Raw genomic sequence first — 72089 nt, 5'->3', positions numbered from 1 at the left:
ATGAGACAGTACAAACCCTCCCTCTCAGGGTTGCTCTGAGGGCTATGGGAGGTAATGCGAGGGCAAATGTCCAACATGGTGTCTGGAAAATGTTTGTGGAATTTAAAATCATGAAAAATCTATACTACATGCCACCCCCTAACTCTCCACAGTTACGTATAGTTAGATACATATTCAGGGAAAGTTCAAAGGGAGATTAAAGCTATTTTAAAAATAGCCCCCCTGAACTCACCCACTCATCTACCCACCAAATAAATTAGTTTACCCAGCTAGGCAATCCCACAGCATCCCTATATATCCCCTATCATGACACTAATCAGACTTTCTTGTAATTGCTAGCTAATTCTCGCGCTTCCCTAACGGACCATAAGCTCTGAGAGGGCAGGGACCCTATTCATCTCATTCCCCACTGTATTCCCAGAGGCTAGTAAAAGCCTGGCACATGGTAGGTGCTCGGTATTTGTCAAATGAATAAAAGAATGTGGGAGTGGGCAGCCTCAGGTGATTTGTCTTGGTCTTCTGGACCCCTGGCCTGGCTACTAGCATAATCAGATTTGAGAAGGGCATCCAAAGGAGCCAGAATCAAGTAATGGAAGACCCAGACCCAGCTTGGCCTCCAATTCACCTAGAAGACCTAGCCGATCTCCTGACAAGGAGAGGGTAAGAAAGGGATCACTGGATAAGAGCTTCCCATAAGCAGGTTACAAGTGTGCTGGGATATTGATCCCCTAAGCCCATCAGGCAGGGCCTTGGATAGCTAGAGCTCACAGGTTTTTCACTTTCAACCAGAACAGCCTCAAGCATTTATCCCAGGGTCCCAGGTAAATATTTTCATGCATGACATAAAATGGAGAAAAAGAAGCTGGGAAGCACTGTGCTGATTGAATAAGGATATGGTCCCTGGCCTAGGGCACGACGAGGTCTTACTTGGGCATTTGAAGGCCTACAAGGACACTTCAAGGGCAGGGATAACGAGAGAAGATTGAACTGCCCAGGAAAAACCATTGGGAGGAGGATAGCACCCATGGGATCTATCTGTGGTGCTGAATCAGCTCCTAAGCAGGTTGAGCTTGTCCCTTCTTTTACTTGGCCCTGATCTGTGCTACTTTGATCTTTTCCTTTCTTATAGCACTTGGAATCATGATCTTTATCTTATCTCATTAGGCCATTGCAACCAATCATGAGAAATTCATATGTGATCCAGCCCAGAACATTTGCTACGCCTGAGGGTGTCTCTGCCCTCAGCCATGCAGGACTGTCCCTCCTCAACTCTCCTCCTCTGGACTATATCTCCTGCTGTATCCATGGTTTAAAATGCGGTAACTAAAGACTCATGGGACAAAAAGCCAATGGGATTGCTGAATTGGGGGAGGGAAGTACAGTTGGCTATGGCTACACGGGCCTCTCTGAGCACTAGTCTGAGCTCTAAGAGAGAGAGAAGCCCAGTCTTGTATGGAGTCTGCCACTATTAGTCGGGATGGGCTAGGTTATACTGTGGTAACAAACAATCCCAAAATCTTCTTGTCTGACCAGTAAAAGTAAAAGTTAAGTTCTTGCTCTAGCAGTCTGCTGCAGGACTAGGTGGCTCACCAGAGCAAGTGGTCCTCTGTGTGTTGGCTCATCATTCCAGGCTTCTTGATCTTATGGCACCTCCATATCAAACTTGCTTCCATGTGTTGGAAGTTTTAACAAGGAAAGAGGGAGAGCTAGTGAGTTGACCACCAAAATTTAAATCCTTGGGTCCAAAAGAGACACAAATCCCTGTTGTTCTCATTTTATTGGCTATATCTGGCCAATATGGACAACCATGCCCAGCTTCAAGGGGGCAGGGAAGCACAATCCTCTGTTTACCTGGAAGTAGAGGAGAACCAGATGTTGGTGATCACTTGTGTCGTCTACCACACTGCCTGGCATAGGGCCTCGGTGTAATGAACTTCAAATCAGACACACCTTGTTTGAGTCCCAGCTCTGCCACTCACAAGGACTCCATCTCCCTGAGTCTTATTTCTTCTCTTTGTGTAAAATGGAGATGACACTGTTCTTCCTGTTGAGACTCAAATGAACTAACGTAATTGCAAGTGTTTTGAGAACTGTAAGCATTAGCTAGTAATTGTTAAAATTAGTAGAAGCCCTTACAAATTTAATAGAAGAAGGAGCTGAGGTTTCTAAATAGAGAAACGACGAAGTACAAAAATACCCTTAGGGGAACTATTTCCAGCAGCTATGATTGGAGAAAGGATTAATTTTTCATTGGGTCCTTAGTTCTTACTTCCTTGTATAGTTTTTTTTATACTTCTTTTATTCATTAATTGTTGATTGACTCTTCAGGAACATGTTTAAGGTTTATGGGACGATAAATAACATCCCTCTTCTCTACTTGAGTTTGGGAATCAACTGAAAAATAGAAAGGAGTCAGGCTCAGGGAGAATAAAATATTGGTTTTGTTAGTAATAAAGCTGACATTAGAAAACGTGACAGTATGTGCACCAGTGGATTTCTTAATACTGAATCCTAGAATTAGACAGACATACCTCCTAAAATCATTTCAATATAATCTAAGTGTAATGAAAGGAATGTATGCAGGGAGCTATGGAAAAAGGGAAAGGGCAAATCACCTCTCAGCGCTTTGGTGTCAACTGTAAAATGAGTATAGAATAGAATGCTGGCCCACCATCTGTGGGTGTGTGGTTGTGCACTGCACAACTCCAGCGGGTGTTATAGTCTATGTGAATCCCTCCCAACCCAACCCAGAGTTTTGCAAGCCACAGCCTGAATGGCGGCACACAGTCACCCTTGTAGAAAGAATAGATAACCTTTTGGGGGTTTTCACTGCTTTGAGGCTCTGATGAAAGACAGGGATATCACTATTTCTAGAAAGATGTACATACTTATGGTAGAATTCTGCAAATAATTTCAGGGGTGACCCAAATTGCCTGAAGCCCATCTCTGAAGAGCTAGTTAAAAAGTCCTTGAGAAGATGATCTCCAAAGTCCTACATAGCTCTGATATTCTATAATTCTAGGACAACCTTCTGGTTAGATGGCAGGGTTTTCCTGGCAACGACCTGGGGGCAATGCGTGAATGATAAGCTTAAGAGCAAATACAAGATATGCAGTAGCCCAGAGCCCAAATGGCCGAGACTGAAAAGCTCCTGCAAAAATCTACAGTAGCCATTAGGTAGGCTTTGGAAACGATGGACTGTTTCTGTCTCTTTTGACATTTAGGAATTGTGGTTATTTTTATGTTTAAAGGGAGAAAAAGAGAGAGATAAACAACTCCTGTGGTTTTGGGGCCGTTGGCATTTATTTGGTAACAGGCTTTGTTGCTGCAGGGTAAGTGCAATCTGCGTCACCTCCTGGCTTGCCATTCTGTTGACCCTCCAGTGGTCACTGTCCCTCCGACTCACCTTGGAGCCCTGCACCTGACCCGGTTTTGCTGCTGAAATCATGTGGAGGAGAACATTAGACAAGCAGGGCTATGTGAGGGCTGACCTTGACCGAGCTTTAAGATCTCCTCCCAGGATGTGGCGGACCCCCGAGAAGACCCAGGTGGGTATACATTAATCTTTCAGCCGCTTCATGTCTCTGAACAAAAGTGCTTCATTCCTTCCCCCCACCCCCCGGTTAATTTATCATGAAATGATAATGCAGTATCTCGAAGCAGCTTTATTAAGGCTTCACTGTTAACATGAAGTGCATCCTCATCTTTTTTTGGGAAGCTTTTCATTTCCCCACAGATGTAGGAACACCGAGAGGGCAGACACAGAGAGTCACAATCATTAATGTCCCCAAGGACACTGGAAAATGGGAGGGGTGAGAATGCGGATGGCAGGATATTTTCTCCTCTGAAGGACTTCCCTCTTCTTGGAGGCCTTGAAAAGCAAGAAGGCAGGACAAAGGCAGCAGTAACCCTCTGAGAGAACGCTCAAGGAAATTAAGATCCTCCATCCTCTCAGTTTAGATTGGGCTAAACAGACATTTTAATTAGGTGTTTAATTTACCAAAGTTGGTGCCTTCCGTCGTGTGCAATGGTTTGAATCAGTTGTTCTCAAGCTTCAGAATCACCCAGATAGTTGTTAAAATAGTTGGTTAAGATAGTTGGCCCCACCCCCAGAGTTTCTGACTCAGTTGGTCTGGGTTGGGGACCAAGGATTTGCATTTCTAACAAGCTCTCAGGCGAGGCTGCTGCTACCGGTCTGGGGATTACACTTTGAGAAGCACTGGTTCAACTTTTCACATATTTCCATTATCTATATTCACTCCAGGGTGACAAAGGCTTGAGGAGGATATACAGAGAATCATGAAAGCTGATGCCCATTGGGCAGTGGAGGAGAAAGTCTGGGGTAGGGGAAGTGGTAATGAGGATCCAACCTCTGGGCTCCGGGCACAGGCTATTGATTGTATTCAGCATGCAGCATCACCAAACCTTCAAACTCAGATCTCTAGTTTTTCTCTACATAATACTCATTTATCACATCACATAAAAACAAATAAAGATGTAAACAAAAACATGTAGCCCACCACACAGATCATGGCTATTGTATAAATTCCGCCACAATGCTTGCCGTAAGGAAATTTCCTAGGCAGAAAAGAAGGAGTTATAAGGAGAATGGAAGAAGACAACGTCACAATATGGGGGTGGGAGACAGGGTTGTGACATTTCAAGAGGGAAGGCATTTAGTAGTAATACATATTTGTTGATGAGTGAATAGATGCATAGATGTGTAATTTAAGAGACTCAAATTCAAAACTGTTGAAAGGATTTAGAATGTTATAAACTGAGTGCCTTTAAAGGCTACGAGCTCATTGGTTTTCAGATCATGAGGATTAATAACCCTACTAGACCTCTACTCTTTCATACTACAAGTGAGAGACTGTGCTCAGCTCATAGCAGAACATTTTGAGAAGGCTGTCGTGTGTTTCTGTGAACTGTGCAGAAGATGACGGCTTAAGAAAACTTCATAAGTGGGAAGTTGTCTGTGTCATCGTGTTTTGGATGATTGCTTCTGACCACCATTGGAGAACTTGGGTCCACCTGAGTATCTTCCTCATACTTCGTCCTGATCCTCAACTTTCCCTCGACCTTCAGATTATGAGCACACCTGGATCCAGGCTGGCCCAAGGTACACATGGAGTTCCCCCTCAACCCTCAGTCTCTACCTGCCCTTCTCCTGACATGATGGAGACTGGGACCTGGCCTGGGGAAACACAGTGATTCTGAGAACCAAAGAGATTTAAAATGTCTTTGCTTGTCAAACAACTTCTGATTCTTTTTCCTGCAGATAATTCCTGACTTCTGGCAAGATTGTTTCTGGATATGTTCATTTTACGGCTGCATATGTTTTAAAAGCTGAGAGATGGCTTATGGCACCCTATCTCCCCTGGCTGTGGTTCAGAACTGCCTGAATTTTATCTTCATCACATCCTTTTGATGGGTCACATTGGGGTCACAAACAGTGATATCTATGGGAAGTTTGCTTCAGAGCCCTATAAAACTCCGAGTGAAGGATAGCAAAGCCTTTGCATTAAATTTGAGTATTTCACTGTTTTAATAGGCTCAGTTAACTGTGCACATGGGGTGCCTGGCTGCAATCCATGTCTTTTTCTGAAGCCAAGCAGTTCATCCAAATGAAATCAGCTGGGATCTACAATGAGCTTTGAGGCAAACACTATTTCCTTAGTGAAAAAACCTATCCGCAGAAAAGCATAATAATTCTGTTTTTGGGTATTGAGTTGGGCACACTCAAATCCAAAGTTGGTTTCTTAAGAATGTCATGCTCTGTATATAATATTGGTAATGAAAATAATGGTTAATTTATATCGAGTATCCTCTGGCCTAAGCACTTTGTGTATGTTATCTGATTTAAGCACGACACTGGGGGCAATAACATTTGCCAAATGGTGTGGATTTCCATGGACCTCTATGCTTTATGCAGATTGTTCAATGGATCTTGTCAATAACTCTGTATCATTACCCCTATTTTATAGATGAGGAAACTGAGGGTCTAAGAGGTTAGGATACCAGCACAATAGCACACACTTATTAAGCGGCTGAACCAGAATTTGAACCCAAATCTGTCCAGGCCAAAGCCCATATTCTATCCACTAGGCTACCCTAGCTTCAGCAGAAGGAAGAAGGTCATGCCGTGAGCAGCTTAACCAAGCCCTAACCCTCTCCCCGACCCTAGCACACTTAGGCACAGTTGGCTCAGCCACTTGCATTCTGGCCTGAGGATAGTCAGGGCTCCCATTAGCTGGTGCACACACAGGGAAAACAACGTCTGACCCCAGCGTTTCATTAGAGGTGCCATGTGGTCTGTTAACAGATATGGCTCTAGGCTTACTTACTTTGGCCCTTGCTTTTTAATTTCCACAAAAAACACTCTGTGCTGTATTAGGCAAGGGGAGCTGCAGAGCCTGACTGACAAACTCGTGTCCTTCTGGGGTCAAGTCAGCCTCTCATGTTTCTCAAGCATTCTGGGCCCCCCAGCAGGGTGCCAGGCAAGGGGCTGTTTCCCTGGCCCAGCAAGTCCTCAGTTTCTTTGTCTGAAAAACAAAGGGATTAGACTAGGGCAGTATTTTTCATACTGGAAGGTTTCTTTCATAAGAAAAAAATTTAAAGACCCTCAGTGTTGACAGAAATATTTTTTGTTATATGATGCATTTTTCACATCTGTTTGCTTGTCTGTTTTTCCCCCTTAGACTGAGATCTACATTTTATAGATTTCTGTGTTCTCGACCTATAGCACGGTGCCTGGCCCATAGGAGACACTCAGGCAATATCTGAAGAATGAAGGAATATATGTATTAATGAGTGAAGGGGTAAATGGATGAATGGATGTATGAACAATCAGGAGAGTTGCTGAAGATGTGGGAATAATCCAAGATGTGGTGGTAGCTGATCTCTTGTGCCAAAGGACCATGAGAAGAGAGAAAGAAATGGAATATAAAGACTTTATTCCAAAAAAGGCAAAAAGATGTGCCAATGTCATGAAGCCATCAATGAAGGCAGCAGTCTCAAACAGACCACACGTAAGGTTTATTCATTCAATCAACACTTATTAATAGGGACCCATTTTACATATATGAGTACATGCTAGCACTGTGCTGGGAGCTCTAGAATCCGAAGTGAGTAGGACATAGTGTTTTCCCTTAAAAAGTTCACGTTTAGGAAGACAGATGAACATATAAACAGAATTATTACAATATAATGAATCTAAAATAGAATGTATCAATCAGTACTGGCCAGTTAATGCTGCAGTAACAAACACTCCCCAACTTTCGGTGTCTTTAATCAACAGAGCTCATGCTGTATGTCCACGACCTCCACTCGTGTTGTTCTAAATCCAGGGCCCAGGCTGACACAGCAGCCATTGTCCAGAACATTGCTGGTTGCTGTGGCAGAGGGAAAGGGAACCTGGAGCATTACTCATTAGCACATCACTTTCACTTAATTTAATTCATCAAAGTCACATGGCCATATTTAATTCCAAGGGGGCAGGGAGGCATTTAACTCCAAGAGGGCAGAGGGAGAACTGGAAACATCTGGTGAACAGTATTAACGGTTATTGCTCAGAGGTATGAACAAATTGCACTGGGAACATGAACAAGGGCATTGCCAACTCTGAGTCAGTGCTGGGGGCCTGTTCAAAGAGGAGCTTGAACTTGAGCTGAGTCATGAAGGGTAAACGCTCATCACACTGATGCACGGGATCTAGGAGGCCAAGACTTAGGCTTTGGTCTGCAGGTAGGTCGATCACCTTTGTGCTTTGGGGAACCGGTTGTCCCCACCAGTGTGCAGCATGCAGTGCATAACTCCATCTGCAGTAAGTGTAGTGGTTTCAGCTTCATTGGAGACATGATGATGACGCTTAAAATCACAAGTGTTTATTGAAGCGCTTACTCTGCACCCGGGGAGGTTTACCAGGGGCAGAAAGATCACCTGGGTAGCCCATTCACAAAGGATCACAAGTTTAGACTCTTGATGTTATGTTCAAAAGGGTTATAAATACAATCACAGAGATTCCCTGAGAAGAAAGAGTCATCATACACACTTGTGTCTAATTTCTGGACACAGGCTCATTGAATTAATATTTTCTAGAATTCCTGTAATTATCTTACATTGTATTTTTTATACTAAATTGATGTCATTAAATGTATATATTTAAGCTCTTCCCCAATTTATCTAATATTGTTTTGCTATTCATTTTATATCCAAGATCCTTAAAAAATGAAATGGCCTGAGCCCCTCGACCTGGGCGAGGCCCTTGTAGGTACTAGATACTGCCTTCCACCTCATTCGCATCATTTCATTCATGTCTCAAAGCAACCTAAAGGCACAGGTATTATTATCCTCATTTTACAAATGAAGAAAGGGAGGCAGAGAGTCTTAACTAAACTTAAGCCTGATAGGTGGATGAACTGCGATGTGAACCCAATTCTAGCTTGAACCTAAAGCCCCAACACCCATAATCACTGTGCAGGCTGCTTTACACAGAATTTTCTACATCTCAGGGCCACTGATCCCTCCCCTGCTTTTTTTTTTTTTTTACCACCACCCCCACCTTTCTCTTGGAGCTTCTGCTTTCGGTTTCTGCTCATTCTGGAGCTTCTGCTCCTCCTGACCCAGATGGAGTGGCACATGGAGGAGAAGCAAGCCCAGAGAATCAGCATTTTGTCTAGCATAAAGTCAAGAAGGAGTCACACAGTTGCACTAGAATCTGGTGGTTCCCATAGCAACAGAATTAACCAATCAGTTAATCGACGAGAAGTTGTTCAGTGTCACCTGTGAACTCAGCCCAGTCTTGCAACTGAGCCAACTAAGGAGGAGTAGGGAAGAGGGAAGTGGGCTGGGAGCAGGAACACGAAGACAAGGAGACACAGGCCAGCTGTGGTGTGGGCGTGGTTAGCTCCAGCGACCAGGCTCCAGGGGCTGGAAGTTGGCTGTGACTCAGACATCATTCTGAGCTACCTCGCACTACTCTGGACCCCACACAACTGCTGGCTGGTCCATTGTGTTTGGGTATTTCAACAGGAACCCAGGCAGCTCCTGAATGTCTGTGGAAGAGGTAATGGGGCAGCCATGTAGTTGGTGTGGGCATGGGCTAAAGGTTTTGCTGTGAAACTGCATTTATATAGGAAGCATATGACTTTGACTTAAATTACGTGTAATGTGGGGCGGTTGGGAGGTGGGCCTGATGAAGATTCTGGGGATTAAGCCACCCCCCGAGTCCCACCGACAAGTATTTCCTAAAGATCTTTCAGGCTCAAATCACCGCGCCTTTCACTGGGGATTTTATAGGCAGAACAAAGATTGAGGAGAATGGAGCACAATCTACGGAATGGTCAATTTAATACTTTTATAACTTAAATATAAATTTAAAAAATTGAAATATACCAAGATAACTGCAGCACAGCTCTGATGTCATCTCCTCTTCTTTCTCACCAGGCATCGGGTAAAACTCTCATCAGGAAAGGCTGGGCCCTGGTCTTCCGTTGCACCCACTGACCCACAGCAATTCTTGGTGGCTCGGTCACTTCCTTCGGTCACAGATGTCACACCAGCCATGGAGGCAACTTTCTCTCTGTGACTTGTAAGGGACGGAGCCTTTGCCAACCATATTCTCAGAGTGCCAGCTACTTCTGCCTGTTTAAAACTAGAACTGAGGAGGCAGGAGAACTAGTTCTCATCACACAGAGGAATCACCTGCAGAGCTTGGGAAAATGCAGTTTCCAAGGCCGCCGAGATTCCGTCAGTGGGCCAGAGGAGAACCAGGAATCTGCACTCTCCAAACACCCAGAAGATCCTGACACCTACGGGACCACCGCTGGGAAACACTAGTGTGCATGGTGGTTGAGAGCATGAATTCTAGTCAAGCAAGTCTGTGCTCACCCCTTTCAAGTCTCATCCACTCGATTTTCAGCAGAGAAAAGAACACCCTCTCTTGGGAGGTCCAGTGGCCACTCGAAGCCCTGCAGCTAGACAATGGCAGGGTGGGACTGGTGCTCAGGTTTGCTGACCCTAACTCTGCACTTCACCTTGGTGGCAGAGCAGCTCTAGAGGCTGTGGTATGACCCCTCCCCAGGTCTGCAGCCACCACAGGCCAAGTGGGGGTGCTGTGGCTGTGAGGAGTAGAAACAACATATGGGTGTGCTTGTCACAGAAGAGGCACTCAGAAAACATCCAACGAGTGGATGATCAGACAGTAATTATAGTGGTATTATTTTTGGGGTCCTTATCTGGGCTTGGGCCCTCTGCTAGTGCTTCTGAGTCCTGCCCTGCAGGAGCTGGGCCTGCTGTTTATCCATACAGTGACCACTAGTGTGACAGCCTCCATCTCTCCTCATCCCTATCTCAGGACAAATCAGTGCATACGACTCCCTTCATCCAGCCTCTCTCATCCTCCACTCTACCTCCCTATTCCCTGTCTCAGCCCTCATCTTCCTCATCTGTAAAATGATCATAACCAACCCTCTCTCACTTGCTATTGGAAGACAAAATGAGATGACACCAGTCCTATAACCGCCTATAAAGGACGTTTCTGACCTCCTTGGTCTCCTGTCTGCTAAGAATGGCCTGTCACATTAGTAGCAATTAGCCCCAAGGTCAGAATGGGCTCTGCTGGGAGTAGGGGTTATGGTGCACAGAGCCATCAGGGATGCTCAGTCCTGGGATCAGGGCTGGCAGCCCAAGAACGTCCAGAGGACCAGTGCTGGTGCTGCCTCACAGGCTGCGAATGCAAATGCCTGCAGAGCCCTGGGGATTTGTCTTGTCTTGGAATCGGTGAAGGAAGTTAGAGATATGTGTGAGAGCAGAATGTGGGGGTCAACAGACCTCCGGTAGGTCCTGAGGTATGGGGTATCCTTGGGTACCCTCATTGTTCCTACAGTTCCCAAAGGCTCCACAGTCTTCCTAATCAATAGATGTTAGCAGATTCTGATGTCTCTGCTGGGACAGCTTCCCCTTCTCCCTTCCCCTGCTCCAGTGTAGGGGTAGGCGGTACAGCATAGGGCAGGGATTGTGGAATGTCAGTGTGCTCTAGAGTCACCAGGAAGGAAATGTGGAAATGCATATCCACAAGTCCCACCCCAGAGCTCCTGATTCAGCGGGTCCGTGGAGAGGCCCAGGGATCCGCCTTTTTAACAAGCCCACCCAGGTGTTCTGATGCAAGTGGTCCTCAGGCCACAGTGAACACTAACAGGACCGGGCTTTGGAGTCAAGCAAACCTGGGATTAGATTCTGGCCGTGTGACTTTGCACTTTCAAGCCTCCATTTCCTCGTCTGTGGAAGGTGCAACCCTGCTTGCTAGTGTGTGGTGAGGAATCAATTGTCAATTCTGATGAAATGCTTTAGCCAAGTGCCTACCACAGCAGGTGCTTGGTGCAGGTAGCTCTATTCCTGGGCGAGCAGACTTCCCTCACTGACCCCAAGCCTGCATACCACCCAAGCACATGTCCCTTCTTATGCTGGGACTATCCTTGTGTATCCACTGCCTGACCGCTGGCTTGTTCTGGGGGCTGCAGGAAGACGGAGGGGAGCGGGGATGGAGGGGAGCTGAGAAGAGACAGGGCCCGGCCCACTCCTCCTTACCGCACACCACAGGCTGCGTACTTTCATCTTACATACCTTTGTGCCTTTGTTCCTACAGGTCCCCTGCCTGAGATGCCACCACTGTCCTGGCTTCTTTATCTAGTAAACTAGAAACGATGTTTCTAGGCTCAATCAGCACACAACCTCTTATGTGAAGCTCCCCTCTCTCTGTTCCTAAACATTTTCCCAGGGTATTTCACACATACCCCTTGACAGCACTTGTCAGATTATGTGGGGATTTACCTCTTACTCTGGTCCTCTACTTCCAGGCTGTGAGCCCTCAAGGGTAAATACTGGGCCCAAGTCACCTCAGTATCTGTTACAGTGCCAGCTACAGTGCCAGAGGTGTTTGTTGAGTAGAGAAATGAAAGAATGATGCCAGGCTGATTCTGCTGCAAGAATCTCAGGCCTGACCTTTCAAAGAAGAGGATCGGCCTGCCATGATGGTTAAGAGCGTAGCCTTTGGAATCCAAATTCCACTTCCTCCTTTAAAAGCTGTTTGGTTTGGGGTGAATTAACCTCTGTATGTTCACTTTCCACACACGTACAATTGGGATTGACAGTGTCTATCTCATATGCTGGTTATGGGCATTGTGTTAGGAAAACCACCCAGTTTTCCTCCTTTACTTTCACACAGAACACTTGACTTCTGACACTTCTGGTCACCAAATGTGTGCGGGTTTTTCCCACACCCACAGGCAATTCTTTGTGACACCAGCTGGGTGTCCTACAATTTAACTCGATTCTGACACTGTCTACCTGGAGATAGCATCAGATCTCACAGGTTAAGGGCTCGATCCCACAAGACTGCCTCCCCTACTTCAGATGCCAATCACAAGTGGTAGGTCCCCAGGTTACCTACAACTTGTGGGTTACCCAAAACCACAACAGTCTGACTTGGCTATAAATGGGAGATGCTCATGCCCTCCTTCCCCTTGGATTCGATTATTTGCTAGGCGGTCAGGGAACTCAGGGAAACACTTACTTACGCTTACCAGTTTATTAAGGGATAGGATAAAGAGTACAGATGAACAGGCAGGTGAAGAGATACATAGGGCAAGGTCTGGGAGGGTCCCAAGTGCAGGAGCTTCTGTCCCGGTGGAGTTGGGGTGCATCACATTCAGGAGCCCTGTGTCAGGAACTGGAGGCAGAGACCAATATATTTATTTTCTATTATCTCAAAGGCATCAAATGAGTCAGTGCCTATGAAGTATTTGGCACAGTGCCAAACACGTGGTAAATTCCCCACAAACTCCAACAATTTTAACTCTTGTCAAATGGCCTGGTCAAGCCATACATAGTACAGTTGATTGTGTGTGTGTGTGTGTGTGTGTGTGTGTACTCTTTAAATTCTCCCCTGTGAACATATATTACTATTCTAACCAGGAAAACAGGTATGCACCTGCCAATAAGCCCCACCCACCAGACCAGACTCCCTTGGGCTTGGATTCTAGATCCTCAGAAGCCTAAGTTCACCAGGCTCCTTTGGAGTCTGTAAAACAGATGGATTCCTGTTGTGAAGTGACCACTAAGAGCCTGAGAAGGCAGTAAAAGATTAGCGTCTGAGAGTTAGATTGTAAGGCAAACACAATGGACTCTAATCAAATAACAAGCACTACTAGGAGGCTTCACCTGTGCTGGGCACCGTAGCTCTCCACGTGTTCCCTCAGTTAATCCTCACAACCGTCTTCTGAGGTAAGAGATATTATGCCCATTTTTCAGTTGAATATTGAGTTGTAAGGAGCTTGAGGAACTGCTTCAAGTCATGCAGCAAAACCACAACCAGGAGCCAGTCTGCGCGCCTTCAGAGTCCACCCTCTTAACCCTCTTTAAAGCCACTTGAAAAAGAAATTCCTCCTAAGCCAGTAGCGCTTGACTGAAATGTTCTGTGTTGATAGAAAAATGTTATGTGTTTGAAAATTATGACGCTCTCCTCCTTCCTGACCTATTCAGTCCTGAAATCATTAAGTGGTTAAAGTGAGGCAGGTGTCCTCAGGGAGACGCAGCTCGGTGCCGGATGTCCAGGACGAGTGAGGAGATGGACAGACGGCCAAGCCGTGACTGTGACTCCGCAGGGCAGCGGGACAGGGCTTGGGAGAGGTAGCACTGAAGGCAGGACTTTAACTCATATATTTTCGTATTGTTTAATTTTTTTTAATGAATATGCAATCACGAATAGGTTGCATCATCTTTATTTTTAAAATAAAAAATAAAATAAAACAAAAAAGAGAAAGGGGGAGTAGAAACCGAGAGGAGTGGTGACCTGTTTTGGGCTTCCCCTCCTCGCCGCCCCTGCGAGGCTGGGAAGGGGTGAGGTGGCACCTGCCGCCAGGAGCAGTGACCTGCGTCCGTGACCGTCAGCGCCCACGCAGGCTTGCGCAACGGGCCGGGGGCTGGGGTTCCCCGGTAGCTTCTCCTGCCTCTGCTCCACATGCTCCGAGATTCACGCCCACAGGGTCCATCTGGCTCGTCTCCGGGGCTCTCTGAGTCAGTGAGATTCCTGAGTAGTTTTGAAAATACCCAAGTCATCCACATCTCTCCTGTTTTTGCTGACAAAACCAGGAGATTAAGGGCAGGGTGTCTGGCTGCTCTTGGAAAAGGTGGTTTTCCTGTCTTAGCAACGACCTTTCCATGATACTTTCCCAGCCAAATGTCCCACCATTGGGTTCTATGAAGACACTCTAAATTACTTCCCTTGCACATAGCTGTTGTGAGTGGGTTTCTATTTGAGGTAAGATAAATAGCTACTATTTGTCGAACTCCCATTGAGGGCCAGGTGCATTATCTCATTGCATCCTCACAACAGCCCTGAAAGGTAGACATGGGTACAGAGAAAAATATTTTAAATGACTTTGCCACGGTCACCCCTTGTAAGTAGGCACCAAACCAGATTTTCTGATCAAAACCCAAATTGAGCTTTTTCAATATGCCAAACTGCCCTTCTGTTATGCTCCAATGGTTTGGGATTTTCTAGTTTTCAAACATAGTTTACTTTGTGAGCAAAGAAAATGCTGTTACACTTTTTTGTTTTTAAAAAAAGGGATTGTTTTCTGTGTGCCGGCACTATGTTTAGTGCCTTTATTTAGACAATTGCCTTTAATCCTCACCAAACCCCCATGACTTTTACATTACAGATGAGAATACAAGGACTAGAGGAAGCAGGAACCAAGGTCATACAGCTGTCAGTGGGTGACCTTGAGGCAACTCCAGCAGCTTGTCTTAAGCACCCATTCCTGTAACCACTTGGTTATGTCCCTCACCCCAAAACTAAGGGAACAGTCTCACTGGATTGTGAAGGTTTTGTGAGCTAGGTATATTTTTAAATGCCAGCTCACAGGTGCTTGACAAATACTAATTTCTGTCTTCCTTCTGGCTGGGTTCCAGGGATCTAGTGTGGAACAGTATGGGAGAGGACTTAGATCCCAGAAGCACAGACTTCAGACTTTAGAGGCTGTTTGGTCTGAGCCCCTCACCGAGCAGACAGCCCAGGGAAGTGAAATGATAGGTTGAAAACAAAGCCTTAGTCTTTCTCAATTTCCCCTCCCTTTCCACCACCATCATTCCCAGGAAACCCCATGAAACCAGGGGCCTGTGGGTTGGTCAACTCTATATCCCCACCACTGGCCACAGTAGGAGTTTGAAAAGCTCTTGTTGAATGAATGAAAGCCAACCTCATCTTGCAACTGAGCAGAGTTTGAAGTCATGAAGGCTCCTCACAGGAACTTTGTATCTAGGGAAAACCCGACCATCTTTGGCTCCTTGCCCCAACTCATCCATGCTCGGGGATGACTCACCGGCTTGGTAAGGAGCCGGGTTCCCCAGCTGATGTGCTGCACAAAGACTGCCCCAGGCCAAGTGGGGGATTAACCACCTGGCATAGACTGCAGGCCTGGAAGCAGTGGAAAGAGCCCTGAGCTAGGAGTCCGTGACCTGGGGTCTTATACTCTCAGCCTCCTCTTCTCTCTGGGCCTGACTATCCTTGGCTCTAAAAGGCAGGAGTGGACTAGAGGAGCTCTGACCTTTATACAGAGGGCTTTCTACAGCAGAAAGAAAAAGTGAGGGGGAGTGTGAATTCATGGGCAGTGGGAATCGCTGCCCCAAGCTGGTGTCCATCTTCAGCAAGAGCTCAGAATCAGCCTCCAGGAAAGAAGACCTAACATTTGTTGAGCACTGTGCTAGACGACTTGCTTTTGTACTATTCCATGGGTCCTCAAAACAAGCTCATGTGGAATACTCTTCAGCAATAAAAAGGAACAAACTATCAATATATGCAACAACTTGGATGGATTTCCAGGGCATTATGCTGAGTGATAAAAGGCCATTTCAAACAGTTATATGCCATATGATTCCATCTATATAGCATTCTAGAGATGACAAATTTATATAGATGGAGAACAGATTAGTGGTCAGGGTCTGGGGATGGGTGGATGGAGGCCTGACTATAGAGGGGTAGCATGAAGGAGTTCTTTTGTGGTTATGGAACAGTTCTGTATCTTGTTGTAGTGGTGGTCACACAAATCTAGAAATGTGATGAACTTGCATAGAACTGTGCACACACACACACATACACAAATGAGTGCATGTAAAACTTTATTCATGGTGAAATCTGAATAACGTCTGTAGATTGTGCCAATGTCAGTTTCCTGGTTTTGATATTGTACTACAATTTTGTAAGATGTTACCATTGGGGAAAGCTGGATGAAAGATAGAGGGAACCTCTCTGTACTATTTTTGCAACTCCCTGTGGGTCTTTATTTCCAAATTAAAAGTTAAAAAAAAAAGCCTGTGAGATATTACTATCTCATTTTACTGAGGCTCGCGGAGGTCATATGGATCTAGCAGGAAAGTAAGGATTTGATTCCACTTCTCCTCTGAACCCAGAGTTACAAGCTTCTCCTCCACCATAGGGCCTCGCACGTAGAAAGGGAGCTGTCAGAGGCTGGCCCATACAGTCCCAAGTTCTTCTCCACTTTAGCTTTGGTGCTTTCTCTGTGGAGCTGTCCAGTGCCTGATCCTGCCAAGGGAGCACGTGGAGTATTCATTTTTTCCACCCGGGCAGTGAGAGTCTATGACTTAGCCAGCTCATTTGTGGGCAAATCCTTTTGGAGGGACTCTACATTGCACTCTTATTATACTTCTTTACTCACCTTCATCAAGGCTTCAGTTGAAGGAGAAAGAATGACCCTGAGGACCTGCAGTTTGATTGCTCTCAGAGGAGTAAACGCACTTCTTCACCCACACATTTACTTTCTCTCAGCTCCTTCCCATCTCACTTCATCTTGCTACGTGCTGGCACTTGCTAGACTGAGCTTGGGGTGGAGATGTCTACCAGGAAGACACTAAGACAAGATGCCTGAATTGAACAGAGCCTACAGCTTGTTTGAGGAGAACCAGGACAAGTAGAAAAAAACAAACAAAACAGCAACAGTTAAGGCAAGAGAGCATGTGGGTTGGGGAAGCAGCCACCAGCTCTCACTCCGGATTAAAGCTGCTTCAAGGGGAGGTGATGTTTAATGTGCAACTCATCGTGACAAGATAGTAAGTACTCATAGACTTGTTGAGTTTCAAGAGGACAGAGAATATGCACCTAGTTAATTCTGATGAAAGAGACGGATACCCTTTCAGAAATGTTAGACTTCAAGGGAAGAGAATCCCAGGCCAAAGACAGACATTGGCAAAGACACGAGTAGATTCAAGTGCATGGGGCCGGCCCCGTGGCTTAGTGGTTGAGTGCACGTGCTCCGCTGCTGGCGGCCCGGGTTCGGGTCCCGGGTGCGCACCAACGCACTGCTTCTCCAGCCATGCTGAGGCCGCGTCCCACATACAGCAACTAGAAGGATGTGCAGCTATGACATACAACTATCCACTGGGGCTTTAGGGGGAAAATAAATAAATAAATAAAATCTTTAAAGTGCATGCCCTGGGGTGGGAGCAGACGTGGGTACAACAGTCTGTTTTGACCTACTCTGTCCAATTTGGCAGCCACTGGCCACATGTGACTACTGAGCGCTTTAAATGAGGCTAGTCTGAAATGAGAAGTGCTGTAAGTATAAAATACACACTGGATCAAAGATTTAGTACCAAAAAATGTACAATATCTCAATACTTCCTATGTTGATTACATATTGAAATAATGATATTTTGGTTAAAATAATTATTAACATTAATTTCAGCTGTTTCATTTTACTATTTCTATGTGGCTACTGGAAAATTTAAAATTACTTATGTGGCTCTCTTCATTTTCTAATGGACAGCCTGTCTAGACCATCCTTTTTCTGTCTGATGCTTATTCTTTTTTCTGCTCTCTTTTACAGCAGCCATAGTTTTGGGTAATTTCTTTTCTCTTTTCTTAAGCGAAGCTTCTCTTGTCTCAAGGGGTGATATTATTTATAAAGTACTTTGAAAGATGGTAAGGAGCCTCGAGGACCTCTGTGCTTAAGAGTGCTTCCTTTGTAACAGACAGTTTAGATATTCAAAATGAACAAATGCCATGAATGTTAAAACGTCTTTACACACAGCTCTCTTTACCTCGGAAATTACCATCAGAACATTTCCTTTTAAATTCCTAAAGTTTCCATGGAAGCCCGGGTTCAGTTGGACTCTGCTTCCTGAGGTAATGCAAATCACATTTCTGGGGATTTGGAAGTGATTTTTGATAGCACTTTAGTTTCTCTTGTTTTTGTTGAGTCTGAGAAAAGACACATTGAAACACTGGAACAGGGCTCTTGGAAACCGTATGTTGATTTTCCTTCATTCATGGAACTTGACTTGCCTCTCCTTTCCCTGAGGGCTCTGCAGTGTCTAGTGTACCACAAAGGAGCATTTATTTGTTCCTTCTCTTTTTTCATCTCACTTTCAAGAAGGGAAACTGAGAACACTGATGTTATCTGAACGGGAAAGAGGTAGGATTTGAATCAACAAATTCTCCACTATACAGTTCATTACTGTAATTCGGCTTCATCAGGAGGGGCACAGAACTGCTGGCCCAGCTCAGCAGCCTCTGGCTTAGCAGTGTCTCTCCCTACCCACTGCCCTCGCCCCTGGGTGGTGGTCATGGTGGTGGCGGCTCGGGGGGAAGCATTGTAGACTAAACCTCTTTCCTGGCTGGGCACAAATTGTGAACAGAAAAGGCATCACCGCTCTCCTCTTACTACAATGGCATCAGTGTTTCATCAATAACATGCCCAACTGCGGGGTTCAGATGAGGTGCTGTATGTTAGAACCCCTAGAAAACAAAGTGACGCTCTCAGTTGTAAATTAGCATGGGTGCAGCTGGAGAAACCACCAACCAGAAAAGTTTCTGAAAGGCCCCCAGTTGAGCCCTCAGTCACTCAAGTGGGAGAAGGAAATGGAGGATGCATTGTACTCGGCCACCTTGAATTGGGCAAAATGGAGGAAGCGCTGGTGGAGACTGATGATCGGCCTAGGGGACAGTTCACTTCTAATCTGATGCTCTCATCCACACTGGGCATTCTCAGAAGATATTCATGGCTGGTATGGGGGTACAAATAATTCCCTAGTGTCTGGGTGTCAGGCTGCGGGCCACGTGCTGGGAATATGGGGACAAGGAAGGCACCACCCCTGCCTTCAAGGGGCTCCCAGGCTGGTGGAGGACAGACAAGGACACCATGGCAATACTGCAATGTGCTTAGCACTGAGGCAGCGTGTAATCTCGAGCACAGGAGGGACATCTGAATTGGGGTCAGATGAGGGGGAGGTCACAGAGAGCTTCCTGCAGTGGATGCTGGAGCTTTTTTGTGTGTGTGATAAAATACACATAACATAAAATTTACCATCTTAACCATCTTGAAGTGTGCAGTTCAGTAGTGCTAAGTACATTCACACTGTTGTGCAACCAATCTTCAGAACTCTTTTCATTTGGCAAAACTGAACTTTATACTTGTTAAACAACAACGCTATTCTCCCCTCTCCCCAGCCCCTGGCAACCACCATTCTGCTTTGTCTCCATGAATTTCACTGCTCTAGGTACCTCATATAAGTGGAATCATACGTATTTGTCTTTTTATGACTGGCTTATTTCACTGAGCATAATGTCTTCAAGGTTAATCCATGTTGTAGTATGTGTCAGAATTTCCTTCCTTTTTAAGGAGGGTGTGTGTACCACACTTTATCTGTTTATCCATTGATGGACAGTTTGGTTACTTCCACCTCTTGGCTATTGTGAATAACGGTGCTATGAACATGGGTGTACAAACACCTCTTTAAGACCTTACTTTCAATTCTCTTGGGTATATACCCTGCTATGGACTGAACTATGTCTATGTCCCCCCCACCAAATTCATACGTTGAAGCCCTAACGGTCAATGTATTTGGAGATAAGGTTAAACGAGGTCATAAGGGTGGGGTCCTAATCCCATAGGATTGGTAGCCTTATAAGAAGAGGAAGAGAGACATCTCCACCCACCTACCTATGTGTACACACCAAGGAAAGGCCATGTGAGGACATAACAAGAAGGCGGCTGTCTGCAAGCCAGGAAGAGAGTCCTCAACAGACACTGAATTGGCCGGAACCTCAATCTTGGACTTCTGGCCTCCAAAACTGTGAGAAAAATTTCTGTTGTTTAAGCTATCCAGCCTATGATATTTTGTTTTGGCAGCGTGAGCTGACTAATACATACCCAGAAGTAGAATTGCTGGATCACATGGTAATTCTATGCCTAACTTCTTGAGGATCTGCCATACTGTTTTCCGTAGTGGCTGCACCATTTTACATTCCCACCAACATGGAGCTGACTTTTGAATAGAAGGTAAGAGTGGGGTGGGGACAAAGAGGAGCACCTGAGAAAGCAGAGAGGCCTTTAAGGAACATTATAAGTGGCTGTATCAGAGACAGGAGGGATGGTGGTAACTTGTATGGCCTAAACCAAAAGTTATCTCAAAATCCATTAAGAGTCCCAAGGGATTTAAAATGGTGGGAGTGGGGTGGTAGGGAAGGTTGGCATAATCGGATTGGCATTTTAAAAAGTCAAGTGACAGGAATGTGGAAGTTGGGTTAGACACGGTAAGACTATTAGAGGGACTCAGGAAAGAAGTGACAAGGGCCTGAGAGCATTTGGGATATGGAGAAAGGCCTCAGAAGGATGGTAAGAAGGTTAAACTACAGGCTCAGAGACAGAGAGGGTGGGATTTAGGATAATTTCTATGGCAGGCAGACCCTAAGGTGGCCCCATGATTCCGCTGACATTCATGCCCTGTATGATCTCCTCCCCATGAGTGTGGGCATGACCTGTGACTTGCTTCTAAGCAACAGAAGTGGCACAAGTGAAGGGATTTCACAGATGTAATTAAGCTCCCAAAGCAGTGGATTTTGAGTTAATCAAAAGGGAGAATCCTGAGTGGCCTGACTTAACGAGGAAAAAAAACCCTTAAAAGAGGGACCCAGCCCTTCCTGAGATGAGACACAATCCTTATGGGTTTGATGACGTAAGCAGTCATGTTAGAGAGAACCACGTGGCAAGGAACTGTGGGTGGCCTCCAGCCAACAGTCAGTAAAAAGCAGTGAGATAATCACAAGGAAATGAATTCTGCCAACAACCTGAGGGAGCTTGGAAGTGGCTCCTTCCCCTCTGAGCCTCCAGGGAAGAATGCAGCCTGTCCACATCTTGATTGCAACCTTGTCAGACCCTGAGCAGAGGACCCAGCCCAGCCATGTCCAGACTCCTGGCCCACAAAACTGCAAGATAATAACTGCAAATAAAAAGTGTTGCTTTAAGCTGCTAAAGTTGTGGTAATTGTTATGGAACAAGAGAAAACTAATACAACTTCAAAGGTTCCTGGGGGTGTCACCCTAGGAAACAGTTGGGGAGCAGGAAGAGGTGATCGTAAATGTAGCTAGCATTTATGGATTACTTACTATAAGCCAGGAACTGTACTCAGATTTCAAATGGCTCTGATTTATTATCCACAACAGTAAACTGTGTAAATTGACTATTGTACAAGGGAGTCCCCCTCTTGAGAGAGGTGGGCAGGCCACCCATGTTTAGCAGCACTGTTTAGCACGCATGTTTAACAGCATCTCTAGTCCTTCTCTCCAAGCCCAAGCAAACAATCCCCAATCAGGAACATGTGATTACTGCTTTAGAAATTTCAGAATCTGTGGGCCCTTAATCAAAGACTTTCTTCCTTTAGTTACTGCCAGCTGGATTTTAGTAAGTACCACGGAGCCTACTGAATTTATATATCCAGCAGAGAGGAATGAGCCTCAAGACATTTCAGGACTTATCTTCTGTTACATCTTCCCTGAAGAGAAGGCAAGAAATATTAAGACACATTTTCCATTACTCAGATTTGTTTTATTTAGGTGGACACAACAGTGCAGAACCAAAACATTGTTTCACTTTTATATATAGACAGAGCAGCCTTGATTTTCAGCCTCTTATCCCTCCTTAAAGGCTTGAAGTCAGCATGGTCAGAATGCAGAACTTGGACAAGTGACTTATGGAGAAATATGAAATATAACAGTGATAACCACCAAAAGGCAGAGTTTTCAAGATTAGTGTGCTTTTAAAAAAAGGATCATTTTCTAACCCCATGACACGTGCTCATCCTTCAATTTTTGTGGACTAGAAACCATTCTTTTTTTTTTTAATATTCTATAATTTTATTTATTTATTTACTTTTTCCCCCAAAGCCCCAGTAGATAGTTGTTAAGTCATAGTTGCACAGCCCTCCAGCTGCTGCATGTGGGACGTGGCCCACGCACGGCCAGAGAAGCGGTACGACAGTGTGCGCACAGGATCCAAACCCGGGCCGCCAGCAGCGGAGCACGCGCACCCAACTGCTAAGCCACGGGGCCGGCCCAAACCAATCATTCTTACCAAATGACACAGCAAAAAGAACACACATATTTTTCTTTACAAGTTTTTAAGAAATTTAGTCATTAAAAATAATTTAAATTACACCTAGAACACCACTTTACAGAATACCATTAAATTGTAATTATGGTGCTTTTAAAAAGCCAACACTCAAGGCATGAGAAACTTTTATAACTTGCAGGAACTTGAAGCACAACTGCTGATCAAACCGTATGCTTTAAGTAACAAAGTACTTTTACAGCTAAAAAGAAAACCCAGAAACACAATACATTTCATTTAAAGCAGGCAGGACAAACCAATCATGAATTAACATCTATTATATTTCACAAATGACACAATATCATCTTTGCCAACCTTTTTTAAAAGTTTCACTTTACTTGTCAAAAATAGGGTCAAAATGCCAATGATGGCCCAGAAGGAGCCATTTCATTTCAACACCCTCAGATGAAACCTCAATTATTGGTAATTGCACATTTCAATCAACATCCCTTTTCAAGAGGTTATTCTGGGAAATTCCTGAGACCAGGACCTTTACAACTTCAATTTCCCTAATCATTGCCCGGCGACACTAAACCTGTATTGGACTCGGAAGGAGCTCACAACTTACTCCAAAATAAAAAGCTAAGAAATCTCACTACTCATATGAGGAAAGCTATTCCTTTACAGAAACAGTCTTCTCTCTACCAAGGGGCTAAATGAGCCTCCCCTGCCCTTGCCTTTTAAAATCAAATCACTGTTGCCAACAAACTAGGATTTATCCTGACAGGGTGTTCGTTCATTCAACAAACATTTACAGAATGCCTGTGACACACCAGTCATTGTTTTAGGAGCTTATGATACAGCAGTGGATAAAAACTCCCACCCACACAGATCTTCAATTCACCCTGGACTGACACTAGGCAAAATGAACGAAACACGAATATATTTAAAAAGGTGTGCAACAATCCGCCTCAAGGGCTGAACTAATTCTCGTAGGAACGAGGCCCGCAGCGTCCTGCTGCCCCATCTTAGCTCATTCTTAGACAGGAGAGAATCCTCACAGAGCAGGCAGTTTCACAAACAAAACATGATCGTGCAATAAGACCCGCCACACAGGTGGAAGTTTCTAGCATTCTTACAGTACTACTACAAAGTAGGACAAAGCCTTTTACCAGTGTTATGCCCACCCTTCCCACATTCCAGTGAGACTGCACAGGGACAATGATTTGGATCTAGAACAACGTAATGCCTGGTGGCCAGGGAGAGAACAGAGGTCAATGCCGGCTGCCTATCCCTCCAGGCTACTGCCACCCACTCACTCTCTTCACTGACTCTTTTTAGTCTGACTCTAGAGAATGAAGTCAGTTACTCAAAAGGTACCGTTCACTCAAAAGTTGCAAATATGATTTCCCTAAGTAAACACACAGCTGAGACTTACTGCTGGAAGCAGCAGCTTCCCCCAGGGTAACGGGAGCCTCCATTCTCTGCCGTGCGGCTTGGTCTTCAGCCGTCAGAGCAGAGCTTCTTGACCCGGGTCCGTGGACCATGACGACCCCGGAAGGTGTATTTAGTGTTGTGCATATATCTGAGGAGAGGGTTCGTGGCTTTGAAAATATTTGCAAGGGGCTTTGTAACCTCCCAAAAGTTTAGGACCCTCTACACTGGAGGGTCTCTGCCTGTCCCTTGGTAAAATTAAACATGCAGCTGGACACTGCTTTCAGAATGACCAGTCGCAGTTCCAGCTGCAACGCTGGTGTTACGACGCTGGTTTAGAGGCCTCGTGGTGGTTTACCAGAAGACATGAGCCAGAAAGAAAGTCAGTAACCCTGGAGCGGACATTTAGGGTCTGTTTGTCCCCTTTTATAAAGCAACGAATGACTCCTCCATCTCAGGAAACTGGCTCCTCAAAAGCAGTCCCCTAAGCCAACAACTCACAGTGGATGGATGAGTTAACTTTCCTAAGAATCCTTTTTCCCAAGCCAAAATGTATGACCAGGCATCCACATGAGCTTTTTAATGCCGCAACCGTTGTTCATGGGCAGGCAAGTCCATGTCCCCCACGAGCTTGCACCCCCATTTCCAGCAAGGTAAGGTACAAAAGGCAAACAGAGCTCTTACTATTCAAAATCACTGTCTATTACTGTTTTGTCCAAGCTTTAGCCTGGGGGATTTGTGGCTAAAGAACCTCTGGGGAAAACTGTAACTGGATCTCAAAACCATCAGCTACAGAAACCAAGGGAGACAGAAAAACAATATGGTGTCTCCAAGAACAGAGAGCATTTGCTGGGAATTTTCCGGAAGAGCTTTTCATGTGGCTACTCTTCCTCTTGGTATCTGTCTCCGTCTTTACTGCCTTTACTAGACTCTGAACTCCTCAAAGACGCCGACCTGCCTTATTCATATCTGCACAAACGGTGACTAGCGTGATGCCCAGGACATCATAGACCCTATTGGAGCTCACAGAGTAGGAATGGGGAAAGGAACAGGGGCCAAGGACTCTAATTATGCTAACTCTGATAAAAGGATTACACATGATAGGGCTTAGAGTTCCTGGTCTCCTAAAATAATGTATCCACTTTTACCACTTCAAAAAACAAATTAGGGGCAGTCTATAGAGAAGATGAGGCTTTTTGAAGGAAAAAAAAAGTATATTCCAGAAATCTTATCAGATTATAAAAACAAACTAGTGTAGAGAATTGGGCTGGAACATCTCAGAGACAGCAATATAAAAATGTAGCAAAATTGATTATTTAAGTTACTACCATTTCGAAGTCAAACTATAATTTAACAGTAATAAATATTACATAATAAGAATAATTTAAAGCACTGACTGCATCCTTGATATTTATCATTAGCTTTCCATCTCAGAAACTATCACAGAAGCAGAAATAGAATCTGCTTTTGTGAATATTCTGAAAGGCAGAGAGAGCAGCTTATAAAATTTTATTCTTCACAAAACAGTAAACAGATTTGGTAAAGAACTGTCCCTAAGAGCCAAACATAAACTTTGAGGTTTGTGAGGATTACTCACTTTAGCAATGTGTTAACTTTCTAAGAATAAAAATAGGGAGGTCCAGAGGTGTAATTTTAAGGAATTTTACATAAAATGTAAACATAGTTAGGATCTATTTACATGGTCAGAATTGGGGAAGGTTTTTATATTTTCTGAGTTGGCCTTAAATGTTTAAGAAATAATGCTTGGGTGTTATATTATACACCCATTTGTAACATTTATTCTATAATTCTCCATCACTGCTAGAATGTTCTTCCCAAATGGCCTCAATTCTGACATCATATGATTTTAAATTAAAATGAATTTTTAAAATATATGCTTAAATATAAATAAAATAAACTGCTAAGTTGTTCTGGTTCCAAGCGTACCACATGGCAGGTGTCATTTATATGTTCTGATCATAATACACAAAATGTCCCTCACTTTAAGCATTCTGTGTTCTGTTAATTTGTTTATGTAACATTCTGTTTCAAATGCTTTCGATAACAGAGGATTTGAATTCCCTACAGAAAACTCCTTGGAAAGTGATTGAATTAACCTGTTCAGTGTGTTCAGATTTCCCCGCTGGGCTCTCTTAGAAGCGTTCTTTCTGTAGAGAAGTCACAATTAAATATCCCTTAGACCATCTCGTTAACTAAGTTTTCAGTCAGACCAGGGCATGGACTGCTGCCCTTCGTAGCAGAATGCAACCAACAGAGGTTAGAGGATTTCCACTGGCCGAGGCTGACAAGCAGCAGTATAGAGAGAGCCTGGGGGCACAAGACCCAAGGCACTAGCATTACTCCCAATTAGGGCCTGCTAAGGGCAGGTCCACCTCTGGGTCCACAGTTAGCCAGTCAATGTTCTTCTCATCCAGCAGGCATTAAGGGCACATAGGAGATTCATATTAAATTATATCCTGACATGTTTATTATTATTTCATAAAACAAAACAAAAAACCTCCTGAAGTCCTTGCTTCCCAGTAGGTCTGAGTCTCGTCACTCCATCTGTTCAGAAAGGTGTTTCTCTGAGGTGCTAAAAGTGCTCCTACTCTACTCTGAGTAGTCTTTCCACTTTTCGTTTCATGAGGACTTACACTTATATACTTGCTGTGGTTTATGTATCTCCACGCTGCTTCTCACAGGAAGTTCATGAACCATTCTTCCACAACATTTTGTTGACCATCATTTTCATTAGGGACTCAGTAAGACATGCTCAGTTTCTCTTCTAAGAACCATCTACTGCAAACCAGCTGGGAACCTGACAGAGGTGCTTTAGCCAAAATGAATCCCATGTCACCAAAGTCACAGATCTGAAGTTCAAGGAAAAAATCATCAGCAAGAAGAATCCAGAAGTCTCTGTCGAGCATTCTTCTCTCCATTTGCTTTAGTTTCACTGTGTACATTCAAATCTGTCAAAATGGAAAACAAATATTTATGACAGAAGTCACACAGCAGGAACCATCAGCACTAATTAACTTCTCTTCTGCTATAAATCTATCTTGTGTTCTTTGCCTTATCGGGTTTTGCTTCTTAGCCAAATTTCAGAGCACAGTGAAGTTAGGACAGGGCAACAATTAAATCAATAAACTTTCAGTCCCTTTTAAAAGAGATGGAGAATGAAAGACAAGAGGATCAGAGATACAGGGAGAAAAGCCAGTAAAACAAGACAAAAATAAGCAAGAATGACAGCAAGGAGGAATTCTTGAGCAAGAGGCAGAGTATGAGACAGAGAGAGAGAAACTTCAAATCTGAGAAGGAAGAGAGAACAGTCTAGAGAAAGCACAGACGCTTTCCTTCTTTGCAGATTTGGGGCAGCACCAATTCTTGCCCTCTCTCTCCCAGTACTGCAAGACCCTAACAGGAAAATGGTTTAACAATGGTGGACAGGGGAAAAGACTGTCAATCATTCATAAAAGGCGGCTGCAAAGGCGCTCTGTGGGCTTCCTCAGCCTCTGCCCTGAGAGGTCACCCTACCTTTGAGCTCTGCCATATGGTTCCCTTGCTCCTCTCCCATCATCTCCACAGGCTCGGGATTTTTGCCATCGACAACATCCATCTTGATCGTGCCAAGGTTAGTCAGGAGGAGCATGGCGTCTATGCCCTGACCACTGCTTTTAATATTCTCCAGTACCTTCAGACACTTGTATGACTTGAGCTCACTTATATTCTCCTCCAAGAAAAGATTGTAGAGGCTCAAGTCGTTGTACCCTTCAGACTTGAAATGCAGGACACCAAAAGTGGGCAGGATCTCATACACTTTGAGAATATCTGTCTTCTGTCGGAACGGAATGAACAGCGTGTAGACAACGATGGGAGCCAGCAGAACATAAACAATGAGGTTGATGCAACTGAGCACCTGGAAGATGCCGACTGCGACCAGTTTGCACTGAAACTGATCAGGCACAGTGCTATCATTTCTCAGGATCCCGGATTTGACGCTGCAGACAAACTCATCCGAGAGGGAGGAGAGGCTAAAGTAATAGCCCAGGTAGATGCATGCTAATAGTATAATACTGAGTGTTAGCACTCGGCAGCTGATGTACTTGACAATTAAATTATTAGAGTTTTTCTTTGTGTTCAAGTACTGCTCCACAATTGGGTACTTGAAGTGGCTTTCAGGTATCTCACAAAAACTAAAAAAGAAAAAGGAACAAATAAAAATAATTTAAACCCTTACCAAGGGATCAAATATCAAAGATGTACACACATTCAACTGTGTCACACTAAAAACCTCAATGCCTTCTGTCCTGTACTTCTCTACCTATAACTTCATTAAAGCACCAGGGAATAAAATCAGGTTTAAAAAAAAAGGAAGAAGGAAAAGCAATAATAAACGACTTTTCCCCCTTAATATTTTAAAGAAGGTCTAGTTAGTTAAATGAGTTTTATTTGTAAATTCTTAGAATACCTCACACCTAGTAGACATTAAACATTTGTTAAATTGATATTTCTTTATTCCGCTTTTTTTTAAACTATAATTTTCCACTCAAGTGTGCAGATAAGGAAAAGAAGAATTTTCTAGCCCAACTAGAACATGTATGCCTCCTGTGTGCGAGGGACGGGAGACAGACAGCTCAGTGGGTGTGGGCTCAGGCTGCGGGGCCCAACAGTCCTGGTTCAGGTCCCGGCTCTCCCATTTATAACTATAGGACAGTGTTTTTATCTGGAAAAAAAAAAAAAATGCACTTAGTTGATAACGATGCTCTGATGGTTAAATGAGATAATGTACTTGAAGAACTCAACATGGTGTCTGGGATATATTAAGTATTTTAAAAGGGAGAGCTATTAATATTATTATTACTGTTGTTGATGATAAGAACCAGAGGTAGAATGTGAAACAGGCAATGCACTGCCTACTTGTTCCCCACTTCTCTCACACCAGTCTCTAAACTAAGTGGCCGCATAATCCTCTGTGCTTCTCCATTAAGGAGTAGGTCAAAGCAAGCGAGCCACACCTAGTTCTGTAACCTGCCACCCCTACTAGAACTGCATTTGAGAAGATTCGACAGTGATGTTTCACTCAACAAGAGGACTCGTGATGTGAGCACAGGTGCAAGGGAGAGATGGGGAGAGCGGGCCTTCCTGGCTCCCACAGTGTCACTATGTGGATGATGGCCCCCCATCTATTGGCTATGGGAGCCCTAAGTTCAAATGGGCAGGAGAAGTGCAGATAACTTGTACCCCAAAACCTGACAAGACAGCTGCTGGGGGCTAAGTTACCTTTGCCCTACTTTCTCATTAACACCCAGAACTGGGCAGGCACCATCTCTCTCGTCAAGGTCTTGCACGCTCTTTGCGGCTTTAATAGCACGGTTGTAAACTTTGTCAAGTTCTTCCATGATAAACTTCAAATCTGAGCAAAGATGAGGAGCAGCTGTGAAACGCCAGAACAGGGAGGGCAGGTACAGGAGGATCGCCACCAGTAACAGGATGTAGGGGAAAAACTGAAAAACAAGAGAGCAATTCATGGGATCAACAGATTCCCCATTGAAGCAACCTAACCGTGCTAAGTGCTGCTCTTGGTTTTCTCATTTTGAGACAAATGTGCATGCCCATGTTGCTTATGGAAGTCAGGCCCATTACCTAATAACTGCTTCTTAGGCTAAATTCACCTGTCCAGGTAATGCATGATACCAGTAACTACCCTTTTCCTCCTCTTTCAATAGACTTTAATTTGAAATAAATGGCAACTACATGGTGATACATGGTGTTTCCTCTCTAATCACAGAAGGAAATGAAAAAATAAAATTACTTCCGTGTACTTTAGAGTAATCCCTCAACAAAATCCCAATTAAGGAACAGGTAAATGTCACAGTGGCCTCTGCTGGGCTTTTTTTTTTTTTTTTTAATTTTTTGTTTATTGCAGTAACATTGGTTTATAACATTGTAAAAATTTCAGGTGTACATCATTGTACTTCTATTTCTGCATAGATTACATCATGTTCACCACCAAAATACTAATTATAACCCATCACCACACACATGTACCGAATTATCCCTTTCACCCTCCTCCCTCCCCCCTTCCCCTCTGGTAACCACCAATCCAATCTCTGTCCCTATGTGTTTGTTTATTGTTGTTATTATCTACTACTTAATGAAGGAAATCATACGGTATTTGACCTTCTCCCTCTGACTTATTTCACTTTGCATTATACCCTCAGTGTCCATCCATGTTGTCACAAATGGCTGGATTTCATCGTTTCTTATGGCTGAGTAGTATTCCATTGTGTATATATACCACATCTTCTTTATCCATTCGTCCCTTGATGGGCACTTAGGTTATTTCCAAGTCTTGGATATTGTGAATAATGCTGCAATGAACACAGGGGTGCATGTACCTTTACAAATTGGTGTTTTCAAGTTCTTTGGATAAATACCCAACAGTGGAATAGCTGGATCATATGGTAGTTCTATCCTCGATTTTTTGAGGAATCTCCATACTGTTTTCCATAGTGGCTGCACCAGTTTGCACTCCCACCAGCAGTGTATGAGAGTTCCCTTCTCTCCACATCCTCTCCAACACATGTTGTTTCCTGTCTTGTTAATTATAGCCATTCTGACGGGCGTGAGGTGATATCTCATTGTAGTTTTGATTTGCATTTCCCTGATAGTTAGTGATTTTGAACATCTTTTCATGTGTCTGTTGGCCATCTGTATATCTTCTTTGGAGAAATGTCTGTTCAGGTCTTTTGCCCATTTTTTAATTGGGTTGGTAGTTTTTTTGTTGGTGAGATGCATGAGTTCTTTATATATTTTGGAGATTAATAGGCTCTTTTTATTAATTGCTGGGGTTTTAGGAGGTCACTAAGGCTTAGAGCTCTATCTTTTTTTTCCCTCTCTGGAATCTGGAAAAATGACACAGAAATGCATAACTTTGCTCAAAACAAATTAAAAAAATTGCAGCTTCAGGACGTCAGCGTCATGGCGGAGTGAGCTTTCCCGTGAACTCTTCCCCCGATAAGATACAACAAAAGGAACAGTCACAGACCAACAACAGAATCCCAGACAGTGAAAAGTGAGATCGGAAAGATCCACACTGCCGCACATGTGAGAGTGGAACGTGCTTGGCCCTGGAGGAAGTGGGGAGAGGTAAGGAGAACTCCTCTCCCTCCCTATCAGATCAGCAATCCCGGTCTGTGGGCTCCCAGAGCAGAGAGAGGGGCGGCCCTCGGCAGGGAAACCATAGCTCTTGGGGCTCTCTCAGCCAGTGGGAAACTCCCACACAGAGGACTCAGAAGAGCCACAGGGCTACCATCAACATCTGAGCACCCCAGAGAGCAGATAACGAGGGGCAAACGAGAAGCCCCCCATGTCAGGGACCCAGAGGGCAAAAGGGAGAGCCCCCCTCCCCTCCGCAAACCAGACCCTGCAGCTCAACCAACCAGACCAGACCAAGTGATCCGCGGCAGACCAGACCAAGCGACCCGACCCGTGGATCGCAGCGGGAAAAAAAAAAAAAAAACTGCAGATCACAGCAGAAAAACCGCAGCAGAGCACAGGGAGCTTAGACTACACAGCCCTTTGCCACCACACAGTGGCAGCGGGTGGAAATTGCAACCAGAGAATTCCAGGATGAGGAAAAACAAAACCAACACAGGAACCACAATGCAAAGATGTATGAAATCACCAGACCAGAAACAAAATGACAAGCACCCAGAAATCAACCCCGAAGACATAGAAATCCATAATCTAAATGACAGAGATTTCAAAATAGCTATCATAAGAACACTCAACGAAATACGAGACAACACAAACAATTCAATGAAATTAGGAGTTTCTTCACAAAAGAGATTGAAATCATAAAGAAAAACCAATCAGTGCTGATGGAGATGAAGAACACAATGGAGGAGATAAAGGAGAATCTGGAAACTTTAAAGAACAGAGCTGACAATATGGAGGAAAGAATTAGCACTTTAGAGGATAGGAATACAGATATGCTCCAGATGGAAGAGGAGAGAGAACTACGACTAAAAAGAAATGAAGAAAGTCTCCGAGAAATATCTGACTCTATTAGGAAATGTAACATAAGAATTATAGGTATTCCTGAGGGAGAAGAGAGGGAAAGAGGAACAGAGAGCCTATTCAAGGAAATAATAGCTGAGAATTTCCCAAATCTGGGGAAGGAGCAGGAAATACCAGTAAGCGAAGCCAACAGGTCACCTAAATATATTAACAGACAAAGGCCCTCTCCACGACACTTAGTGGTAAGGCTATCCAGAGTCAATGACAAAGAAACAATATTAAGGGCAGCTAGACAAAAACAAAAAATAATGTACAAAGGAACTCCCATCAGGCTCTCAGCGGATTTCTCAACAGAAACTTTACAGGCTAGGAGAGACTGGAATGATATATTCAAAATACTGAAAGACAAAAACTTTAGGCCAAGAATACTCTATCCAGCAAAAATATCCTTCAAATATGATGGAGAAATAGTAACTCTCCCAGATAAACAAAAGCTAAGGGAGTTCATGGCCACGAGACCCCCACTACAAGAAATACTCAAGAAGGCCCTTAGGCCTGAAAAAAAGAAGAGAAAGGGAACACAAAGCTTGGAGCAAGGAGAAAAATAGGTAGATAAACTCAGAAAAATAGTAGATCTTTACTGGAATAGGTTAGCAACCACTTAAATACTGAAATCAAAGATCAAAGGAAGGAACTCACCAAAAATAAATTGAACCTCATCACTGTAAACACACAGCCACAACACAAGATAGAATAAGGTATAACAAGAACAACTTAGATGGGGAAGAGGAAAGTGATTGAATTGACTTAGTATAAGGAAATAGGAGGCCATCAGATAATGGACTATCTCATACACAAGATTTTTTACCCAAACCTCAAGGTAACCACTAAACAAATAATCAAAACAAAACCACATATGATAAACAAAGAGAAAACTAGAAGAGTCATAAGACAGAACAACCAAACTGAATTGGCAGTCTGAAACAAATGGGAGAAGAAACAAAGGAAACGCAAAAGAACCGTAAAATAAGTGACAAAACAGCAACATTAAGCCCTCATATATCGATAATTACCCTAAATGTAAATGGATTGAACTCTCCAATCAAAAGATACAGAGTGGCAGAATGGATTAAAAAGCAAGACCCAACAATATGCTGCCTTCAGGAAACACATCTTAGCACTAAAGACAAGCACAGGCTCAGAGTGAAAGGATGGAAGACAATACTCCAAGCTAATGGCAAACAAAATAAAACAGGTGTTGCCATACTCATATCAGACAAAGTAGACTTCAAGATAAAACAGGTTAATAGAGACAAAGAAGGGAAATATATAATGAGAAAAGGGACACTCCACCAAGAAGACATATCACTTATAAATATATATGCACCCAACATAGGAGCACCAATGTACATAAAGCAACTATTAACAAACCTAAAGGAGACATTAACAACAACACAATAATAGTAGGGGATCTTAACACCCCACTGTCATCAATGGATAGATCATCCAGACAAAAAGTCAATAAAGAAATAGTAGACTTAAATGAAACACTGGACGAGATGGACCTAGTAGACATATACAGAGCACTCCATCCAAAAACAGCTGACTACACATTCTTCTCAAGCGCGCATGGAACATTCTCTAGGATAGACCATATGTTGGGAAACAAAGCAAGCCTCAATAAATTTAAGAAGATTGAAATCATAACAAGCATCTTTTCAGACCATAAGGCTATGAAACTGGAAATGAACCATGAAAAAAAAACTGGGAAAGTGACAAAAATGTGGAGATTAAACAACATGCTACTGAACAACCAATGGATCATTGATGAAATTAAAGGAGAAATCAAAAACTATCTGGAAACAAACGAAAATGATAATATGCCATATCAAACCATATGGGATGCAGTAAAAGCGGTCCTGAGAGGGAAACTCATAGCGATACAAGCCCACCTTAACAAACAAGAAAAAGCCCAAATAGGCAACCTTAAATTACACCTAACAGAGCTAGGAAAAGAATAGGAAAAGAAGAACAAACAAAGCCCAAAGCCAGCAGAAGGAGAGAAATAATAAAAATCAGAGCAGAAATAAATGAAATTGAGACCAAAAAAACAGTAGAAAGGATTAATGAAACAAAGAGTTGGTTCTTTGAGAAGATAAACAAAATCGACAAACCCTTAGCCAGGCTTACTAAGAAAAAAAGAGAAAAGGCTCAAGTAAATAAAATTAGAAATGAAAGAGGAGAAATTACAATGGATACCACAGAAATACAGAGGATTATAAGAGAATACTATGAGAAATTATATGCCAACAAATTGGACAATCTAGAAGAAATGGATAAATTCTTAGACTCATACAACCTCCCAAAACTGAACCAAGAAGAAATGGAGAATCTGAATAGACCAATCACAAGTAAAGAGATTGAAACAGTAATCAAAAACCTCCCAAAAAATAAAAGTCCAGGACCAGATGGCTTCTCCAGTGAATTTTACCAAACATTCAAAGAAGATTTAAGACCCATCCTTCTCAAACTATTCCAAAAAACAGAGGAAGATGGAACACTTCCTAAATCATTCTACGAGGCCAACATCACCCTGATACCAAAGCCAGACAAAGACAATACAAAGAAAGAAAATTACAGGCCAATATCGCTGATGAACATTGATGCAAAAATCCTCAACAAAATATTGGCAAACCGAATACAACAATACATTAAAAAGATCATACACCATGAACAAGTGGGATTTATACCAGGGATGCAGGGATGGTTCAACATCCGCAAATCAATCAACGTGATACATCACATCAACAAAACAAAGAATAAAAACCACATGATCATCTCAATAGACACAGAGAAGGCATTTGACAAGATACAACATCCATTTATGATAAAAACTCTCAACAAAATGAGAATAGAAGGAAAGTACCTCAACATAATAAAGGCTATTTATGACAAACCCACAGCCAACATCCTACGCAACAGGGAAAGACTGAAAGCCATTCCTCTGAGAACAGGAACGAGGCAGGGCTGCCCACTCTCACCACTCCTGTTCAACATAGTACTGGAGGTTTTGGCCAGAGCAATTAGGCAAGAAAAAGGAATAAAAGGAATCCAAATAGGTAACGAAGAAGTGAAACTCTCACTATTTGCAGATGACATGATTGTATATATAGAAAACCCTAAAGAATCTGTTGGAAAACTATTAGAAACAATCAACAACTACAGCAAAGTTGCAGGGTACAAAATCAATCTACAAAAATCAGTTGCATTTCTGTATGCTAATAATGAACTAACAGAAAGAGAGCTCAAAAAGATAATACCATGTACAATTGCATCAAAAAGAATAAAATACCTAGGAATAAATCTTACCAAGGAGGTGAAGGATCTATACAATGAGAACTACAAGACATTATTGAAAGAAATCGATGATGACATAAAGAAATGGAAAGATATCCCATGCACGTGGATTGGAAGAATAAACATAGTTAAAATGTCTATATTACCTAAAGCAATCTACAGATTCAATGCAATCCCAATCAGAATCCCAATGACATTCTTCACAGAAATAGAAAAAAGAATACTAAAATTTATATGGGGCAACAAAAGACCCCAAATAGCTAAAGAAATCCTAAGAAAAAAGAACAAAGCTGGAGGCATCACAATCCCTGACTTCAAAACATACTACAAAGCAATAGTAATCAAAACAGCATGGTACTGGTACAAAAACAGACACACAGATCAATGGAACAGAATTGAAAGCCCAGAAATAAAACCACACATATACGGACAGCTAATTTTCGACAAAGGTGCTAAGAACATACAATGGAGAAAGGAAAGTCTCTTCAATAAATGGTGTTGGGAAAACTGGACAGCCACATGCAAAAGAATGCAAGTGGACCATCTGCTATCGCCATTCACAAAAATTAACTCAAAATGGATCAAAGACCTGAAGGTGAGACCTGAAACTATTAAAACTCATAGAAGAAAATATAGGCAACACAGTATTTGACATTGGTTATACAGGAATCTTTTCAGATGACATGCCTACCCAGACTAGGGAAACTAAAGAAAAAATAAACAAGTGGGACTTTATCAGATTAAAGAGCTTCTATAAGACAAACGAAACCAGAATCAAGATGAACAGACAACCAACCAGCTGGGAGAGAATATTTGCAAAACATACATCTGACAAGGGGTTGATCTCCATAATACATAAAGAACTCACACAACTGAACAACAAAAAAACAAACAACCCGATCAAAAAATGGGCAGAGGACATGAACAGACATTTTTCCAAAGAAGATATACAGATGGCCAATAGGCACATGAAAAGATGTTCAACATCACTAATCATCAGGGAAATGCAAATCAAAACAACACTAAGATACCACCTCACGCCCATTAGAATGTCTATAATCACCAAGACAAAAAACAACAAGTGTTGGAGAGGATGTAGAGAAACAAGAACACTCATACACAGCTGGTGGGAATGCAAATTGGTGCAGCCTCTATGGAAAAGGGTATGGAGATTCCTCAAAGAATTAAAAACAGAAATACCCTATGATCCAGCTATCCCACTACTGGGAATCTATCCAACGAACCTGAAATCAACAATCCAAAGAGGCTTATGCACCCCTATGTTCATTGCAGCATTATTCACCATAGCCAAGAAGTGGAAGCAACCTAAGTGTCCCTCGACTGACGATTGGATTAAGAAAATGTGGTATATATATATATACAATGGAATACTACTCAGCCATAAAAAAAGACAAAATTGTCCCACCCATTTGCAACAACATGGATGGGCCTGGAGCGTGTTATGTTAAGTGAAATAAGCCAGAAAGAGAAAGACAAACACTGTATGATCTCACTCATATGTGGAATATAAACCAACACATGGACAGAGAAAACTGTACTGTGGTTACCAGGGGCAGTGGGGGTGGGGGGTGGGCACAAGGGGTGAAGGGAGTCATATATATGGTGATGGACAAACAAAAATGCACAACCCAAAATTTCACAATGTTAAAAACCATTAAAACATCAATAAAAAAAAAATTGCGGCTTCAGTGATTCAGTAATCACCCCATCAAACAACTAAAATATGCAGTTAAAATTCACAGAATTTGGAAGGAACCTTCTATGCTGGGACAGACCTGAGGACTGCCCAAGACGCTCATTTTACAGTTGGATAGTCTCAAGTCCGGAGAAGCCAACCACAATGGAGCAATGGTCATGAGGAGAGCACTGGGATGGGGATGTATACACAAAACAAATGAGAGGGGACTCAGAGGTCAGAGAGAGTGAAGAGCACCCCATAGCCAGATCCACTGGGAGTCTGGAAAGGCTTAGCCTCAAGAGAAGATGTAGGAAGACCATGAACTGCAGTCAGCACAGACCTGAATTTAAGCTCCACTTAGTGGCCTTGGGAGTGAGGTCACTGAGCCTCTGACCCTCAGTTTCCTTATCTAGGAAATGGTCATATCATACAGGTGTTACAAAGATTAGATAATTTATGAAAAATGCTTAGTGGGGTACCTGACATATAACAGGCACTAAAACACACCAGTTAAAACCAATGAAAGGGCTACCTAGTGAGCACGTTACCTTTAGTCCTCACAATGACTCTGCAAAGCCTTTATTGATGGCTCCATTTTGCAAAGGGGAAGAGGAAGCCCAGAGCAGCTTCTGGCCACAGAGCATAAAGCTGGTAAGTGATGGAGACAGAAAGTGAAGTCTAACCTCTCTGACCCCAGAGCCATGCCTTTTCCACCATAATACACTGTAAAATTATTTTACTTCTCTGGAAAACTTCTCCCTACCTTTGGATTGCTCTCTCTCCATAGCTCCTCACAGTTGTAACAGGAAAAGGTCTCAATGGCCCTGGGTTGACACAAAACCCCCACTCCAAACATCTCTGGGAGTGGGCAGTAGACCCAACACCACGACTTCACTATAAATTTAGATGTACAGAAAGTTGCAAAGAGAGTACAGGGTGTTCTCGAATAACTCTCATCCAGTTTTCCCTGCTGTTAACACCTTACATTTCCACGGTACATCACTGGCACATTACTAGTAACTCAATTCCAGACTATTTGGATTTCTCCAGTTTCTCCATCATTGTCTTCTTTCTGTTCGAAGATCCAATCCACTGCATACAGTTGTCATGTCTCCCTAGTCTCCCTGGTTCTGTGACAGTTCCTCAGTCTTTCCTTGTTTTTCATGAAGAATAATATTTTTAAATGCATATAATACATACAGGTTCACATAGGAAATTATATTGATATACAGTTATCAAAGTATTAAAAAACAAATTTGCATGTGATTCTTTTTTTTTTTTTTTTTTGCTTGAGGAAGATTCTCCCCGAGCTAACATCTGTTGCAAATCTTCCTCTATTTTGTACGTGAGCTGCCACTACAGCATGGCCACCGACCAGCAGTGTAGGTCCGCACCCGGGAACCAAACCCAGGCAGCCAAAGCGGAGCACACTCAACTTAACCACTAGGCCACTGGGGCTGGCCCATGAGAATCGTTATTAACACATTTAAAGAGATCTAACAGATGGTCTAATACCTACAGTAACTTTGAAGGAGTGAAGAGTAAACAGTATTCTAAGTCATCTGTGATTTCTGTGGCTGACAAAGTCACTATATATATATTTTTATGTTAAATTTTAATTAGAAGTGCATGAAAAATAAAGCTATGTTTTCCCATCTCAGTTCACGGACTCCCTGACACTATCATGGACCCCACGTTAGAAATCCCTGCTCCAGAACAAAGAGACTAATGGCTCTGAAACTTTGCAAAGCCCTCTGACCTGTACGGCTGCTTCACTGTGGGATTCTGGCATGGGCTGGGGTGTCTCAAAATTATCAACCCAATTTGTGAAGGGCTGCTACACAATGACACACACAACAGGCTGTGATCAGCTGAATTTTGGCTGCCTAATTCATAGCTGGCTGCAGTGAGAAACACTGTTCCTTCGATCCTTGTGCACTCTGGAGGGTGCCCATTACTATAAAAATGTCACTGCATAATATAGAGTTTGTGCTGCTTCTATAGCCAAGAGAGCCAGGCATTTTCTTTGGGGACCACAGAGAGAACACTATTTCTAACTTGGGGTTGTGAAATATTTTTATAAGTCACTTTTGTTTCAAAGCTATTTGAATAATAGTATTTTACTTCAAACTGTTCTTAACGAAAAAGTGACTGTTTACAGTCTGTGGCAAGTTTTCTAACATGCCCACGTGGTGAGTTAATTAGTACTGATGAATAGTTCAGCAGAGCTCATTGTAATTAGAAAAACGAATGTTTGAAGGTATTACACATTGGGTGTTTGCTTTCCCCTAAAATACTTTGTACCTTGATCACCTCTGTAGCAATGTAGTTCAATGCCCTATTTCTTGGTTTTCTCCACAATTAAACCTCTTTTTTCTTTTCCATCAAAAATAAAAAGGTGACTTTCGGTGAATCTGTAACAAGGTGGTATTAAAATCAATTCAACCAAAATAGGAATCCAAAAGAGCATTATAGTCTTTAAAATCCTTTTGTTCAAAGAAGGAACATGGGAAAACTGCAGTGCCTCGTGAGGGCATCTGCTGGACAGGAACGTCTCTGTTCGTAAGCCCTTTCTCCGCCAAACTGTCTGAGATCAAAGCCGTGACTGCACTGTTCTCTATGTCAGCATGTCAGCACTGAGCTCTTCCAACGAGAGGGAAGCTTCTCAAAGCAACGTGGAACCAAGCTGTTGGCACCATTGTCAGTCTATTTGCTTTAAAAATTTGTGTTGTTTCTGGAAAGGATTGTAGTTAAAACAAGAGAACCTTGAGATGGAAGGAACCTTGGAGGGGATCCATACAACCTCCTTCCACGGTCAAATCCCCTCTACCTCATCTAAGGCAAAGAAGCGTCCAATGAGGGCTGACCAACTCCTCCCTCAGAATGTATGTGATCATGTCTTATGGGATTAAATGTAGATAGGTAAGTTCATTCCAAAACATCTCCTGGGCACCTGCCAGGTGCCAGGCAGTGGGCTGGGAGCATGGCCCCCAGAGACGAAGTGTACAGAGGCTGCCCCAGGACCACATTAGCCAGGTGGGAACACAAGCTAATAATTAAACGATCAAAACATAAAAGTGATGGCCACAAAATATGTAGGTGCTAAGTACCAAGGGAATAAAAATGTCCTAGGAGAGGTCAGGGAAGGCTTTGTAAAAGAGGTAACATCACAGCTATGTCTTAAAATACAGGGAGGCAAAAAGATAACATAAAATAAAGCATTATTATGTTAAGGCTCAGCTCAAATTTCACCTTCTCTGTGGCTCTTCAGACATCCTCTTCCTCTGCTGGAATCCCTTCTCCTTGTCTGCCTGGTGAATGCTCACCCAACCAGGGCACCAAAGTAAACGAGCAAGCCCAGGGTGAGGAAGTAGTAGGAGCTGAGGCTGAAAGGCTGAATGGTGTCCTCCCAAAATTCAAGTCCCCCTGGAACCTCAGAATGTGACACTGTTTGGAAATAGAGTTTTTGCAGATGTAACTAGTTAAGATGAGGTCATACTAACTTACGGTGGGCCCTAATCCAATGACTGGTGTCCCTCTAAAAAGGCCATATGAAGACACAGAGATACACAAAGGAGAAGCCGTGTGAAGATGGAGGCAGAAACTGAAGTGATGCATCTGCGAGCTCAAGGAACGCCAAGGACTGCCAGCAACCACCAGAAACTACAAGAGAGGCATGAACGGATTTTCCCTCTGAGCCCTCAAGAAGGAGCCAACCCTGATGACACCTTGATTTCTAACTTATGGCCTCCACAACTATGAGAGAATAAATTTCTGTTGTTTCAAGCTACTGAGTTTGTGGTAATTTGTTACAGCAGTCCTAGGAAACTCATACAAAGTATGAAGCCCTCGGCTCTTCACATTATACACAATGGGAAGACACCGGTAGAGGACATGATCAAAATTTATCTTAGGAAGATTACTGCAGCAGTGCAGAAGGGAACACACTGGAGAGGAGAGAGACAAAAACAACACAGGTGGTTACTGCAGCAAAGAGGTGGGAAATGATGAGCACTGAACTAAGGCAGCAGCAATGGGGAGAAGGAAGACAGATTTGAGAGCTACGTAGAGAGGGAAACATACATTAGTGCCCACTTGGAAGTGAGGGAAGGAAAAGGGGAAGATCTGAGGCTAATTCTGGGTTCTAATTTATGCAAAGGTGTGGATGGTGGTACCATTACTTGAAATAAAGAAACAAGGAGGAACAGATTCAGAGCAGAGGGGAGTGAGGTAGGAGGCAGACCTAAGAAGACAAGAAATCTTGAACATGAAATACCTGTAGTCAAGAACATCCTGGTGGAGACACGTAGTAGATAACTGAAAATAAAGGAAGAAAATCTAGCCAGCCTTCCAATTCAGGATAACGTAGCACACAGATGGTTGAAGCCAAGCGTATGGCTGAGATCATCCAAGGAGAATGTATAGAAGAAGACAAGGGACCAGGGAGGGAGACAAGACTCTACCACTTAACAGTCGGGCAGAAAGAGAATTTTGGAAGAGATGGGAAGGAATGGTTGGAAAGCGGGAAGCACGTAAGCCAAGAACAAATTCCACTGGGGAAGCCATATATAAAGATGCATGAAAGATATTTGTTCTTGGCTGCATGTTGTTCGGACAGTAACCCACTTAAAGATAATCCCAAATACGGGAAGTCCAAAGAGTGAAAGGCTACCCAGAAAGGTTAATGCACTCCATGAACAGCTTCTAGAGGACAGAGAAGAAAGATGGTACGCCATTCTATCCTACACTCAAGGGAAGACACCTGAGGTAGCAGGCTTCATGATTCATGACATTCTGGGAGGGAGCTAACATGAGGAGAGACCTGGAGAATAGAAGATGGTAAGCACAGCATTTGTGTGTGGAAGAAGAAAAAGACTCCTGTTAATAGATTAGAACTACGTTACAAGGAAGCAAGGAAAAACTTTTCCAAAGATCTGTATGAAAATGGAATGAACTGTCACATGAGGCAGGGAGTTCCATTTCAATGGATCCTCTGGAAGGGCTTTAGAACTCAGATCAGGGGTGAGTGAACATTTTCCTGCAAAGGGCCAGACAGTGAATTTGTGAGCCACATGGCCTCTGTTGCAACTAGTCAACCCTGTCACAGTGTGAAAGCAGACACAGGTAATGTGTAAATGAATGGGCAAGGTTGTGTTCCGATAAAACTATTTGCAGAAACAGGTGATGGGCTGGATTTGGCTGGAGTATGTATGTCATAGTTTGTCAACCCCTGCTCTGGATCTTGCTTCTCAAAGAGTGATCCACAGACCAGCAACTTCAGTATCACCCAGCAGCTTGTAAAAAAATGCAGAATTCAGACCCCCATCAGACCTACTGAATCTGAGTCTACATTTCAACAAGACCCCCAGGTGAATTGCATGCACATAGAATTTGGGAAACACTGGTTCAGAGGAGGGGTTCCCACACTGGAACCCAAGTTGGGCCAACAGGATGAGAATCTTCTGGGAAGCTGATAAAAACCATATTCCTGGCCTTAACTCCACAGGTTCCAACGTAGTGGTCTGGATGGAACTCAGGATCCTGTATTTTCAAAAGCCCCTCTAGGTAATGCTAAGGTTTGGAAACCTCTGATCTGGGAGCCTCAGAGGACCCCTCCAACTAAGTTTCTGTAATCCACTTAGGAGAATTAAAGAAATGTCTACTCTGCTAATTTTATTTTCTTGTTCTTGTTTTTCAATCAACCTGCTTTTCTGTTTCAGAAAGAAATCTTGCCAAACAGTTGCCTACATTATGAACTTGAACAAAGAGAATGGAACACTCAAAAAAAGGCCAGTTATCAAACAGTCCAAGAGCACCACCTGCTGGTCCCCTTGAATGCCCACACATTTCCACCAAAGACTCCTCCTTGGACGCACTAGAGGCCACCAGAAATAAATGGAGTGGGAGAGAAAGGGAGGAGGAAGAGGAAAGGAGAAACGAAAGAAGTAGGTGGGGAGAAATTACAGCATTAATCATATCAGTGCCATCAACTCTACACTGATGCACACTTAAACATGACACTGAGTAATGCCTTTGCGGGGAGTCTGGGTCTCCTGGATTTAAGTCCGGCATCAGAACTGACTTGAGAAAGAATGTTCACATAAACCCTGTGCCTCTAATCCCCTCATCTTGAGCACTACTCAGAGCGCTCCAAGAGAGCTAAGTCTGGTTCTGAACACGACGTACCAGCCACTGCATTCCTCTCCTCCCTTCCACATATGAGCACCCACTACGGGCTATGCGTTGTCCCAGGGGTACATTGATGAATGAGACATGGGCACGGTCTCTGCCTGCATGGAACTTACTTACAGTCTTAGAAATAAAGAATCAATTAAGTAGAATTAAAGCAAGCAATTACCATATCCCAGGGTGATTCCAGGAAAAGCACAAGCTGCTGTGGGAATGCAAAACCAAGCAACATAGTTGATGTTCTGCTTGGCTAGCATCCCATTTCTAGGATCTGACTGTCTTTAGGCAGGGCCTGCGGTCTACTGTCCACACAGTAACCCTATGGGCTTATTCCTGGAGGCTTCATGCTGACCCACCTGGCCCTTGAAGCTATCTGACTTGGCAACAACCATCAGTCTAGAGGCTCAGGGGAAGCTTCTAGGTGGATGACATTTAAGGTGAGACCAGAATAATACCTTAGGAGTTAGCCAAGGGGTGTGGGTGGGGAGGGGGGGGGGAGTTGTCAGGGGAAGGCTCTTCAAAGCAGGGTGCATGTGAAACAGCCAGGAAACATGAAACCTGCAGGAAGTTAGGGTTCCCGGGGCACAAGGGTGGTGGAGATGGGTCCAGAAGTGAGGCGGAGGTAGTTCACAGGGGCCAGAGGGAAGGTGAACCTTGTTAGCCAAAATCGTTTGTTTTTTAAAAGAGATATAGACATTTCGTAGGGACACTGGAGGGTGTTGTTTAGGGAAATGACAGTCAGGCAAAAAAGACCACCAATGATTATACAGAAATGGGTAAAATGAGAGTATGAACGAAGGCAGCAAGAGAGAACGCTGCAGGAATCCAGGTGAGAGAGAAGACGGCCAGCTGCCCTAGAGGGGTAGACGGAGGGATGAAAGATTTAAGAGCTATTTAAGAAAGCAGAACTGATGGGACTCAGTGACTGACAACATGCGGGAGTGAAGCAGAAAAAGTCAAAATAGCTCTCAGATTTCTGGCCACTGTACTGGGGTAGATGGTGGTGTCATCTACTGAGCTAGAGGTCACAGCAGGGACAGGCAGGGAAAGAGAGTTCAGCTTTGAACACGTTGTGCTGGTGGCACGTGCTAGACCTTCAAGTGTTCAAGTCCAGGGTACACCTGGCTGTATGGTTCTGGAGCTCAAGAAAGAGGCTGGGTTGGAGATAGAGACCTGGGTGTTAATGGCATCTGGAGGAAGCTGAAACAAGGGAGTAGATGAGATGATCCAGGGAGAGGGGCAGTGTGAGAAAAGGAGGAGCCCTAGGACACAGCCCCTGAGGAGCCCCAACTTCTCAGGGATGGACAAAAGAGAAAGAGTCTGCCAGGGAGACTCTGCCCCAAGGGTCAAGAGAGCATCTGCAGAAGGAGGGCATGGTCCACAGGATTGGATATCAGAGAGAAGCCAAGTGGGATAAGCCCTGGCGAGTGAGAATTTACTTAGCAACAAAGGGTTTGCTGGTAATGTGGCAAGAGCATTTTGGTGGAGACAAATGTGCTCAAATGTTAATGGGAAGAGAGCCCACAGAAAGGGAAGGGTTGAGGACGCAGAGGAGAAAGACGGGGGATGGGGTGTTCCTGCAAACAGGGCTGGAGGGAGACCAGAACACAGGTGGGACACAAAGGGGTCCCAGCCTTCGGTCAGGAGAAGGGGTCCTCTTTGAGGAAGGGGCCACATCATGTGAGGCCCTCTGACACCAAGCATACTAGAATGTGCATGGTAGACCCCCCCAACATTAGCAAAAATCAACTCTCTGTCACTTACTGTTTTCAGTTCAAGAATTTCCATTTCTCTGTGAAATTCTCCATTTTACCTTAATTCTTTGAACATTTTATTAATGGTTATTTAAATGTGTGCCTGATCAATCTATTATCTGGATCTCCTATGGGTCTGTTTCTAGTTCTGATTTTTCTCTTGGTTTTCTTGTGCGCCTGTTATTTTTGATTGAGTACTGAACATTACATGTGAAAAACTGAAGCAAGAACCTGAAGCTCTGGATGAAGTTACCTTCCTCCAGAGGATTTATTTTTGCTTCTGGCTGGCAGGTAGGCTAGAGGTGCTGATAACTCCACATCTCCTTCACTCAATTGGTACTGAAATGATTCAAACCAGAACTCTAGTCCCCATAAGGGCTGGTTTAATTCTGGATCACCCCTTACTCCTCAGCAATGGCCTTTCAAGCCTGGGTGTTGACCAGGTCCTTCCAATTTGGCAAGTCCCAACTTCAATTTTTGTCTCCAGCCCTGTGAATCTGGCAAGCCCTGCTCAGACCCTCAGACATACTTCCATCCAAACAAGCTAGAGTACCACCACCAGAGAGAGAGTGTCTTAATCTCTCAGTAATACTAGAAACCTAAGGCTTGGCTACCCATGCTGCTCTACAAGATTTCTTCTCCTACCCTGTAGGGGCCATGGGCTAGGAGCCCAGAGACCTGATTCTAGTCTTACAGCCAGCAACTAGTCCTGTGACTCCTGGGCTTGACCTCTCAAGGTGCCCTTATCCCTACATGTAAAATGCCTCTGGATCAGAATCTTTGAGTTTCTTCCTGCTCTACAAGTTTGCAATCTCTGACATCCCAGCCAACTCTTACATCAGACAATCCCGGATTATACATTGTTCTTCTGTGAATCCATCAATGCCCAGCCCAGTAACTGATTATAACCTTCCATTCTCATAAGAGCATTATAACAAATGGACTTAAACTCTAACAGCATGGATTCAGATTTGCAAACAAAGCTGTTCAACTTCTGGAACTGTGCCCATTCATACCAAATATCCTTGTCATTTGTTGTTCTGGCTACTAAGCCATGCAAAGTTGCTGAGGACCCAACTAACGCTAAGGCTGAAAGTCAAAGACAAAAGCCCAACCCCAAAGAAGAAAGGAGCCACCGTAGGGCATCACTGTGCCGAGTGGCATGCAATAAATAAACAAGAAGGGAACAGGCCTGGGTCACAGCAAAGGACTTAAACTGTTCTTTTTAAAAAGAAAGATGCTGACTGTTTTCGGCAACAGGTCAAAGCAGGAGAGAGTTACACAAACTTCAGCCTTTGGCATTCCAGAAGCTAAAATACCATGTTTTCCTCAGTAGATGAGAATACCAGAAGATACACACATGTTCTATTTGTTTTTATGATGGACAAAAGACCCAGTGGTTGAAAATAATGACAGGCTGAAAAAAAGTCCTACTTTCATAAGCACAGAGAAGAGCTAACGGAGCCACTTCGCTACGCAGAGAACATTCTCCTGCACAAACTTGCCAACTCCGGCCCAAGTTCCTCACTGCCCAGCCTCTGTGCGCCTCTCACCTCCACCACTCCCCTGATCATGGGGCTCCTGACCTGAACCTCCTCTGTGTAGGACACTGGTGTCTCCTCTGTAGTGTTTCCCCTTCCTTGTAGTATCTGGACCCATCAGAAAGCAAAAGAATCTATTCCAAAAGCTGTGCTGCAGCCAACACCCCAAAAGGAATCATCACTGGGATTCTTGATGCTCCAGTAATACACTGGCTAGAAGCACCTGAACTCTATGTTGGTCCTTACTTTTTCCAAGAGACCCTGTGTGTGGTGGAAAAGGCTCTGGCCAAAGCTATGTTTGAGTCCTAGCTCTGCCACTATCAAACAGTGTTCACTGAGGCATTGGAAATGTCCAGAGAACCTGCTATGGGCCAGACACTGTTGGGCATGAAGGATAGAAAGGTGACTAGGACACGGGAGGTACCTGCTGTTAAGGAGCTAAAATCCAACGAGCACCTCAGTTTCCCCATCTGCTAAATGAAGGTGCTGGACCAAGTAATCTCTGAGGCTCCTTTTGACTTTAAGGTGCTATGGTTGTACGATCTGAGTGGCCATACGTATCTGTGTGGCCATGGCTGTGCCACAACCTCTCTGGGCTGGGCCAACTGGCACAGCCTCTCTGGGCCTCAGTTCCCACATCTATAAAGCAAACAGGTGAGATTTTAAAATGTCCCCGGTTACCTTATGCAGCCACAATGGAAGGTTTCCAGAATCGCCCTGTAAGGAGTCCTTCTGCTGAACAGCAGCCCAACAGTAAGAATCCACGAAGGCAGCCTGACGCCAGGAGAAAGAACTTGGGGAGAAACAGCTTATTTGTGTACCTGAGAAGCAAAAAGAGATTGTCCCAGATAAATGAAAGTGCAGGTGTCTGGACCCTTCCCACCCCTCCCACCATCTCCCCCTCCCTGCCTCAGGTTTTCGAGTGTCAGCTAAGTCCCGGGGCACCACGACAGAGTAAGGACAGAACCGAAACCAAACACCCAAGTGTGTACTAAAGCTGAGTATCTGAGAGCTTTTTAGCCAACACTCATCATGACAGCAGCTTGGGCTGAGTTGGGGAAAAACTCTTGAAAGAAGTGAAACCACCATAAAAAGAAAAAGTGAGCAAGAAAAGAACCAGAGCCAAAAATGTACAAAGAAAACATGCAGAGAGCTGGTTTAGTTTGGAGTGAAAGTTGAGAGAAGGGAGGGGGATTATAGGGTGGGGAGGGGAGTAGGGAGGAGGAGAGTCAATGCAGAAAACTGGACTAGAAAAGGCCTCCTTTTAGGAAAAAAACAAAGAACTTTTAGCCTGAGGCAGAGAAGGCTGATGGCACATTTGGTAATCCATCACTGGAAGGCAAATCAGTAGTTTTCCATCTCCTCTAAGAAAAAAGAAAGCACAGGCTGAAACTGCAGCCCAAGCAGTTTACATCTGGAAGGCAGACGCTGGAGACTGCAAACCTCCAGACAAGGAGATGGGCGCTGGATGGGGAATCGGGAGAGCTGGGGCCCACCAGGCTCTGCCGTTAACTTGTTAACTTGTTCTTCTGGGAAGGAGCTCCGGGACTCGGTTTTCTCCTCTGCAAACTGAGGACTACATGACTCTGCAAATGCTGCTGTTACTTACTACCTGAAAGACTCTTCAAACTCCCAAGTGCCTGTGTACTACTAGAGCAGGCAACAGGACTTTTGGGGGGGCAGGGCAGAAGCCGTGTCCCCCCTCCTCGCCGGCCGGCAGAGGGCCTGGCGCTGAGCCTCTCCTGGTGGCCTCTAGCCCAGCCCCGCTCCCCTGTCCCATCAAGCACGTATAGAATGCGTTAGACACAGGCACAAGGACCAGCTGCTGACGCCCACAGCAGGCACACTCTCCCACATCCTACGCAGCGTGAGCGAGTGCTAAGTGCTTGGGCTCTGATGTTAGTTGTATTTAAACCTAACTCTGCCACTCATAGCTGGGTGATCTCAGGTCACATAACCTTCCAAAGCCAGGAATCTCCAAAATGGGAATGACAGTAATGTCTACATTCCTAGTATAGTGCCTGGTTTCTAGTAGTTGCTCAGTAAGTGCTAACATTCTTCTATATGAAGTAACTAGCAGATTCTGTTATAGCTTTAAAGATTGGGGGCATGCCCACCATTCTCCCTCCCCATCCTATAGAGAGGACAGGACAGTAGGAAGACACTGAGTTGGACTTCCCTAGTCCCAGGGACATAAAAAGCCTCAAAGGGTCACCTTCCCTTGGGGATGGGTGGCCTTTCTACTTGTGGCAGGAGAGGGCAGTGACGGGGATGCTGTCTGGAAAGTAGATTCTTGTGGTGGAGGGGGTGCAAGGAGCAAGGCCCTGGGTTCCCCTCTTCTTCATTAGGTGCCTTTATGCCCACAGACATCAAGAAAGGACTTCTCGGCAAGAGCTCTTGGAGGAGATCATTGTGAAAAGCCACATACCATCAGAAAGTGTCCTATAATGGGGTAAGTTCTTGCCAACCAGGAAAGGCTTAAATATGAGTTGGGAATGAGTAAGATATTTCAAGGTCCCTTCCAACTCTCTTATCCTATTCAACTTGAGTTCTTACATTTTGTTAAAAAAAATAGAGTAGTCAGGACAGCACAGGACCACAGGGCTAGCCTCACACTGCTCTGGCATGAGCATGCTTTGTCAAATGCTTCCTACGAGGTCCCACACACCAAGGCTTACTGAGTGTAACAACAGATACTACAAGAGGGACAGACAGGCCCGGGGTGATAAATGGAGGGTTTCTGGCAAGTTGCTTGCTTGGCAACATCTGTCCAAATACTTTATCGTGAAAATGGACAATGCTGTCAGGATTTCATGAAAACCTGCCTGGCCCATAAGTTCCTTAGGTATAGTCCACATAATGCGTGTAGGAAAAGGTGCTTCAAGTTCTGCTTGAGACCTCAGGGGCCTCCCCCAAAGCAGTGGTAGAAACTGTTGGAGCATAAATAACTAAACTTATCATACAAGAGCTTTTGTAAGAAGAGGAAAGGAAACATGACTGAGTTTAGAGACAGAGATTGAGGACTTGTTGACCTCATACGTAAACGTTCTTCATCTGGAATGGAAGGTCAGAAGAAAAGACAGCAGACAACCAATGTTAACAGGACACCAAGCAGCCTTTAAATCATTACCTCATTTAAACCTCACAACCAAACTATGCGTGTGTGTGTGTGTGTTTGTGAGGGAGAGAGACACACACACACACACACACACAAAGAGAGAGAGAGAACTCTTATCTTCATTTTACCCTGGAGGAAACCGAAGCTCAACAGAGCTCAGTAATCCCTCACCCAAGCTAGTAAATGGTAGCACCAAAATTTGAATCTGTATCCAACTCTTAGTCTCTTAAAACTCTCTGGGCAAGTCACTCCAGCGAGGCCATGCTGGAGGAGGTCCTAGGAGCCAGGGCTCTGTCAGAGTGGGGGTGGTTTGAGCAGGTGGTTCCTCCAAGTGACCAGGACAGCCAGAGTCTCCTAGGCAGGGTCAAGGACAAATCCAGGAAAAGAAACAGATCAAGCCCCGGGTATTGGGAATTCCTAGGCTAGAAATGGGAAACAAAGGAAGTCAAGAGCCAGGCAGGGCAGGAGCCAAATTGGGAGTGAAGGGCAGGAGTAAAGGGAGGGGCAAAGCAGGAGGGTGCAGGGGGACCAGCGTGAGCTGGGCTGTGCAGCCCTACACCTTCCCCCAAGGTGTGACAGCTCAGCCTGGCTTACAGGCAGTATGTAAGTGCCTGGGCTTCAAAGTGCAGCTCAGATGTCACCCTCTCCAGGAAGCTTCCTCCCTGCTAAGCTCCCACTGCTCTTTAAAGCCATCAGAGACATGCAGATAATCACCTTCAACCATGTTGTATACACATGCGTGTATGTCTCATCTCCTCTAGTATTAGCTCAACTCTTGGCTGGCAGGGTGAAACACACACACTCACACTCTTTTCTCTCTCTCAACTTCACGCAGCACCCTGTATCAAATAAATAACACCTGTCTGGTGCTTTAAACACTTCAAAGTACTGTCATAAATGCTGTCTCAATCTTCAAGTATCCCTGTAAGATATCACTATCCCAGTTGATCGCTGAGAAAGCAGAGCCCCCTGACCCACAGCGATCCTCTGGCCAGAGTCCCATGCTCTTCCCCCTCCGCTCTGCTGTGTGTCGGCTGTACGAGCGAGCGCTTTCTGATCACCAGGGAGTAGCCGTAGTGAGATATGCACTGCCTTTCACAACTATAGAGAAAGCAAGAAATGAGTTTCAGGTTTACACCAGGAACAACAAATAACACAACTTTGGACTGGATGAGAGTGCAGAGACAGCTGTGGGCTTTACATATGTGTCTGGCCAGATATAATGAAAGAACAAAAGAGGAAACCTGTGCTCACTGGGCCCTGTGGAAGTAGCCACCACATCTGCAGAGAAAGCAACCCACATCACAGACATCCCCTTCTCCATCCTCCTGGCCTCGACCCGGAGCTCAGGGAGTGGGTCACACCTTCTCCTTGAGTGGCAGCCCAGGTGGCCCTTGGCACAGCTTAGACCTACACCTGTATCGTAGAAGCAGCTGGTGGAGAACCAGAGGGCAACACAGCCTGAGGGAAGACAGGACCGGGGCCAGGGAGGGCAAGCCAGCCCAGTGGTTTCTCAACAGCACCGACCCCAGCTTGTGGACGGCTCTCTTCCTTGCCTGACCTCACCCAGAGAGGCTTTGGCCTTATTTTGCTACTGTCCCTTTCTCTTTTAATAAGCTTTTTTTCATTTGTATGCATTACTAACTCCCAGCTGGTTAGGAGGGCTCGCATCTGAAGGGCTGTGAGTTCTGAGCAAGCCTCAGGCCCCCTTCAGACAAACACTTCCATCCTCCCTCGAGGGTGCTGTGCAGGAGTAAGTTTTCCACCTTGCTTCTGCATCTAAATGCCACATGCAACTGGGCGTGGCAAAGGAAATCAGGCCTCCTAAGGACTTAAGGAAACTCATCAAAACCACAAGTTCAACAAAAATAAAAACACGACTAGAACGATCTAGTTAACCGGCTGGGAGGACTTGAGAGGAACTTTCAAATTGAAGAGATTCTAAGCTGAAGTAACGGACACATTGAGGCAACTGAGGGGGCAGGAGAAGGTGAGCAAAGGGAAGTACCCTTTTTTGTGTACTTTTACCCCCACTTTAGAGACAGGGAAAGTGAGGCTCTGAGATCCTGTGGCTAGTGGGTTGTAGAGCTGGGATATCTGCCCAGGTCTGCATCTTTACCTTCCAAACACAAGAAAGAGGAGGCAAAATGCACAGTTTATCGACAGAATTTGGGTCAGAGATGGTGGAATGAGAAGGAAGGAACCAGGAGAGTTTCTTAAAGGGGAACAGTAAATCCTGGGGTTGCCTTTCTGAGAGGCACAGAGGGAAAACAGAATATAATAATGATTATATCAATTATCATTAGTAGTATCTATATAGCATTTAAAAATTTTGCAAAATGTTTTCATTTTGCAAAAGAAAAAATGAGTTCTAATTCACTTGAATGTAAATTATACACAAACGCACACACATTTCACACCTATATGTATACACATAGGGGATCCAGGTAGATCACAATATAACCTATAAAGCACTGAACTTGACAATGCTGGCTGTACTTTAAGGTTGCCAAAAAAATTTAAAACTACTCTATTATAAACTCTCAAGTTCAATGAGAATCATCACATAACGAGATCTGTGAATGTGTGGTATAGAAAGAAAGGGATAGGACGCCATCAGTTCTGAAAACTAAACAGAACAGTAACAAGCACTCATAAGGATGAAACAGGTCTAAATGACCCCAACATAATGTGACCAAATGACATCTGACCCAAAGGATCCTTCCTTGTATTTGTAGTCATAGCTCCCAAACATCATCAAGTACAGTCAAATTCCAAGAATCTGAGAATCACTTCTCTTTCTAAAAAAGAGCCAAATTCCTCCCCCTCCACCTCTCCAACAGACTTCAACCCAAACTCATCTCTAGCTTCAAATACAAGCAAATAAATAAATTCTGGGAAGTCCCAAATTCTTTATTACTGCTTTCACTCTTCCTTTGCAGGAAATGACCCCAAGGCACACGTGTATTTTAAACCAGTGCAAATATTTAAGCACTCTCTGTAGTCCAAACTGAAAAAAAAAACAGCTGAATTGATAGTTTTCTTTTCCTTTAAAACAGGTTGATTCGCCATGTCTCTTTTTTCCACAGCTAAGCCTGGATTTTAAAGAGAACCCGACCAGGGCTAACATCTGCTCCTTTGCTAAGACGGGCATAATCAAATGTTATCTGCTAAGAGAGTTCCAATAAGTCCCCAGATACTTCACTACCTATTCCCTATTGTACAGAGCAATAAACAACTGCCTGGCATTTCAGAATTAATGGCTTTCCCTTTCTGGGTCTAACAGATTAGACAAAGGCCTCATGGGTACACAATGCTCTCACTAATGGAGAGGAATAATGGACCTACCAACCACATGGTCCAGTATGTGTGTTCACAGGGCCGCACAGCCAAAGGAAACATACAACCAAGCTGGTGAGCCTCAGATGGAACCTACAAGGCTCCTTTAATTCAATCAAGAATGATGGCATAAAAAATATCATATTATATAACCTGCTAATTACAAGAGCAGAATTAAAAAGGAAGCTGGACTGAGACCACAGCCTCGAGGAACCATGAAGCCAGATTATACCCAGAAGAACAGACTAGAGAAGTAAGCAGTTTCTTTCCTGTGGTGGAGAGTCCAGTCCCTTACCACATCCAGAAAGTCTAAACCACACAAAAGAAGAACTTGTATAAATTCAATGTGAAACCTGACAATTGTCCAGTGAATAAAATTTCCATGATCTGGGTACCAGGGGAAAAAAGGCATAAAAAGATCTCAATGTTCTAGTAAAGATGCAAAAAAGTACTCAATGTATTTAAATATTATTTCACTTTCTAAATTTTTGTCATCTGAGATTAACTCAAATATACAGAAAATAATATAACAGACACCTAGGAGCTTAAAGTGATATTGACATTTTGCTGCATTTACCTCATCTCTTTTTTTTAATTAAACATTTTATTTTGAAATTTTTTTCAGAGCTACAGAAAAGTTTATGTTACAATGATTTTTAGCATAAAAAAGGACATCCTGCCATTTCGACAACATGGATGGATCCTGAGGGCATTATGCTAAGTGAGATAAGGCAGACAGAGAAAGAGAAATACTGTACGATCTCACTTACATGTTTTATGTAATAAAACTGAACTCATGGATACAGGGAACAAATCAGTGGTTGCCAGAGGTGGGGGAAATGGGTTAAGGCGGTCAAAAGGTTCAAACTTCCAGTGATAAGATAAATAAGTCCTGGGGATGTAATGGGCATACAGCACAGTCACTATAGTTAACAAAACTGCACTGTATATTTGAAAGCTGCTAAGAGAGTAGATCTTAGTTCTCGTCACAAGAAAAAAAAAAATTGTAACCATGTGACTAAACTTACTGTGGTAATCATTTCTATATATATATTTGAGATATATATATAAATTAAACAATGTTATATGTCAATTATATCTCAATAAAACTGGAAGGAAAAATAGATAAAATTTGTAAACATGCATAAAATATAGTATCACCATTAAAAAAAAGAATATTACAGTGAAATCCCATACACTCTGGCATTTAGATTCAACTGTTATCAACACTCTGCCACACGTCCTCTCTCTTTATTTATACATATATATTTTTTCTGAAACATTTTCCTCTTTCTATATATATGTATATATAATATACACATTTTTTTCTGAACCACTTGAAAGTTACAGAGAGCATGACTCTTTACTCTTAGAAGTATATATCTTCTAAGAACAAGACATTCTCTTATATAAGTCAGTGCAATTACCAAATTAAAAAAAAAAAAAACTGATACAATACCGCTAGCTATATTCGGATTTCCCAAACTATACTTTAAAGCAACTTTTTTTCCTCCAATCAGGATCCAATTCTGCACCACGTGCTGCATTTAGTTGTCGTGTCTCTTTAGTCACCTTATCCTGGAAGGGTTTCACATTTCTCTCATTCGAGACCCTAATGTGTGTGAAGAGCACAGGCCCTCTGTTTTGTGTGATGCCCCTTAATTTGTGTTCGTGTGATTGTTTCTCCATGCTCCCATCCAGGTTCTGCGTTACTCGCAGGAATCCCATGGAAGGGTGTGGGTCCTCCGCAGGACACCCCAGGAGGCACCTGACAACTGGTTTCCCCCATGACAAGTGACATCACTATGATGGTCATTGGTTAAGGTGCTGACTGCCAGGCCTCTGCCATAAAAGCACCTTTCCCCTGTGAAATAAGAGGTCTGTGGGGAGACCCTCTGAGACTGTGTAAGTATTCCATTCCTCAACAAACTTTCATCCCATGGTGAATCAAATACTTCAATTGTGGTTGCAAAATGAAGATTTTCCAACTTTATCCTTCCCTCTTCATTTATTAGTTGGCATTTTACTGTAAAGAGGAACTTCCACTTCCCCTCATTTATTTGTCTTTTAGTATCAATATGGACTCATGCAGTCTTTTGTTTTTCAGTATTTTATAATCTGTTACTGTTAATCATTTTGATGCTCAAATTGTTTCAAACTAGCTCCTGTGTCCTTCTGACTCGTGCTCCCCTTGGTTTTGGTTTTGAGCACTTCCGTAATTCTTGGCACAGGATGTTCTGGGCTTATCCTGTACTTTCCCTGCCCCAACTCTGCAATTGGCCATTTCTCCAAGGAGCCCTCAGTTCCTTTTGGTGGGTAATAAAGTTTTAAAACTTTATTTTATTTGGGCACTAGATGTGCTCATCGCTACTGAGATGTCATTGCTCCTAGGCCCTTTCAGCAGACACAGCTAGGAAACCGATTTGGGGGGGAGGGGGACAGAGACGGGGAGGGAGGGAGGGAGATGGAGTGAGAGAGAGAGAGAGAGTTTATACTGAGACTTCTAATTCCAATCCAACACCACTGGGTTCTTCCTTGCCTTCCCCTATTCCATGTTTGTATCTTCTTTCTTATACAGTGAGACCTCTAGCTCCCCAATCTCAACACAGGCACTCATTTGCTCAATACTAAAATTCACACAAAATAATTTCAGAATTTTTAAAGCCAAGACATCTTATTTCATTTTAAAAGGTTCACTCTGGATGCTATGTCAATCACTGGCCATTTGGGGTCAAGAATAGAAGCAGAGACCAGTCAGGAATCTATTGCAATAGTTCAGGTGAGAGACAGTATGAAGAAATAGTCACAGCACATGTCTGCCTGAAGTCTCTTCCATCACCTCTAGGTTCCAGCCTGGTCCAGGCCAAAGGCTTTGGTTCGGTGAAATGAAGATTAATGCAAAAGGTCAGATGGAAGGAGAAAGGGGAATCAACACAAACATCTCCGCTATAATACTATTTATGTATGTGGAAAAAAAAAAGTAGTGTTCTACAAAATCACTAAAATAACAGAGCGTATGGAGCATAAAGGATTGAGGCAGATCACTCAAAATCTCTGTAGATTTTGTACCTAGAACACTAACCAAACAGCAACAATCCTAACAAAAATATACTAGTATGATGAAGGGGTGTATCAGGAAGGCTGCTGAGTCATGCACACAAGTACAAAAGCAGAATGCACAAAGACCAGAAAGCACCGCCTGATTGCACTTCCAAAACAGGGCATGGGACCAAACGGAGCCAAGAGGATGAGCAAGGGACGAGTGGGCATGGGGTGACTGGGTGTCGTGTGCACGCCATACTCCTCTGCAGCTTGCTTCATCCAGATCTTCTTACTTGGTGGCACAAATCATTCACATGCTGGACAAAAGGCATATGAACCAACGTGACTCCCATATTATACTGTTATTCCCCTACGTACTGATCACGTATAAGCTAATTCTGAGCACAAAATCACCTATTGAAGAACAGATGTCATTTACTAAATACTATTAGGTAGGAATTAGATGCTCTCATTCAATCCAATAAAAAATCCTGTGGACTAGTTATCATTTAGTCCCATTTGCCAGGTGAAGAAACAGAGGCTCAGAGAGGTTAACTTCCAAAGTCAGACAGCTAATACTTGACATAGGTGCAATACAATCCCAAGTGTGTGGCCCTACTCTTTCCCCAATGTGATGACACCCTGGGACTGAGTGACCAGGGAGAAGAGAAAGTGGAGACAGGGCATGGAGGCTGGATGGAGTAGAGGACAGGCGCGAGGAATGCAAGGCCAGCCAAGAACACCAGAAGAACAGGAAAGGGCCAGCCTCAATCTTCCCAGCAGCCCTGGGGAGCCCTGAGCTCTAGGCCCAAAGTCATAATAAAGTATCAGCAAAAACCACAGAGACAAGGAGAGCAGCCCCACGTGGTCAATGGCTGGTGTGTGAAGACCTACCTCAGGGGACCTAATGCTACTTTGTGTGGAGTCAGAAAGACTGTTGGCAGGGTAGAGGTGATTGTAGGCATGGAGTTCACCCAGTAGGGATGGAGGCTAGCCCCAAAGAAGGGAAGGGCCAGATCAAATAAACTACATCATCAAAAACATCACAGCAGGAATACGACATGCGTGAGCCAGGACATAAATCCTTGCAGCAACTCCAGACTGGTCACACTTCCACTAGGGGAAATGCGGTGTTGGTTATTGCATTTGTAGGAGGGCAGTGGGGGAACTAGGCACCTTCCCAAAATGAACAAGAGAAATGGATGTTGCCCAAAAAGTAGGGGAGGCGTCATCTTAAGAAAAACATTAAAGGAACAGACTATTTAAGGCCAAGGGGCAACTAGGACATTTTAAGTATAAAAAGGGTTAGAAGAAAATTACTGTCTAGCTGGTCTCCACTGACACAGAGGCCTACTTTGTGAGAAATAATAGGGATGTTCGGTTAGGTATGGGGAAGGGATTTTAGGCTAAAGGAGAAAAATTAGGTAAATCGTCTATAAAAATAGGTTCTGTAATCTTTATTCCTGAATATTGCTTTAAAAAAGATCCCTTTATATCCAATAAGCACTGGGGTTTCTCTTTTACTTAGTAGCAAGTTACTTAACCTCTCTGAACCTAATTTTTCTCACAGAATTCCCATAAGGATTAAATGAAACGTCTGCCACAATGCCAGCACACAGTAAGAACTCAATAAATGGTAGCTACTATTTTTATTTCCTTGCATCAGGCACCATGGTAAGCACTGGAGATACAAAGATATACAGGGTTCCTTTGTCACATCCTGTATTATTTTCTTCAGAGCACCTTCAATTATTTGAATTTCATCTGTTCTTACTGGTTTACTTGTTTGTCTTATCTTCTACAACTCTCGAACATTCGCATGATGAAAGCAGGCCTTGGATAACTGGGATCTTATATTTAATGGGGCCGCAGCCTGAAACTAAATCCAACTTTGTGAAGTCCTTTTGCATCATCTCTTCCTCAAAAACGCCTTTTAAAAGCTATCTTTTGTAGTTCCTGCAACAAAGAAACCCTATTGTGTAGGAGAAGGACTTGAGCATCTAAATTCAATACTGAATCAAAGATTTAGTGACTCCAATAAAATGAAAAGAACTTACAACGACTGTTACCATTATTTAGACAACTGGTCACGAGATGTCTTTGCAAATACAAGGACATTCTAAATAGACTATCACGGATTTCACGTGACAGATGCAGATGCTGAAGTGGCAAATGCTCTTTTCTCAAGGAACCCCAAAAAAGAAAAGAGACATCCAAGTTCATCAGAATTGGGTATTTAATGTCACAGTCTTGCCAGAGAGAGCCAGCAGCATGCCAGAGAGAGAGCCAAGGACCCTCACCCTCCCCAAGGGCTCGGTGCAGGAATGCAAGGAGTGGGGAGGATGATCCCGTGGCAGCAGGGTCCGAGACCCAGTGCAAACTAGCAGCTTCGGTGCTGCGTCGTGAGCTCACTCTGCTCTCAGTCCGCTGTCCCTCATCCACACAACAGACAAAGGGCAGAGTCCACAGTGGTGCCCGAGATCTCAGGCTTTGGAATCAGAGCTGCACTCCAGCCCCTCTGTGGCCCTGGGTGCGTTATCTGACTTCTACCGGCCTCAGTTCCTCATCTGTCAGAGTCATAACCGTGTTGGGGTGTGTTTAGTGGCTAATCTTGACTGAGTGCTTCCTATGTCCCAGGCACCGTTCTAGCGCTCGCATGTGTTAATTCATTTAACTTTCACCACCCCGTGAGATAGGTTCTATTATTACCCCATTTAATTGATGAAGAAACTAGGGCACAGAGAAATTACTTAACTTGCCCTAGGTCTCACAGTGAATGTGTGACATGCCAGGATTGATATCCAGGCAGTCTGGCTCCCAAACTCACATCTTAACCACTATTCTACACAATCTCTCAAAAGTAAGAAAATTTAACTGTTTTGAAGGATTGCTGCTGGCAAAAATATTATGCTTAAAGGACCAAGCACACAGGCGATATCCATATATGGTAGAGATTCCTCAAAAAATTAAAAATAGAACTACCATATGATCCAGCTATTCCACTTCTGGGTACTTATCCAAAGAACACGAAAACACGAAATTTGAAAATATATATGCACCCGTATGTTCATCACGGCATTATACACAATAGCCAAGACTTGGAAACAACCTAAGTGCCCATCAGTAGATGAATGGATAAAGATGTGGTGTATATATATACAATGGAATACTACTCAGCCATAAAAATAGATGAAATCTTGCCATTTGTGACAACATGGATGGACCTTGAGGGTAGTATGCTAAGCAAAATAAGTCAGATGAAGAAAGAGAAATACTGTATGATTTCACTCATATATGAAAGAATAAACAACAACAACAAACAAACATATAGATGCAGAGAAGAGATTAGTGGTTACCAGAGGGTAAGGAGGATGGGTGCAGGGTGAAAGGGATAAAGAGACACATTTGTATGGTGACAGATGGAAACTAGACTTTTGGTGGTGAACACAAATGTAGTCTATACAGAAGTCGAAATATACTGATGTACACTTGAAATTTATATCATGTTATAAACTAATGTTATCTCAATACAAAAAAGAAAAAAAATACTGTGGTTTCATGTGATAAAGGCTTGTTATCCAAAATATATATAGAACTCTCAAAATTCAACAATAAAACAAACAGCTTGATTAAAAGTGGGCCAAAGACCTTAACAGACACCTCACCCAAGAAGATATACAGATGGCAAGTAAGCATATGAAAAGATGCTCCATATCATATATCACTGGGGAAATGCAAATTAAAACAACAATGAGATACCACTATTAGAATGGTCAAAATCTGGAATATCAAATCCTGGCGAGGATGTGGAGCAACAGGAACTCCAATATTCACTGCTGGTGGGAATGCAAAATGGTACAGACACTTTGGAAGGCAGCTTGGCAGTTTATTACAAAACTAAACATACTCTTAACTATATAAGCCAGCAATCACGCTCCTTGGTATTTACCCAAAGGACTTGAAAACTTATGTCCACACAAAAACCTGCACATGGATGTTTACAGCAGCTTTATTCAAAATAATTGCCAAATCCTGGAAGCAACCAAGATGTCCTTCAGTAGGTGAGTGGATAAATAAACTGTGGTACATCCAAACAATGGGATATTATTTAGTCCTAAAAAGAAATGAGCTATCGAGCCATGAAAAGACATAGAGGAACCTTAAATGCATATTACTAAGTGAAAGAAGCCAGTCTGAGAAGGCTACATGCTATATGATTCCAACTATATGACATTCTGGAAAAGGCAAAACTACGGAGACAGTAAAAAGAGCAGTAGTTGCCGGGTTGAGAGGGTGGAGGTTGAATAGGCAGAGCACAGAGGATTTTCAGGGCAGTGAAACTACTTTGTATGATACCACAATGATGGATACATGTCATTACACATTTGTCTAAAACCACAGAATGTATCACTCTGGTGGGGATATGGACAATGGGGGAGGCTATGCATGTGTAAGGGCAGGGAGTATACAGCAAATCTATGTACCCTCCCCTCAAGTTTCCTGTGAACCTAAAACTGCTGTAAAAAAGTAAAGTCTTAATTAAAAAAATACACACACACACACATAAATGTATGTATATAGTAGCTATTAACATTGGGCCTAAGGACCGCAGGGGAAGGAAGGCATCAGGAGCAATTGCTTAAGTGCACAGGTGAGTGGCAACAATTCCCCTCAGGACACCAACCCCTTTGGGTGTTCACCTCCAGGCCCGGCCAGGCCCTCCAAGAGCTGCAGCTTCTCACAGGCCCTCAGCAGACATGCCCTCCTGCCAGGTGACGAGAGCCCACTGCTGGAGCCCACCCAGGACCAGGCTTCCAGGCACAGCCTTCTTCCTCACCATCCACTGTGCCAGGCTGGGCTTCAAAAGCAACCAGGAAGCCTCAGAACAGAGCTGCTGAATATGACCAGCTTGGGTCCTCCCCAAGTCAGCTCCAGCACCGCCAGAACAACTGGGAGGTACTGCGAGTGCCCACAGAGCTCCCAGCAATGACTCCTGATAAACTTTGATGAAATATCTGCCCCATACAAAGCACCACAGCAGATTCCAAGATACGTGACAGTCCCCATCCTCAAAGTGCACAGAAGTTAGTAAGCCTGAACTTAACTGCAATAGCCCCTAACTAGTCTCTCCACATCTCCACTCCATCCTCCACAAAGTATCTGGGGTGAGATTTAAAAATGTCTACCTGATTATGTCACTCAGGGCTAAAAGCCCTCTGACAGCTCTGGATAAACTCTAAAATCCAAATCCCGCAAGGCCCTCACGACTGGACACCTGCCCATCTCTCTAACCTTTGACTCACTCTTCCCCTCTGCTCAACAGAGTGTAGTAACAGTGACCTTTCCATTTCTCCAAGAAATCATATCCATTGTCCCCAGAGAGGCTTTACCCACGCTGATGCGTAACAGCCCAAGTGTTGCTTCCTCGGAAAGCCATCCCCAACATCCCCAACCGCGCAAGGCTCCTCCCATGGCACCTGTTCCAAAGCACTTATCACAGCAGGAATTCTGTAATTATTGGGAAGCCATCTCCCCTGCTGAGCTGCAAGCTCCCAGGACCATACCTGCCTCCTTCACTGACAGGTCCTGGTGCACAGCGCAGTGGTCAATGAACAAGTGTCAAATGATTGAGAACATCAATCAATGGAGACAAAAGCCGATAAAGAATAATTACCATACGGTGGAGCATGAACCGTCGTGCCAGAATGAGAAGGGTACTGGAGTGCATTTAACAACTAATTTTAGCCCAATGTCCTCAAGTTACAAGGGGGTGAAACTGACTCTAAGCCAGTTGCCTTCGGGACACACATGCTCCACACAGCTGTTCCTTGCTGTTAAGTAGTAAGTGTCCCCTAAGAGTGTTCCTTCAGTTCTTAAAAGGGCATCATTTTTCTATTCCAGTATTCACTTCAATGTGTGTAACGAAGAAAACAAACTGAGAACATAAAGGCTTAGCGTGTTTACAGAGATTTAAAAGGAATGAAGCCTTACTAAGAAGAAGAACGTCAAGACCATCAGCGCCTGGTCTCTCCTCCCTCTAAGGGACACTGGGGAAGGAAAGGGAGGCAAGTCACAGTTACCATCACCCAGACTCATCCGAATGGAGCCTCTAGCGCCAGAGAGCACCGGAATCTGAGTGAGGGCTGGAGAGGAGGGTGAGGCCTCTTGTCTCAGCTTTGCTGGCTGCATACAATCTTGCAAAATAGCTTCAGGCTGTAGGAGCTTAAGGTACGCTAGTTTCAGAGTCAACCAACAAGTACTGAATACAAACCATGTGTCAGGCCTCTTTCCGTGTACCATCTCATTTCACAGGCATCATCTGATTTGCAAAGGAAAACCTGGTCAGCAAGGAGAGGTGAACCTCACAAAGCGAGGGTACAGCTGAATAAGAACTTCTCTCTCTGCAAACTTTCCACATGGGAGCGACCGTGCTTTTCGAAAACTTTAAGAATCCTTACACATGATCATCAAATGTAGAGCAGATGTTAACATTTAAAAGAAAGAATTTTTTAAAGACATCTTTACATATCCTATTAAATGATATTTGCTAATTTTGCTAGTTGACTAAACTTTTAAACAGGAAACAGGGCTCAGAAGGGAAACAACCTTTAGCTTTAAAAAAAAAAAAAATGATAAAAAGAGAGTTAAGATAGATTGTGGGGGGAAGGACAGTATTTCCTAAGCCAATGATAACCAGCTGAGACCTGACAGTCTCTCTAGGATCAACTACCCCAAGAGGCAAGGGTAAGTAGCCTGGAAAGAATGAGCAGTCCCTAGAACACTGCCCAGTGTTACAGCAAGAGCCCAGAACTGTCTTGTGAAATCCCAGTGCGAATAAGGAACTACAAAATGAAACAGTGAGATGCCATTTCCACCATTAGAATGGCAAATTGAAAACTCTGAAAATATTATCATTAAGAAGTGGGGAAAGGGTTGCTCCCCTACACTGCTGACAGGAGTGTAAACTGCACTCTGGAAGCACATTTAATTTGAAATGTGCACACCTTGTAACTCTCTAACTGCAAACTCCACCCTCAAGGTTGACCCCAGAGCCATGGTTCGCACCGTGGTCTGGAACCTGAGACTCTCCCAGGAGGTTCATGATGTTAAACCTACTTTCATAATAATACTAAGTTGTTATTTGCCTTCTTATTCTCATTCTCTTGTGAGTGTAGACAGTGGAGTTTCCAGAGGCTACTGACGTGGGATAGCACCACATAAGGAACAAGAAGCAGACAGGAGAATGCAGTGGTCTTCTATTAAGCCAGACATTAAGGAGATTTGCAAAAATGGAAAACAATGCCCCTTTTCTTACTTTTTGCTTGTGAAGTTATTTTTTCATAAAAATATATTATATATGTTAATACAAATGGGTTTATTATTATTTTAAATTAATTGATGAATTCTTAAAAATTTCTCAGTTTTCATTTCTAATATGATAAATACTGATAGAGGTAACCCACAAACAAAAGCTCTTTGGAATCCTCAATAACATTTAAAAGTGTAAAGTATAAAGGGGTCCTGAGACCTCAGAACCAATGCTCTAGAGAAACACATTTTGCATGAGGAAGCCGTTTAAGGATGTTCACTGAACCACTGTTTGTAGTAGGAAAAAGTCGAACACACCTACATGTCCCTTAATAGAATGGTTAAAGGAACTGAGGTCTAGTCATATTACAGAAAATTATGCCACATCTAAAAAGAACGAGGCAGATCTACATGCAATGACATGAAAATATCTCCAGGACACATTATAGATAAATGAGCAAATCACAAAGTATTAACGCACGGCATAATATTTTGTGAAAAGTTTAATAATGACAAAATGTTAATAAAATCATGTTTTTCCATAGGAACACAGAGCAGTGTAAAAGGATACATGCTAAACAGTAGTTACCTCTGGGGAAGTGACCAAGATTGAGGTATGTCAAAAAACAAAGCTTTAATGTTCCCTTATTGCTTGAACTTTTAACACAGACACACACAAACACACAGGCATATAGACATTTGACAACTGCAAATAATCTGGAAAATTCCCTTTGCTGCCACAGCAGCAGTGTGGTGATGGGACCTACTGGGGCTGGGGCAGTGAGCATCTCAGACTATCCCACTGCCCACAGCCTGTCTCATCAGCTGAAGCACTGAGTCAATGTACAGCCGATTCATCCTTCTTACCAGAACATCTACCACTTTCCAAACTAATCCAGAAGTTGTAATTGTTCTCAAAGCACTTCTACTTTATTTAGCCCATCCATCACCCGTTCCAGCTTCCCGCAATCACAAAGACTGTAGTAATAGCAGTGATCAAAATACGAAAAGAAAGTGGTAACCTTAATGACACCCCAAAATGTAGAAATATAGTGGTTTTCATAACTATCAAAAAGAAAAATATCCAATAGTTGAGATAACCTGACACGTTCTCGATAAGGATCTTGCCGATAATGATCCTCTTCCTGTACTTCAATAGCATTTTAAATATTTAATATAATATGAGGAATTTATCTCCTAAAGATGCAGCAATTTGTGCTAGGCAAGTCAGTCGCTTCGATTGCTAAGCTTCAGTTTCCTTGCTCATGGTTCCAGTATTCTACGATTTTATTTGTTTAATTTACTCAGGTATCTCCTTGCATCTAGAAGCTGGCATGAAAGCAGTAACAGAATGGTATGGTATCTTGTGAGAATTAATAGACCAGTGCAACAATACAAACAGCCCCAAAACAGGCTCCTTTACATAAGCGTTTTCTACACGATAAGGAAATCATCATAGATCAATGGATAAGGAACGGGTTCCTCAATAAATGACAGTGAGGGAATTACCAACTAGAGTCTTGACTTATTCCACGGAAAGGAAAAAAGAGATTAAAAAAATAAATGTTTAAGTAAAATCTTTCAAGATATTTAGGAAAAAAAATAGACAGATATTTAACTGCTCTAAGGATGAGCTCCACTGGTCTAACCATACTGGAATCTAAGAAATACAAAATTAAAAGATGGACAGCTTTGACGACTTTACTTCTGCTCATCAAAACTCACCATAACCAAAATTCAAAGGTAACTGACAACTAGAAAAAAAAATATCTGCAATAAAGGATAGCCCAAAAATATTTGAAACCATGTTATCCATATAAACAGTTAATAAAATCCATTGAGAAACCAATATCCCCTTTGAAGGACAGCAAAAGACAAGAACAGACAATTCACAGAATTATATAAATGATAAAAATACATATGGAAAAATGTTCAATGCTGTAAGTGAATAAATGTGACTTAAAACAATGGCATACCTTCAATCATCTATTAAACTGTCAGCGATAATCCCTAAATGCTGCTGACTGGTGAGAAGGGTGTTCTCGAACTGCTGGTGGAAGTGCCAACATGGTCTTACTGGAGGGTGACCCACCAAGCGAATCAAGAGTTCTGAAAATCGTACAGTCTGACCTCATAATTAGACTTACACAATTTGTTGAAATACTGAGATCTTTATAGCAAAGAGGTTTATGTTCAGGAGTGTTCTTCATAATGCTATTTATATACACCAAAAAATTGTGAAATGGTTCAATTTTGATACACCTAGACAACATTCAATTTTGTAGCCAACAAAAAGCAAGGTTACAAGATTTAAGAAAGTGGTGCAATGGCCCCAATTTCATGTCTGGCTTTTAAAAAGTAGAATACAAGTTGTCAGCTATGTATATATAAAAAAGCTTGAGGGAAATACACCAAGATATAACAGTGGTTACCTCTGGTGGAGGAATGACTGCTATTTTCTCTTCCATATTTTCCATATTTTCTACAGTAGGCTTTATCTTTATAATCAGATAGATAAATATACATATATAAACATTTATAGAGAAAGGGAGTGCAAGCTTTAGAGAGAATGACTAAAACATGAGAATGAGAAGAAGCCCCTTTCTTCCAACACACACCCTGAACCTCATACAGAGCCAGGCTTGCCTCAGTACACACAGCTTCTCTCTAGGTCCCTCCTCCCCAGCAACCTGTATCCCCAACGCTGCCCTCAGTGACCCCAAGGCACACAGCTGTGCCTGCCTCACTCAGCCAGGGCACAACGCTCCCAATCTGCCTGCCCTTCTCCCCTCTGGCCCAAACTCTCACTGCCTCGGTCAGGGGTTTGAGAAGAAAACAATCCAAGGAAGCAATCTGCAGGGGAAGGCCAGTGTTTGCATGGTTTTTAAAAATGATGTCACTCATCCAAACCTAGATTCTACAAAGGTTCCAAGACGTATGTCCAGTTTTTGCCGGGGATGAGAGTTTCACCTATGCTGAAATAACAGATTTTTTTCCACAGCCTCATTTTCTTTTCTTCTTTTTTTCTCCTCATTACGAAATGTTTGCTTATTATCTGTCAGTTCATATTCCTTGCTTTATGACTGCTATTCTAGTTGGCTCCAGTGACACTACAGAGTTTTCAAATTTTCTTTTTTGGTGAGGAAGATTGCCCCTGAGATAACATCTGTTGCCAACCCTCTTCTACTTTGTATGTGGGACATACAAAGCCCACATACATGTGGTGTATGAGGCCACAGCATGGCTGCATGAGCTGTGTGTAGGTCCGCGCCTGGGATCTGAACCCATGAACCCTGGGCCACTGAAGCAGAGCGTGGAACTTAACCACTATGCCATTGGGCTGGCCCCAAGAGTCTTCAAATATTTTTGAAGGAAATTTTTTTAACAGTAACTCTTTCAAGATACACAAAAATTCCATTTTGTGTATAACAACTAACACTCAGTATCCAGAAATGCTAAAATCCTACTGACACCTCTGATGATTCTGTCATTTACACACTCTATTGAATGCCTACTATGTATCAACTTTTCTGCTGGAAGCCATGGACAGAGTAGTCAGCCCGACAGTGGACAGATGGTCCCTGTCCCCAGTGAACTTACAGTCTCCTGGGGAGACAGTATTCAACAAATAATTACCTACTTGCAACTTGTGGAAAGTGCTAGGAAGGAAACTTTTGGTGTGCTATGAAAGCACATGAAGAAGTCCACTGAAAATCACAATTTTAACCCTGAAAGAGGCTATTTCTTTCTTAAAACCATGAACACATCAAAACGCCTCTTCCAATCTTCTGACAGAGTCACACAGAGGGAGTTAGAGGTGGAGGGTATACAACACAGTGTTTTTTTCTACTTATTCAAATAAGAACTCAGGAATGCAAAACTTGTCTTGGAAAATGATCTCATCCTTCTGGAAATTGATCCTGCTCTCTTCTCTTTTCCTTTCAATATTGGGAGGAGGGGAGATTTACAAAGATTTATGTATGAACAAGCTTTATGCGTAATAGGCGAAATTTTGAAAGAATCTAAATGTCCATCACTAGGGGAGTGCTTAGATGAATTATGTTAAGAACATACTACGCTATGGAACGTTATTCTGCCTGCCTATTAAAAATAGTGAGGTAATACTTATGTACTGACACGCAATGCTCTTCAAAACATACTAAGTGGGAAAAAGCAAACCACTATGGTTATGACTCAATTTCTAAAAATATAATAATGTGTACACATGTTAAATGAATGCAGAGAAAGGGGACTTTAAGGCTGTACAAGTGTCCACAGTGGTCACCTCTAGAACATAGTGAAGGAGGTTTATGAATCTTTTACCATGAGAATGTATTTAGGTACTATTTGTACAATAAAAATACAACAAAAACAAGGGGGGAGGGAGGAGGGTGAAAGGGATAATTCGGTACATGTGTGTGGTGATGGGTTGTAATTAGTATTTTGGTGGTGAACATGATGTAATCTATGCAGAAATAGAAGTACAATGATGTACACCTGAAATTTTTACAATGTTATAAACCAATGTTACTGCAATAAACAAAAAATTTAAAAAAAAAAGAAAAAAAAAAAGAAAAACATGTACGCATCAGTAACCTCGGACAGCAAGTGTCCTTCTGGAAGAGGGCCAGGAGGATCTCTTGGCTCTTTGGTTTTAAGTGTGAGTTAAGGATATGCCGTTATGGGGCCTACACCCTAAGACCCTAAATATTATCCCATTCCTATAAACACCCCTGAAAAGAATCAATCAGCTTTGCAGGCTGAAAAGCAGCCTGAACATATTCCCAAAAATGTGCCTAAATTCAGCCACAGCAGAGCAGATGGCTTAAGCCACCCCACTGCTGACTCAGTTGGAGGAAACAGGGCAAGTGTAAGCTAATAGCATTGGAAGCAGCTGCAGTTATATCTGTCCTTTGGCTCACTGGGGCAGGACCGATGCTGCCCTGTAATGACAGCAGCAGAGCAGAGCTAACCCGGAGGGACCCACTCCCTCTGCCCAGAACCGCAGCTGCCCGCTGGGAGGGCAGCAGGGAGAGGAGGCTCCCTGGGCAGACCAGACAGCCTTTCCAGGAATCCACTGGCTGCCCCTGCTGCTCATGTGGTCCAGCCAGCCTGGCTCCGGGCAAGAAGCATCCTGGCAGGAGTCAGAGGCTCTCCTCTCCCAGAGTCTCCTAACATGCCAGGTTAGGGCACCTGGGCATTCTCATCAAAGCAGCCCCTGGGGAGGGACATCTCGGCATCAGGCCCCAAATAGCCCTAAGCCTGGGAAACTGAAGACCCTATCAAAAGACCCCAAGAACATGAATCCCATTCAGAGTTTGGTGTGTTGAAAGGTACACACTTAAGGAATTCATTTCTTCAATAGTTTAGATAAATACTCCTCGAATTTCAGAGCTTAAAGGCTATGCAGTCCATTTATGCCTGTATTCTACACAGAGTTGTCACCCAGCTATTTCCCCAATCTCTCTGTCTCAGAGTCAAACATGCTGCACCTCTAGAGGCATCTGGGGACAGGTGTGTTAGAAATGGGGGTCCTTCTGTGGCACAGAACTCTTGTCTCCCTGCAGTTTCCACACTGGTGACACTCGTGTGGTCTCTGAGCTACACGGAATGACACTCATCTGTCTTCCACAGAAGAGCCCTTCAACATTGCGAACACAGATTCCTCCTCACCAGAAAAATACCACAAAAGGGCATTTAAGGCACTTACAATAAAACCTAAGCTTATAAGTCAAGTGGGACAACTTCGCCCCTCCCATGATGACCTCCATCCATTAATGCTATGATCAGGGGCGGACGTCTGGGAGGGAGCCATGACTGGCCTCACCAGGACAGCACTTGTGCTGCTAAGTGACATGGGTACCACAGCAACTGAGAAGTCTCCCTCCCCACACCAGGAACCACTTGCCTCTAACTGGTGAATTCCAGGCACTGGCTGGGACCTGGCAACTGTAACCTTTGGCCAGACCTCAGCATCCTTCTTCTGTGCTGTCCCTGCCCTGGAAGGCACCCCATCTCCCTCAGCTCAGCCATTCTCCAAGGGAGAACCCAGGAGAGTTCTTCAACGTGCTCTAGCATTTCCTTCACTACATTTTTATTGAGTGCTATTGAGCACAATGATTTTGGCAACTTCCTGCCAAGTTGAACAACTCGGTGCTGTAGATCACAAAATCAAACTCATTGTAACCCTTTTCTAACCAATACTTTCCTCAACTTCACTATTCCTATCAACACCACCACCATTTTCCACTCACCCAGGCCTGCAGCCTTTCCATCAGCTCTGATCAGTCTCTGCCCTTTACAGCTTATTAAAAACGAGGTACCCAAGTGCTGCTTACTGCTCCTTGCTCTCTCGGAAATCCCCCTACCCATCCTTTCCCTTCCACTCTTGGCCCCAACCACGCACAAGACCTCAACTGATGCCCCATCTTACGGCATCCGGCCTCCGTAGGTCCAACTCTCCACCTTCACAGACCCTACATGCTACCACCAGGCTATTATTTATGAAGTGCTGTTTTCAACCAGTCCACCCTATGCTCAAATAATAACTTCATACTTTTTAAACCATCAAGGCTGTACTCCTCTGTTCTAACTGACCCAGGCTCATATTCACTTTCATACCCCAGGAACCCTGACAACCCTCCTGCCTCAGTTAGTCACTGCCTCTCACCTTCCAGGAACATGTAACATTTCCTACCATCTCAAAATCTTGGCAAAAGGTCTCCCCTCTGCTTATCCAAATCTCACACACACTCAAAGGCTCAGCGCCAGCCCAACCTCTCAAATAAGCTTTCCCAAGGTCCAGCGCCACAGGTCTCTCTCTCTTTTCCCATACAGAACTGTTTCTAGCTGCCCTATACCGCCTTCCTGTTGACTCATAAATAGTCTCTCCTGTGCTGAAAGTCAGAAGAGCTGATGGGGAAGACCACACACTTACTGGCCACGTGATCCTGTCCAAACCACCAGACTGGAAATCTCACAGAACTGTTATTACTACCAATCAGAATTTACATGACGGGGACTCCTTCATCACACATTCATAAGGCCATGCAAGTGGAGGATTTTGGTTTCCCTCCAATACCTGCTAAGTGCAGGTATTTTCTATCATTCACAACCCTGCAGAGCTAAAGTTTCAATAAATATCAATTAAAATAAGATAATGAAGAAAAAACACACTTTCCATGGAGCACTTGTCTTCACATCCTCTGTTCAGCCACTCAGGAACTTCTCTGGTACAAAATTTTAGGTGACTACACAAATGTGTGCAGGGGAAGAGAGGAGGCAGTTTTGTGCAAATCTGGTAGCAACGGCGCCGGTCACGAGTGGCACATGAACACTAAGCCACATTCGGGATCAGCGGGGCGCAGGGAACAGAAGAACTGAGGAGTAAGGATGCGAGCAGAGCCCACAGGGGTACAAATAAAGCACGTGGACAAAGAATGCTTCAGACCATAAAACCGGGGCTACCTTTCTTCCCAACGTTCACGCCCATCGCGCTGTCGGGGGGACTTCGGGGATACAGGCCGGCGCGCGGTAAAATCACTTCTCACCAGAGCCGGGCACCTCTGATAACGCGGCCCAGCAGGCGGGGTCCGCCCCGCCCCGCCCCGCCCTCCGGCTCCCGGGCCTTACCAATCGAGATTTCCTGTGCGAAGGCCAGCGAGATGAGCAGCAGGGGCAGCCCCACGGCGATGCACGTGACCATCTTGTCCACGGCCAGCTCCAGCCGAAGCCCCCTGAACTTGAGCTCCGAGGGCTCCTTCAGCAAGAAGTCTGAGAATACGTACTCGGTGGCCAGGTGGGCGATGGCCATGGCTGCGGCGCGCCAGGCGCGGCCAGGCAGGCCCACGAGGGCAGGCCCGGGTACCTCCGGCGTCAGGAGCGCTGCGCTGCGCCTTCACCCCGGCACTGGCCGGACCTGCGACTTTCGCTTTTCCTTTGCCAACTCCCCAGTTGCTCGCACACCCCACCAGCCTTTCTGTCTCGGTGGCCTGGCTCTCAGCGAGCCACAGAGCCAAATCTGCCTCCACGGGCGCCTGGGCGCACGAGCTCTCGCGCTCTCTCCTCCGGCGCCGGAGGGGCGCGGACCCGCCCCCGCAGGTCCCCGGGACGCGCGCGCCACCCGGGCTTGGCGCCTCTCCGGCGCGCCCGCAGGCGCGAGAACCAACCACCGCACAAAGCGCTTCCCTCTCGTCCCAGCCCCGCCGCTCCGCCCCAGCAGCCAAAGCTCCTTTGGGCAGGCCCGTGCGCTCTCAGCCCGCTCTGCTGCGCCCTTCCGGAACGATGGGGCAGACCTATTACCTAGGGGCGTGGAGTTTCCGGAAACCGCGGTGAGGAGGGGCGAGGTGGGCGCGGCAGCATCCCACAACCCTGGGATTCACCCCAGCAAAGAGATCTTCCCAGCGAGCGAGCGGTACCTCTGAAAATTCTCATGCCCCTTCCATCCTCATTCTCCCCACTTCCAGGCACCCGGGGTTTTTGAAATCGACCCCTTTCTGAAAGTGGCCCCTTACCCTGTGGACAGGATGGCCCCCTTTTACGCCCCACCCTCAACATTTCTACATGGTGGAATCAGGTTAAAAAGAGCTGCAGACGCTTCAAAGAGCAACGCGTGCCGTAAAAGCCAATGGAGCAGTGTAGACTGAGCCTGTGTGGAAGAGGGAGCGCTGGCCCCTTCCGAGAGCTCTGCGTGACAGGGAGGCTCTGCGGGGTCTGGGTGGTGAGCCCTGGCGTATGACTAGGTCTCAGACCTTAAGTATCGCCGCTTGGTCCGCGCTACTGCTCCTGCTTTCCCAGTCGGAGCCTTGGTCGGTGAGCCAGCAGAGAGGTGTCCGCGGGTGAGTGGGTGTTGGGGGAGAGCTTCTTCTGAACCACTGGCAGGAA

The 72089-nt window shown here is 44.0% G+C and overlaps 1 protein-coding gene across 1 annotated transcript; it reads right to left on the bottom strand.

The window, feature by feature from the left end:
• Window positions 1-21886: 21886 nt before the first annotated feature.
• PANX1 (pannexin 1) lies at window positions 21887-71441 on the bottom strand. The gene is made up of 5 exons (XM_004427439.3): window positions 70839-71441; window positions 47081-47220; window positions 29118-29341; window positions 27372-28030; window positions 21887-26806 (listed from the first exon to the last, which is right to left on the bottom strand). Exons 1-5 carry the CDS (start codon window positions 71017-71019, stop codon window positions 26730-26732), a joined length of 1281 nt encoding a protein of 426 aa, XP_004427496.1. The 5' UTR covers window positions 71020-71441; the 3' UTR covers window positions 21887-26729.
• Window positions 71442-72089: the final 648 nt, after the last annotated feature.

Source organism: Ceratotherium simum, chromosome 7, assembly GCF_057802395.1.
Source record: "Ceratotherium simum simum isolate JZ-2026a chromosome 7, ASM5780239v1, whole genome shotgun sequence".
Classification (NCBI taxonomy): Eukaryota; Metazoa; Chordata; class Mammalia; order Perissodactyla; family Rhinocerotidae; genus Ceratotherium; species Ceratotherium simum.
This window is presented reverse-complemented; position numbering and strand designations above follow the sequence as displayed.

Coding starts and splice junctions, on each gene's coding strand:
- PANX1 (XM_004427439.3), bottom strand. CDS start 71,019: ATGGCCATCGCCCACCTGGCCACCGAGTACGTATTCTCAGACTTCTTG. Junction 29,342..47,080: donor TTCCATTGTGGCTGCATAAG/GTAACCGGGGAC, acceptor CTTGTTTTTCAG/TTTTTCCCCTACATCCTGTT. Junction 28,031..29,117: donor AATGAGAAAGTAGGGCAAAG/GTAACTTAGCCC, acceptor TTTCTTTTTTAG/TTTTTGTGAGATACCTGAAA.